This window comes from Ciconia boyciana, chromosome 2 (genome assembly GCF_034638445.1).
Source record: "Ciconia boyciana chromosome 2, ASM3463844v1, whole genome shotgun sequence".
NCBI lineage: Eukaryota > Metazoa > Chordata > Aves > Ciconiiformes > Ciconiidae > Ciconia > Ciconia boyciana.
The window spans coordinates 152,563,259-152,635,347 of record NC_132935.1 but is presented as its reverse complement, the minus strand read 5'-3'; the positions used below and the strand labels follow the sequence as shown (position 1 = coordinate 152,635,347).

The 72,089-nt window shown below is 38.9% G+C and overlaps 1 protein-coding gene across 2 annotated transcripts; it reads left to right on the top strand.

The window, feature by feature from the left end:
* The first annotated feature begins 29,569 nt into the window (after positions 1-29,569).
* KIF5B (kinesin family member 5B) lies at positions 29,570-71,593 on the top strand. Of its 2 annotated transcripts, none has more exons than XM_072854589.1 (26): positions 29,570-29,956; positions 38,179-38,266; positions 39,949-40,022; positions 40,484-40,588; positions 41,001-41,049; positions 41,378-41,433; positions 41,535-41,622; positions 43,114-43,238; positions 44,943-45,047; positions 45,481-45,626; positions 46,555-46,703; positions 48,060-48,253; positions 49,065-49,133; positions 50,266-50,472; positions 52,397-52,540; positions 53,175-53,363; positions 54,257-54,374; positions 54,722-54,783; positions 54,911-55,020; positions 55,204-55,305; positions 57,500-57,560; positions 57,709-57,780; positions 57,957-58,061; positions 58,590-58,806; positions 61,195-61,327; positions 71,219-71,593. In XM_072854589.1, exons 1-26 carry the CDS (start codon positions 29,831-29,833, stop codon positions 71,319-71,321), a joined length of 2,997 nt encoding a protein of 998 aa, XP_072710690.1. In that variant the 5' UTR covers positions 29,570-29,830; the 3' UTR covers positions 71,322-71,593. The 2 variants fall into 2 exon arrangements, with proteins under 2 accessions (XP_072710690.1, XP_072710691.1); XM_072854590.1 differs by lacking the exon at positions 71,219-71,593 and adding an exon at positions 63,724-66,298 and having other exon boundaries at positions 29,571-29,956.
* Positions 71,594-72,089: the final 496 nt, after the last annotated feature.

Sequence of the window (72,089 nt, the reverse complement as noted above, 5' to 3'; positions counted from 1 at the left end):
GCAAATTCGCAAAACATATAAAGGCTTATATGTTTAAGCATCTAATTTGCGTATGTAACCAAATATGTAAATATTCACGGCCTCAAATGCATTTCCTTTCTCATTCTGATGATATATGGGAGACTGAATTCTTCCCGGTTGAAAATGTCACCCTTCGTTTTGGTCATTTAAACACATCTAGGTTAGTTGTAGCAGATGTGATACTGCAGCTTGATATTAACCTGTTGTATTTGAACCTTATCCAGCACTTCCAAATAAGTGATCTCTGTTCAGGTCCCTGCAACTTCAACCATTCGGAGTGGTGTTTCTCATGGTAACTACCCGTCACAGAGCACAGTTTCTAAACACGTTAGTACAGCTCAGCATGTTCACCTCAGCCAGGCCCCAAGGGCAGCTGCTGTGGTCCTCACCCCAGACTGGAAAGCAAAGGAGACTGCTGTAGTTATCTGCAGCCAAAATCAGAAGACGTGCAGGGAACAAGGCAGCCGAGGGATGAGATGGGATGTTTTTGTGATCAAGGGAATCGAACACCTCTCTGGAGGACTGGATTCTGTCATCACTTTTGCCACATTCTTCCTTCTGCTGTGAGTCAAGTCATTTAAAACAAATGTTTCAGATGTGTTGACAGGTCGATATTTCAAAGGCCACCTTGAACCTAGGGAGTCTCTTCCAGCAGCCTCTATGGTCAGTAGAGAAGGTCAGACTCCTCCAGAGGTGATCTGAAATCTCAGGTTCGACACTGCTCCGATCAGTGTTTCTCAGTGTGGACTGTGCTACACCTAAATGTGATCTGCAAAATAAATTAAATTAATTTTTAAGTCACAGATATCCTCAAACGCATGAGCACACAAACAACAGGAGAGGACATTCAGAGTTTGGCCCCAGTTTTATTAGCTGGAGGTGAAAGCCAGTGTCAATAATACATAACACGGATATTCCTGAAAAGCTAATGGAGGGGCCTCCAATTTTTTTAAAAAAGTGAAAAACATTATCTGTAGGAGCTCATCTCTTAGGATAAAATTAATTGTTGTGGATCCTTGTAATGGTATACTCTTCATTGTTTGAGTGTCTGACTTGGGACTTCAACATCTCTTCTACAGAGTTTTAAATACACACAACTAAATCAGGAGCAGCAGCACTTCAAATGAAATCTAAAAATCATAAAAATAAATACAAATAACATATATTACACATAGCAAGCAATATTGGATGTCAAGAACTCTGAGAAAATGGATTTTCAGATGGTGCCCTCCAAATTAGCAGACACTTCATTTATCTCTTCATCATCTGCCCCTGGGTAATACTCATCTCCTAGGGTTTGTAGCAGTGCAAATAAAATATTCCCTGTGGCTTCTCAAGCAACAAAGCAGTGTACAGCACTTGAATGTGACTTTTCCTGGCTCCCTCTTGCAGAAGGACTGGATGAAGTGTCGCGCTGTCAGCTTATTTAGAGCTGCAGGTCGGCCCATTTGAGACGCAGACCCAGTTATAACTTAAAACGGGATTTCCAAAAGAGAAATGCAAAGAAAAGCAGAATGAGAAGAAACAAACAACAAAAAGCAGGGTGGGAGCAGGAGCAAAGTCTGAAAGCAAAATGAACTTCAAGCCCAAGAGGCTGCAGAAAGTCACACAGGCATTCACATCTGCCAGCCCAGCCTTGGCAGCAGGGAAAGGGGGGGCAAACAAACGGTTAGCTTTCATAGCCCCCTCTTGCTGAGTGTGGGGGATCAGCACTGATTGCTGGCACCAAGGCGGGACTATTGGTGCACACAGATGTGCAGGGTGGGGCTGAGGAGCTTCTCCCTGCTCTGCAGCAGCCCACAAGCAACATGGCACAAGGGATGGTGCTTCCTGCCACAGCTCTCCTGGCTTCTGCTGCACCTCCACGGCCAAATATGCAGTGGCCTTTCCCTTTTCTGGTGCAGACAGGATTGCATTTCTATGTCTGAAAAACAACTGAAGTGACAGGGCTCACTATGACTTTTTGGCAAAGGAACTGCATCTACAATAAATTGGGGTAGTTGGAAAAAATGGGTATTACTTGAACATTTCAGAGCTACACACATATAAATAATATAAATATAATAATAGTAATATAAACATGTTTATATCTGGGCTATTCTTTGTTCCTGTACTCATAAGTTAATATCTTCTTATAATCTTAGTAATACTTGCTGCCCACTTTGGAAAAAAAAGCATTCCTAACCTACCTTACCCATTTAGCTGCCATAGTCTTCTAGTCCCCTGTGATTGCAAATGTTCTTAGTCCTGAAGTTGCTCCATCGCTGCTTTTAGTTTGGCCTTGTCTTTTACTGTGTTGTGCTCAAATCACAGTTGAATAATTCGTCTCAGTACCGAGCATGAAAAACAGAATCTTAGGGAAAGCAAATTAATGCATCCACTACTGCACGTACAGTCCACTAATGAAATTATGGACTAGAAGCTCATGTTCTTGTAGCTAACCTTAATCAGCAACATAAAGGTTCATTAAAGAACAGGGCATAAATTCAGCTTTTTATTCAGCTGAGTCTGTCGCTTTGAACAAATTACTTTCAAAACTAATTCCTTTGATTTCAAAAATGAAAGGCAACTGAAAAAGCATTCAGAAAACAATATATATTTTAATTGTCAAATTAGGGAGCCAATATTTAGTATTTTAAGCTTAGTGGGGCAGATATTGCTCTTATAGAGATCTATAGAATTACTAAATTAATTTGGTGAAGTTGAATCGGCTCAGAAACTAGAAGTTTCCATACAAGTTTAGATATTTAAAAAAAAAAAGTTTACAATGCAAATGATAATATAATTTCTCTGCTATTTTAACAGCAAGTATGCTGTGCTTGAATGAAGACTATCTCTCTCACATGCATCTGACAGTGCAACGTGCAAGGAAATACTGACCTGACTGCAGGGTTCACTTTCGTTTAAGGGGAAGCTGAGTAGGTCTCTTCAGTGGGTGACCATAAAGCACACTGAAAATCTCAGGTTCCCTTCTTTTCTCCTTTTAAGTCCTCACAAGATAAACATACTGTCTTAGGAAATAACACATTCACTAGGTCTCAGTAGATAAGTACCAGTAACGAAGGGAACAACTGTAGTACCACCAGAAAGGGAAGGATTAACTTAGGGGCATGGAAGGCCCCACAGCGGTGGTCCAGGCTGCAGCGGGTGCAGAGAAGTCAAAAGCTTCTTGGAGGCAAAAGAGAGGGTTTCTCAATCACTGGATCAAAACCACTCTGGTCACTGTCACTGAAGCTAATTTCCCGTACTGCTTACAGCAGTGTGGTTTTTACTGGAACTTCAGGTGTGAGTGCTAGTGCCTATCTATCTGAGAAGCAGACCTTTGAAAACACTGGTGGTAAATAATCTTGGTAAGATTTTAAAGCAAGTTTCACTGCATATATTATCTAAAATCTTAACAGTCTGGCCCTGACTGATGCAATCGAAGAGAACAACCTTTGATAGGTAAAATTAACGCTCTACACGGCATGAGCACAAGGTCCAGGGGTCAGAACAAAACTTGGTGCCTGAGAAAGTGGTTAGTCTCCATGCAAGCCTGAGTTGATGTCATATGGGCAAATGGGCCAGGATCATGGCTTTTTCATGGCAATAGAGCGAATTGGTGCACTAGGTTACCACTCTCTGCAGACACCAACAACCATACTGCCAACCATACCCCAGCATTGCAACCTAAGATATCATGGTCCAGTTTCTTGGGAGCGTGTTAGAAATCACGCTTTCTAAATTCGCCTTCAGTTTTATTATGTTTCTGGGATAAACTCAGTTTTTATCATCGAAGAATTTAAGTTGAAAAAAGAAACAATTGGCTTAATGTGTTTGATGGTATAGTTGAGACTATGGATAAAATGGATCAAACCACCTAAACAAATGCACTCCCATGTTCAATACTATTTTATAAGCATAAAGATGGCATCATCTTAGGAGAAATATTGGTTTTAGAGATGTGTATTTCATAAGGCTTGAAAGCTTGCATTCGGTTTATAATTGCATGTTTTGGTGTGATAATCCTCTCTCTTAAAGTATGCTTATACACAGGTAAAGTAAACCAGCCACATCAAAAATCAGAATAGAGATAATACAGCATAGCTAAGTCTGAAGTTTGGCATCTCTTGTGAGTTCAAAGCTTGTTTTATTCTTTAGAGTATTTAGTTTGTGGTCCATTGATGTCATCAGTAGAGCAGGCATGACTTTCAGTTTCAAAAAATGCCCGATTTAAAGCTTAAAACTTTTGGATCTTTACTATAGGTATAGCTGTTGCTTTACTGTAGGAGATTGCCACATAGAGTTGGAAACAGCCATGTGTTTCAGTATTTTGGTGGCAATATGGTCAAAATGAAGAATTTCACAAGAAAAACGTCCTGAGTTTTGTTTGACTTAACATTTTGCTTGTGCTCTAGAGATAATCAGTATCATTTGTATCTTGGAAAGTAAAGCATATGCTAAGGCTCAGGAAGGGCATTAAAGTGTGCCCATCAAGAAATCATATATTCCACTCTTTATTTCCATAAACAGCCTCCTTGTTTGTATGAGCTGGCAGGAGGGGACTAATGCACCAGCAAATGCTTCTGCATGTTTGTGTGGGTAAGCACTAGCATAGCCTTGGTGGCCACGATAACCACTGCTCCTTAGGGTCACGGCCGGCAAAGGAAAGAATGCAGAGTCCTTTCTGCAGAAGGCTTGTGTCACTGTATGCGGGTTGGGGAGGGGGGGTAGGAGGAAAAGATTGCCCCAGAATGAGAAGATGGATGTGGGTAAACACTGAACAAACCTTGAGAATGAAAATTAGCAGCCTCTATTGCAGTTTGCTTGGCGCCGATGGTCTTCCTGCTGGAGCACAGCCTTTGGCAAGCTGCTGGGATAAGCACTTTGTCAGACTGCTCGTCTTGGTGCTTTGGAGCAATGCCTGACTGTGGCTAGTGACAGCAATCAGATGCTATCAGCCAAACCCACTTTGAGGCATTTTTATATCGAGTATATCAAACTGTGTGTCCTTGTTTCTCTCCTGGTGTATGGTTCATAGATCTGTCCTCCAAGCTGCTCACCAGTCATTGACTCTTTTTTTTCCTGCCATTGCTCTAGATCTGTCCACTGGTCCAGGCTGCTTATTGTCCTTCTGCTTTACCTTGTTGTTTCTCTTGACATAGACAAAATTGGTATAGTTAAGGTGTCTGGTTTAAAGACTTCTGAAGGCTGAAAAGCACTGCAGTAGGGTACAGAGACTTGCCTTGAGGACATTTGTCTGCTTGTAGCACAGGCCAGAGCTTAACAAAGGACATCTTTTAGCAGTTTGGTAGCATAAAAGTGCACCGTTGGTCTCCAGCCAGGTCCTGACAGACATGGATCATCATTATCAGTAAACCAATCACCACAACTGCAACTAATTTGGACCTCTGTAAGCAGACACATGAGGTTTGGTAAGTGATACAATCTCAGTCCTGAAAAAAATAACAAAAATGTGCTTCAGTGCTCTGCATTGAAGGTTAGTTTTTTAACAGAGCCAACACAGGGTGGAACAGCTCCTTTTCAATGGGAATCTGCATTTTCATTTCCCACCTCAGATTTAGCGCTACTAAAGTGATCCTGCACCTTTGCATCAAGCAGGTATAGGAAAAAAAATTAAGTGCTTTACATAAATAAAGGCACCAAAAAGATGGGTTAGATGATACACTGAATCCAACTATGTAATTACCTCTTCGCTGATGGCTTCAAAAAAAACCTTCCCACAGAGTAAGTCAAGTGATGGCAAACATGATTTCTCAGGGACATCACACCTTCTTTCATTCCTTGTGAATCCGAGTGACAAGAGAATTATATGGAATTCTCCATCAAGAGGAAGTTGTGGCCTCAGCAGAGATCTACAGAAAGAGGCAAGCAATACGACAAAGCAGTAAGGAAAATAACATGCACAAAAACTCCACCTAATATCGAAGTACTAGAAAACAAAATAATCTAATTGGGATTACCCACTTTTCATAGGACACTCCATGCTGAATTTGTAACGAGAATAGGAGAAATCTTGCTGATGCTCGGGCACCTTACACTGCTACCGATGATGATCCCAGTGTAGACTGTCCTGAAAGAACTTGTATGTCTGTGTCAAATGTTGTGCACAGAGCCATGTCTCAGCAGCAAGAACAATTTGGTTGGAGGTGCTGGATGTCTTCAGACCCTGCCTTTTCTAACAAGACTTCTACATGTAACCTGGGAGTTTCAGGGAGACATCCCGTAATCCCTCTTGCTATAACACATCCAGCTCTGCCAGATCAGCTGAACAAACAACCTTCAATGATGGGATTATTGCTACAAAAACGCCATTAAAATTGCACTCACTAGTGTATGGAAATCTGACAAGGCTTCGTACATTATTAGATACAGACTGTTTCAATATAAAATATGACACAAGGTATGGCCTCTTTCTCAATTGCTACAGAGTTTTGTGGATACTGGGAAAATTTACCTTTCAGTTATGCTTGGTCTAATAGACATTAGGATGAAAACATTTGACTTGGATTAGATGCAGAAGATAACCCAGCTGGTAACTTTCCATTTTTTCAGGAACACGAAGCCCATTCCCTGAAATAAATTGCTTGTTCAGTTTCATGTGTCTGCTGAGGCCAAACACCCTGTTACAGTCGGATGGAAAAAGACAGATTCATCAGCAACCACAGAGACCAGGCCCAAAATAATTGGGCAGAGATTAGGCCTTGAGTTGGCACAGCGCCTGGGAGTGAGTTACATCCATGCCACTGGACTTTAGTGGCCTTTCTCATATGGCCCTTACTATATATTCCTACAATGACTTAGTACCTAGCTCCATTTATTTACTTTTTTCCTCAAATATCTTCCAAATACCAATACCGTAACTGTTAGAAGATTTCTAGTGATGACATATTTGGCAACCAGAAGCCTCATCTCTCTAACTTAGCTTGGCTTTTATGCCTCTCTCTGCTAGTCATTTTGGATTCATTTTGCTATTCTTTGTCCTTCCCACTCCACTTCCTGGAACAAATTTCTATCAATTCACTGTAAACGTGGCTGTTTGGCCAGCTCTCAGGCTTGAGAAGACTTCAGTCAAAGTACAGCAAAGGGAATTCTACTGAGAAAAGTACAAAGATTATGAGAAAAAATATTCAGAACAGAACTCTGGCTTTCTGCCAGAAGATTGACTCTACACTGGCCGGCAATGGAGCTCCACTGTTTGATAGCAGCTGTCATCCACAGAAAGAAAAGGATTGGTCATCATCAAGGACATGTAGCAGGCCTTCATGGGTTATCATTCCCTGGGTAGAGAGAAGGGATATCAGGACACTTCAAATAGAGGAGCTATTGCATGGGGTAGCAGCATTGAACTCCGTAACTTAGTATTTGTTGGGAAAGCACAGCTGTCTTACTAGTAATAGCCAGCACTAAACTATGTTGTTTTCAGCACTGGTGAAGTATCTCGTGTACTTTTTTTTTTATTTTCAGCTTGAAGGCTTTTATTCAGGATATGGCAAATGGGATCGTTGTGACCTCAGCTCAGCTCCATCTGCTGATAGAGACATTATTTTTGGCCGTAATGTCACTATTGCTTTAAATAATTTAGATTGAAAACCTTCAGGATGAATTTCACACAGAGATGCCTGCAATGGAAATCAGAATGCTTCCTGTAGCATCCTGCTCTGGGACAATGTCTAGAAGGAAGATGAAAACCTGAGCTCAGCTCTCCCTTCCTCCTGCACGTGAGGAAAGGCTGTGCATAGCTTCTTGAGAAACTCAGCTCCTGTCTAGAGTGCAGTACAGGTTTCTGAGCTAACTTCAGATTAGCTGGCTAGGACCCCCCTAGAAGTCAAGCTTTGGTGCATGGGTCTCAGCAGGCAGGCTTGTCCTGTCATGGCGGCTGTTCTGCTGCTGTGATGTGAGACACAAAGCGGTTTTGAGCTACTGAGGGCATGTGTTCAGGGGAGAGAAAAACAGAGAAAGGACGCAGGACAGCATAGAGATGCAAAGCTTATGGGAACCAGACCAGGGATCTTTAAATCTGCTTCCTGCTTTAGTTAACGTGCAATTAACACCTTGCATTTGAAGAACAGATCTTACATTTACTTCTATTGGTTCAGTCCTTAGGATGAACTCAAGCAATCAAAAAAATCATGACAAGCTGAAAACAAATAAAAACCCCACAGATTGTGCCCTTTGGCTCTGAGCCAGTAAAGTGTATGCTCGGCAGTTTTTCAAATACTTGAGGCGTGCTTCTTAGCAAGAAAATCCCTGCAAGTGAGAATTCCCACATAACTCTCAGACTCCAAGAATCATGGGTTGGAGAAAAAAACCTGGTGTTGCAAATCTTGCTGTAAACTGGGGGCAGTGGACAACATTCCTATTGCAGGAACCTGGGACCCTGTGGAGCCTGGGTTGTTTTGCTTATTCATGCTACAGACAACGACCACTACAGCCAATGTCTAGCCCATCTCCATCCATTCAAAATATAACATGACTGCTGTTGTAAGTCAGTAATGGTGGGTTTCTCTGTCAGTTTATAGATAGATGTCTTGAAAGACAGCTGGTTTTGGCTTTTGGACAACAGCCAGCACTGACTGAAAGCACTGTACAAACAGTTTCTTAGCGAAATGGCTTAGGAGCTTGCCCATCCTGTTCTCAGGGCACATTGCCCTTAACACCGAATGCACAAGCACATTGAGAGTATAACTAAGTTTCCACAGAAAAAGACTGAAAGGTTATGGACACCAAATTCACATCCCACCCTTGGAAATTATTTCTGCCTAGCAAAGCTGGAAATAAGAGTAGTGAAGTGCATTGATGAAGAGGGGTGCACAGCTGCTACCCATATTAAACATTTCAGTGGAGGAAACCTCACTCTGTAAAAGTCACTCATGCCCTAAGCAGCTTTTTCAATGAGGAACTCTCACCAAAATTGCTGGAGAGGAAAAAAACAGCCTTGGTTAAGGCAAGCGATATATGTTTATTGGAAGTAATCTAGATCCACTGAAACTACTTGCAAATTTTCATTGATTTCAATAGGATGGGATCTTGGCCACTTTTGATAGAGAGGAGATGAACTCCGTAGGATGGCAAGTCATTTAACTTTTCATATGGTTTAGTGCAGCAATTTGAAGAAGGGCATCCTTCCTAACATGCATGTAGTGAAGCATAGTCACTGTTCTACTGTTCCCAGCCTCTTTATAGCCTACAAATTAGGCAGAAATCTCAGCTGCTGTCTGATCTCACATCTTGTCTTTGATGCCCAAGTTGTATTACATGACTGAAGAATTCAAACACATTAACAATTACAAATGAATTAACATAGATACAATTCAACATAAAACAATTGGGGTATATGTCAGTCTACAAACATCTTAATGTTAAGTTTCAAAAATCCTGACTAAGTGTCCACAGTAACATGTCTGGAAAGCTCAGTTTTTGCTCTCACCAGTGACAGCTTACAGTTGGATCCCGATCCTGGGCCTGGTCACTCTTCCTAAGCATGTTTCCTCACCTACCCCGTGCCTTTCCGAAGTCAGCAGGCCTCCATGTGTACATCAGCAACCGTCTTCTTAGCCTCAACTGCAAAACTGAGCTCAAAGAAAGAAAGAAGGAAAGAAAACACTTCATTTCTGATAAATCAAATAGTCTAATCAAATATAGTGAGAAAAGGCCCCACAGAAATGTATTTATAACACACCAGATGTTAAAACAAACAAGTCAGTGATAGAGGGAGAATTACTCGAGCAAGTTAAATGTCCAAATAATGCATCAGGCTTTGAGTTGGCAAAAACGCCACAGAACCAGATGTAGGCTGTGAATCAGCAGCTCTGGAATGCCAGCACAGAAAGAATGGTACTAATGATCCAAGGGGACACAGAGGCATGCAGAAACTGTTCCAAGACCATTTTAGCAAAGCACATGTTTCTAATATATATATATTCCTATGAAAGTAGTGTCTCAAACACTTATTAGCTTAGTTCCTCAAAATATTAGTTGAGGTTAAAAAGAGTTCCTGAGATCCTGAACAGATGAAATCTTCTGCTAACCAGACACTAAGGCAAAATTTAAAATAAAAAAAAACCCATGCTTTAGGAAGACCTATTTGCTAGAGGGTGGAGGCAAAATGCTGAATTACTGCTGCTTAGTTTCCAAAATCCAAATTCCATAGGCTGACTTCTGCTCTGGCTGGCACTACAATGGGCTGAAGAACAAGCAGAGGGGAGCGATCCTGTGCTCCCGGCAACCTGGTGCCAAGCGCAGGATTCCTTTCAGCGGGTGCGGATAAGAGACATGCTGTGGGCAAGAGCAGCATTTGTCCTCAGCTAACTTTGGCTGTTTGCTAAATAGTCTTAGGATAGACGTGGGTCCAGCGGGAGGGCTTGGCATGTATCCCTACCCTCACCCTGCTGATTGCACTCTCTCCTTGGAGATGGGGGATGGAGGATTATTGCAGTACCCAGGCTTCATGACTAAAGATCTTTTGGACTCTGTGAAAAGACACTTGTACAGGTCAGTGAGAGTCCTTATACCCTTTTGTTTCTGGCAGTGTCACTCATTTCTTCACTCCTATGAGAGGTGAGGGATACCAAAACACTCTTTGGCCTCCTTGGTCCATTTGAATTCATATCCCCTGTGCACTCCTACAGAAAAATTAGATTGGGTTCACTAGAGAAAGCAAATGAAGTTTTTGTTTCTGGAAAGAGGAAAGGCACATAATACTGGAAGACTTATCTTTCTTTTCATGAATTAAGCCATAATTCAGGAAATTTTGAGGGGGTTAGAATATATCTACTTAAATTCAAATGTCACTTACTTGACATTTTATGGTTCATTTTCATTTTCTTTCCCTTTTTATATTGAACTGGAAAGAAAGTCATGTATTTATAAAATTCTAACAATAACCTTTCATCCAACTTTCAACCCAGAAAAAACTTTAAAAGAATTTCTCTTGGTTACCCCTATCAGCTGACAGACTGAGAGTATACCCTGCTCTGCTCAGCATACAATGAGACCATTGTCAATATTCAGAAAACACCTCAACACTTCATACAGAAATCACATGAGAGGCCCTTCATGGTGACCAGATGGGTCAGTTGGCAAGAGGAGGACTGATAGCGATGAGAAGCCTACTCTGTGTGTGTTCATAATTACCACACAGGCTGCTCAGGATATTTTTACTTCTTTTTTCTTGTGGCTTTGCTGTCAGCGAAGTCAAACATCTTTACGGCTTCCATAATCCACCTGAAGATGCATTTTCCTTGAAATCCATTTCAGCATTATGAGGGAGGAATAACCCTATCACCAAGGAAGCAGTAATTGTTTTCTTCTTTCAATTAAAAATTAGTTCTAGCTTTGACAATTTCCCCAAATTACTTTGGTCTATTTCAGAATAGCAATGCTGAGTTCTTTTCAGAGAGCAGGATAGTAACTCTTTTTTATCTATGCTAGTGAAATCTCTGGATGGAACTTGGATGAAGACAGGACAGAAAAAGAATGAAATATTATGAGAATTTCTAGTGTTCCATTCTGCTTCTCAGCTGAAAAATCCCATCCAATATGGTAATGCACTTTACCATGGGTTGTGGTCAGGAGAACATTGTTTTGAGAGGACAATTGCAAAGCACCGTTCCTTAGACTGGCGCTGTACTGTGCTCTGAGGCATATAGTTCAATTACATTCTTTTCAGTCCCACTATGCCCAAACTAAAACTTCAGGGAAATGTAATAATAGCTTGTGTGGGCCTTCTGCACTCATTGCAATTATAGCTGCAATTCTGTGACTGAAGGGAGCAGCAGCAAAAGTTTTCTCCCACTGCTAATGTATCTCGGTCCTAACTTGAAAAGACCACTGGTAGGATGAGAAAGTTATGTCACTCTTCTGTTCATCCACCACTCGCTGCTGCCCAGATTGCTTACACGTGCAACAAAAATGGTAGTTTGGGCGCTGAGGACACCTCTGTGCTGGGTACTGGCCTATTGCTCCTTGCAGAACACCAAGCAAATACCCGGCACTAATATGCTGCTGCTGATGGGAGAGCTGACCTGAACTGTTTGTTAGAAGCATAAGGTTATGCCTCCCATTGCAAAGCACCCGGGCATTTTAGAAATTTGGAAGGGTTTTTTTGTACTGTTCAAGTATGAAAGGAAACTGCTCAAACCTCTGCCTATTTTTGTTCCAATTACTGAATGGGGAGGCTAATTTTGGCCTTACAACGTAAAAACAAAATCTGATTCATGTTCAACACCTGTTCTCTGATAAAAAAACTTGAAATGATGTAAATCAAAATAAATACATCAGAATAAAGAACTGCCATGTGTATTTCACATGCAGCTGACCTGCTATGCCCTCTAAATACATACAGACAGTGTGTGATCTTCTTTCGATTCACTTGTTTAGGTAATACAGATGTTTTGCTCTCCAAAGTAAAAGGCAGAAAAGACAAAGTAAAACGAAGTGTAAAAAATCCCCAACCAACTCTATGGCTAATGGCTTGTATTTGCAGATCAAATAAAGCAGAACTGTTTCCAACTGTTTCTGAAAAGTTTATGGATTTGGATATTATCTCACTGAGCATAAAATCACCGAGAAATGGAAAAATGAAGAAGGACTTCATTTGTAAAAGTATGAGACCTCAATAAATGGATTAAAATAAGATGCTCTGAGTCTTAGCCAGTTGTGCCAGTAAGCCAGTTGTGCCCGACTCTTTGCCAGTTGTGCCATTGGGACTCTGTCTTTGCACTTGTAACCCAGGCAGAGAAATGGCATGCGAGGGACAAAAGTGCTGGAAAGGCTCATTAATGCCTATGTAAATAGCAGTTCTTGCCTTGTATGGGCACTGGGAATGGTTTTTTTACACAGATTCAGTGAATACCCAAGCAACCTCAGCACTGAAGGATCCTACTTGCTTTACAAACTTGATACAGACATACAAGGTAAGATTAAAATGCATCTGCAAAATAGCTCAGGCTGATCTGCAGCTAGCATTACCCTATTAATTAATATTTTGATATTGAAAGGTTTTTTTACATGTATCCCAAGCGGTAAAAAGCCAATACTTGGGGCCTGTTGGTACAAAATACAGTGGATGCGGAACAAACATAGCGATTATGAGTGTGGCTGAGTCTACATACTCTTTCTGCAATTTTACCTGGCTACATTCCCAACCTGAATTGCAAGATCATAGATGACAATGATAATTTCACATTGAGAAGCAAAAATACATGCCCTAAGAAAAGAAAACAGTTTGTACTTTCCAAAATGAATGAAAAAGTTTTCTGCACAGACTCAGAGGATTTTATGCAGAATTGCTTATGGTAGATTGTCAGACATCAGGCAATCAGCATATTGTGAAAACACTATAATACAATCAGTTGTACAGACCTAATGTTTGTGATTTAAAATTATACAGCTTGCTAAGGCAAATGTTTCAAGTTTTGTCAATGATATATTTGTTCCTCTGACAAAATAATTAAGCATTCTGTTGAAAAGGATATTTTATTGTGGCAACCTCAGAAATATAAAAATATTTATGACAGACATCCATTGCATTCATTTGCACAGTTGAAAGGCAAATCATCCATCATCTGACTGATTATCTCTGTGACAGCCCTGAAGCTGCATTAACAGTATTTGAAAATATAAGCAAGTGTAATGCAGTCAAAGAGTTTGAATTTTGGCAGTGTGTCATCATATGTACGTAAGGCTAAGAGATGATACTTATTCTGCAGTCATCAATTTGACTCATCTAAAAACAATATGGCAAAGCAGAAAAAAATCAAAAGGAAATTCATTCAAGCAAAATAATTCTTTCATATTTTGATTTCAGCAAATAAAACTTCCACAGTCTTATTCATCAACTTTCTCCAATTCTTTAGGAAATCATAAGCATTGCCACAGGGTTAAAACTGGCCAAAAAAATTCATAGAGATTGTTTGAATGAGGACTATTGCATATAGACGAATCAGCCTGTGAGCACTTGCTTCTGGAGTCTGGTATTAGAATACTAAACCATTTCCTATCTTCAAATCCTACACCTGATGTGGAATTCATTATTTTCACTTATAACTCAATTGCAACAGTGAAAACATTCGCTTACTTGGAAAAATGAACTTCAAAATATTTCAGAAATTTTCAAAATATAGATACTGCTCTTCTATTTAAATTTAATTTTGATTGCACATGCTGAGGGTTTTATGGTTTGATTCTAAATTACTGAAATACATTAAATGATAATAAGGACCATTTCATAAGCTTTTATAAGCTGGAGCTTATGAAAATGAACTGTGTATTTAGAGACAAAAAGAAAACAGCAAAAATATCCCCTAACATAACATATGGTAGCTTATTTTTCATGCGATTGTCTTTATTGTCCCTTCCAAAAAAGATGATCACTCTGATACCCACATAAAACAATATATAAATTAAAAGGAAAATTGTATGCTGTGCTCTGCCAGTGGAATGTCTGATTTCAATCATTGCAAAGTGCCAATTAAATACATATAATACACCAGTAGATCAAATTTTTTAGCCCTGTGTGGGTAGATAACTTCAGTACACAATTACATACTTATGGTTTATTTTCATTCAATTTGACATGCATTCATTGATAATGATGTTTCTGTTCTCACCTGGTGGGAAAAGCGCATAGTAGTCCATTACTGGCAGGCTGTTTAGTCAATCTGTAAAGGATTCCATTTTGAAGCTGATTGTTCCTTACTTTTCTTTCAAATATACCACAGGCATTTGCCAAATTTGCCTCTTTGACATAGAAGTAAAATGTTTCTTTAAAACATTTAAAAAGCCATGTTCAGTTTGGGTTTTTTTAATAGAGAAAGTGCAATAATAGGGCGGACAGAACGATTGAGAAGCCATGGCACAGGGGGAGGAGGGGAGGGGATGTATGTACGTGCGTGCCAGAAGGGCAGTTGTCACAGAAGCACAGAATAGGTGAGGTTGGAAGCACGCTCCGGAGATCTTCTCGTCCTACCCCCCGCTAATGTCCTACGCCTTTCACTATGTACACAAATACCATTTGGTAGCTTCTATATGCTCATAACTCATGTCAGAGTCTAATCAGCCCCTTCAGAGGGATAACGACAGAGCTCTTACAGAGAGTACTTCAACACAAAGTTTGAATCAATAACATTTTCATGGATTCTATTTGATCCTTGCAAAATACAGACAGAGAAACAATCTGATTCTACGTCATTTGAACACTTGCCTTCAAATGAGTGCCAAATACAGCCTCTGCTTTGGAAAAACTGTTCTAAAAAGTGTACTAAATATGTGCAGCATATCTGAGACTACCATGTAATTAAAAAGGATGTTCTGAGACTGATGCATTGCTGCTGTAGGCAGTTTTCTGGAAATCTCCTTAAGGTGGATTCAAATTTACATTTAAGAGCTCCATGAGTAAATTTACGCATCTGAATAAAATTCCCCTACTTAGGAGTCCAACTCAGTATTCATCCTACCTAAGCTTTAGGCATCCAGGATTTGGCTGTCCAAAGCTAAGTTAGTTTACCTGGGCTCTTTTAGAGTCAACAGAAAGTACATGGGCCTCTCCAAAGGATGATTTATCTGACCTATCTTACAATGACATAAATCACCTTCTGGGGTATTTAAATTTGTCCATAGACTATAAGAGGAGACTAGGAAGACTAGACTAGATGCTAGACTAGATTCCAGATGCTTGTGATAGGTTAGGGGAAATCTGCTCTAGGTTTTAACTGTTCTGGTTGTTTAACACTCTAAGAAGCCTCCTGCCCCAGGCAAGGTCAAAAAAAAGAACGTTAAGACCTCTCTGGCAGGCTGAACTTCAACTTTCCCCAGTCAAAATGCTGAAGAGACTCTCCTGGACACCAGCCAGACTACAGACCATGAATACCAAGGTTCCTATATACTGTGGTATAAGAGGTTTCATTAGACAATCTGTTTTCTCTTGATATTTCTCCCAAAAAAATGTTATTAGCAGAACAGGGTTCCCACAGCCAAAAGTTGACTATGTTGGCTGTTTTTTACTTTATGGGAGCAAAGTAATGTGGAAAAATTAATAATCAATAAACCATTTGACAGCAACTTTAAAGTCTTGTTTATATGATTTTGTTTATTTTAATGTTGAAACTTAAGGAAAGATCAAAGCCATGAACACCGGTAATCTCATGGGAAGCCTGTCTGAAGCAAACCAAACCTTTGCTCCTTTTTCAGTGTTCTCATTAAGTTACATAAATATACTTGCTAGCAATGAAGTAAATTCTGTTGGCCTTGTATAGAAAGCAACAGAATTCAGCTTATTACCTAATACATAATTACCATGTCTAACGAATAAAAAACAAAGCAAAATTACTTTTGTCACTTGTGTGTGCAGATAAAATCCTTACAGACAAAGGAATGGATTTGCTAAGTAAAAATCTGTCATGTTCATAAAATTTTTTTCTCAGAACAAAAATGCTATTTAAACTAAAAAACTTCTATGCATCAGAACACACTGGTGTGAGGACTCTGCTATACTTTTATTAATACCTACAAGATTTTCTGAAAGGGTTTCCTCTGCAGTCTTGTGTATCTCATAAAGCCTTCAGTGATCTTAATAAAGATTTATACCACATTGGACTTCTTAGTTAATTCTAAAGTGATGCAACCAGCATGCTAGTACTTGTCTTTTTTAAAGACCAAGTCATGCTGTTGAGCTGTCAGGTACAAGAAAGAAAGGGAATGCCTGCCTCCCAGGGAAAGAGCTGTGCCACTTCCCACATCTACATGCAAACAGAAGAGAACAAAAATGTACTTCGTACTCGGAGCAAAAACCAGCTCTTGTTAGACATTCAACATCCACAAAATGCTCAGTTGCGATTTCTCAAGAAATCTTTTATTTGGCCAAGAAAGAAGAGTCCTAAGCAGCTCAGAGTTACAAACGGTCAGCCTTCCAAGCTTACAAGCGCTGCTTCTCATTCTCTGGATTCAGATCTTAGCATGGCCTAGAACATAGTAACAGAGGACTGAAAAAGACAGGTCACTGGATGATGTCCCAGGCAATCCAAGAATCACTGCAACAGATATTTAGTCTTAAAAGAGCCATACAACTACTCCATGAACAATCCCATACCTCAGAGTGCACACTGTTCCTGATTGCCTGTAGACCTGAGACACAGAGAAAAAGGACAAAAGCTGTACCTCTGGTGTACCATAAGAAGAAAGCAGGAGTGATCATTTCCCAACATTCTCACAGCAGTAAGAACTAGAAGTAAATTGACCAAAAGAACCTAAGATGTCCCAAGAGCTTCTAACACCAGAAGCAACAGCCATAGATCTCACCAAGCGCTAAGCCCACCACCCCCTACCCCACTCCCATAGCTAAGCAACAGAAGTCCTGTAATGAGAGGCTAACACATTGCAAACACACAGAATCTCCTCTCTAGCATGCATTTGGGTACCAGCCCTACTAATAAATTGGATACAAAAGAACAGTTATCTCAAGCTTTAATTATAACTTCAGAGTCATTCTTATCTTGTTTTGTGATCCCCAACCATAAACTTATCTTAAAACACTTTGGGTTTCTTATAACAATGTACCATTGTTATCTATCTTTTCCCAAGGAAATCTAGCCGTGGGGAATGCATTTTTTCTATTAAAACCACATGAACTTGTGTGTTAACCCTTACATTATTCTGCTAAATATTATACATCTAAAATAATAGCAACCAGTGCTGCTTCCTGAAGACCAGGCTGAACCTTCCAGCAATGGAAGTAGGACTGATGTATCTGTAATCAGTGTAATCTGTAATCCTTACACAGAAAGGACAGCTGCTCCAGATAATCAATTCATGCATAAAAGACTGATACAATTAACCTTGCAAATCCTAGATTAAATGCAAAACACGTAAATGCATAATCTTTTTCAAAGCCTACTAGGTCTGGTACTCACCTATGCCACTGTGAACCATGAGATGTTGATAATGTTAGAGAGGGAAGATTTCCAGAAATAGTGAAGGGATTAAAGAAGTATTCTTTCCTCTCCCATTTTTAAATGAATTTGGGGAATTATATCTGCTCTGGATACTCGATCATCAGTACTTAATTTTATTAACATTGAGAAATATGTATATTATTTGATATATATATATATATATATATATGATTTCAATATCACACATAAAATACTGATAGTATATTTACAAAGTAAATAAATACAAATTATTTACTTTTCAATAATGGCAAATGGACATAACAACAAAAGTGGACATTTTCTGCACTAAAATTACTTCAGCATATTGTTAATGCTGTTCACAGAATCACAGAATCGTATAGGTTGGAAAAGACCTTTAAGATCATCGAGTCCAACCGTAAACCTAACACTACCAAGACCACCACTATACCATGTCCCTAAGCACCACATCCAAACGTCTTTTAAATACTTCCAGGGATGGCGACTCAACCACTTCCCTGGGCAGCCTGTTCCAATGCTTGACAACCCTTTCAGGGAAGTAAAATTTCCTTATATCCAGTCTAAACCTCTCCTGATGCAACTTGAGGCCACTTCCTCTCATCCTATCACTTGTTACCTGGGACAAGAGACCGACCCCCACCTCTCTACAACCTCCTTTCAGGTAGTTGTAGAGAGCGATAAGGTCTCCCCTCAGCCTCCTTTTCTCCAGGCTAAACAACCCCAGTTGCCTCAGCTGCTCCTCATCAGACTTGTGCTCCAGACCCTTCACCAGCTTCGTTGCCCTTCTCTGGACACGCTCCAGCCCCTCAATGTCTCTCTTGTAGTGGGGGGCCCAAAACTGAACACAGTATTTGAGGTGCGGCCTCACCAGTGCTGAGTACAGGGGCACGATCACTTCCCTAGTCCTGCTGGCCACACTATTTTTGATACAAGCCAGGATGCCATTGGCTTTCTTGGCCACCTGGGCACACTGCCGGCTCATGTTCAGCCGGCTGTCAGCCAGCACTCCCAGGTCCTTTTCCGCCAGGCAGCTTTCCAGCCACTCTTCCCCAAGCCTGTAGCGTTGCATGGGGTTGTTGTGACCCAAGTGCAGGACCCAACACTTGGCCTTGTTGAACCTCACACAATTGACCTTGGCCCATCGATCCAGCCTGTCCAGGTCCCTCTGTTAGAGCCTTCCTACCCTCAAGCAGATCAACACTGCTGCCCACCTTGGTGTTGTCTGCAAACTTACTGAGGGTGGACTCAATCCCCTCATCCAGATCATTGATAGAAATATTAAACAGGACTGGCCCCAACACAGAGCCCTGGGGAACACCACTTGTGACTGGCTGCCAACTGGATTTAACTCCATTCACCACAACTCTTTGGGCCCGGCCATCCAGCCAGTTCTTTACCCAGCGAAGAGTACACCCATCCAAGCCATGAGCAGCCAGTTTCTCCAGGAGAATGCTGTGGGAAACCATGTCAAAGGCTTTACTGAAGTCAATGATATATCTGAAAATATCATTTTTGATAATTTGATAATAAAAATAATTTTATATTTTTGATAATTAAAAATATAATTTTGAGAATCATTTAAAATTGATGATATATCTGAAAATAGGAGGAATTAAACTGTTGAAAATGGAAAACGCCAATATTATTAACTTGGAAGTAAAAAGGAAGATTACCTTGATGAGGCTTAGAATTAACAGGTAAAAAAAGATGGAATTTTATAACAGACACATAGAAGGGTCTGTTCCAGGGAAAACACTTGAAAAAGGACCCTGATATCCATATAGATATTTGTTACAAGGCTGCTAACTCTGACCAGTGTTAAGAACAATGTAAACTTGGCCTACAGCATACAAGGACTGTTGAAGTCTCTAGTTTGTCATACTAGAAGTTTGACATGAACTCAATTAATTTCAAACACATCTTCACTTTAGAAAATATTCTTAAGAACTTTAAAGTCTATCTATAAAACTATTTTACAAGTTATTCTAAAAGTATTTCACTGATTATGGTGAGTGAAAGTATTTCCTATCAAAGTTTCATTTAAGTTTTTTCCAAACATTTTAAATCTGCCTTTATCAAGACACTCCTCCATCCCTTTGGGAGCTAATATCAACACAAGATATCAGTACTGGAAGGAAAAAACCATGATACTCCTTACGCAAATGAAATTCTCACTGTAAGAATTTAATTTCTGAACAGGCTATAAAACCAGTGCTCATCTGTGCTACACTGCATATTTTGAGTATGCGTGTATATATATATATACCTCAAGTATGTGAACAGTAGCTAACATGGATACCTCTAGTAATTTCAGCGCGACAGCACGAGGTCCATGCAGACTAACCATCCTGCTGAGCCATGACTGGGTAGAGGTCCAGTGGATGAGATAAGAGGAACTAAAAGCCACACAAGTCTTCAAATCTACAGTGGCTTTAATAACCCTTTACTGATCTTGGCTGATCTGCCAAGTCACAATGGCCAATGATCTATCACCCGTGTGTGCTGCCTGTTAAATGCTTGGCCAGCACAAAGGGCATATAGAAAATTCTAATTTTGCTCACGTTATGCTATGTAAGTTCCAGCTACCACAAGGGACACTGTTTCTCATTTTAAAGGACATAATCATTATCGAAAACTTTATTATGTTTCCTTCCCTTTTAGTTGGTGGCAAGTCTAATGCTTCTTGGGGATTCCAAAAATGGAGACTACACCAACTGAGGAATCAATTTCCTTATTTTTCCATCTAAGTACAAACCCTGTCTTCACAGCTGTAACCAAGGAAGGAAGCATGCTTTGCCAGGAATGATGATACTATTGTTTCTGAAAGAGGTGCATATGGACAAATCAGAATACAATTATTTGAGAGGTGTGGGAATCACAAAGGCAATTTCAGTTCCACTATACCATTTTTTCTCTTTATTTCTGGCAATGCTTTATAATGTTCTCCAAACAATTAGGAAAACAACGAGGTCGTCATTGTCTAGTGAAGAAGAAGTAGAAGTACCATGGTCAAAAGGATTAATAGGTTTGAAGATGAATCCATGTCTTCTTAATATCAGAAATAAAAGGGGTTTCATAAATTGTTCTCACTGTTCTTTTGCCCATATTACTCACCATTTTGGTAGGCATCATGACAGAAGTGATTCTTCCAGATGATTTGATATCTGGAGTGATGCAGCAGAAAGCATTGTGGCAACTCGGGGAGAAAGAGAAACTGTGTCCTGTCATCACTACCTGAGAAAAGAGGACAGGAAAGCCATGAGCAGAGGCAAGGAGAGACAAACAAACAGCGGCAAAGTCATACAGATCATGGAACACAAAACCAATGATCTGTAATGCTGTGAAGGAAGAGACAATTAAATATAATTAAAGCAAGGGCCAAGAAAGGTTATATTCATAGCTATACTTTTTTTGAACTGCTTGAGATGCCTGCTGGACATTGGGAAAGCAACAAATATATCAGGGAAAACCATTACAGGGCTGGACAGACAGAGTATGGCTATATAAAAGCTGAAAACTGACCACCTACGTGAATGAAATACGGATGTGAAGGAAGTTTACTTAGGATGACAAAAGCTCTTTAGATGTTGCCAGAAAGTGATTAGTACTTGTCTCATCCCTTACCTGATTTTCTTTTCTTTATTCAGCCACTCCTTAGTGTGCTAAATCAGCACTTCAGCACCAAAGCTTCCTGAATAACCACCAAGAACTGCTGCTTTCCCACATAGTAACTCCATGTCGTAAGATCTGGCAAAAATCCACATTAAAAAAATAAGAAAGACTTTTACTAAACATCTTGAAAAGCTGATGAAACCTCTCTACTGTATCCTGTGGACAGCATGGTAAATGAGTTTGATGAAAATATGACTCTGAGGAGATGGAGAAAACAGTATGAATTGCACTATGACAAATACATGTGCATGCATGCACACACACGCACCCCCCACTCCCTTCACTTAGGGCAGCTCTCCAGCTAATGAAGCCTCTTTAACTTTTCTGCATGCAAGGCACACATCCATTTACGGGAAGATTAGAAGTCAGGATGGTGAGTCTGCATGAGGTCAGCAGGAACTTAATAAGAAAGGTTGATTTTGAAGCACAGTTGTCACACCCTCTCACCCCCTGTGAATGGTTTGTTTACCATTGCCAGATTTCTTCAGCATACAATTCAGCCTAGCAATTTCAAACTGGACTCTGAAAGTCAGCTCTGTTCTGCATATCTCATGTGCTCTCACCAACAATAAATGTCAGAATCAAGATAATTCTGTTGATAAAAGAACTAGAAAAAGCTTTGGATTCCTCTCTTCCAGCATTATTTCTGCAGAGTTTATAAAATAGAGATAAAACATATTTTTGTCAACAGATTTTGACATGATTTTGAGTATAAGCATGTTTCAAACTAGTTGAGTAAAAAGCTGTGTATGGTCATCTTTCTAAACAGAATGACACTTAAAAAATAAATATGGATTTTACAATCACTTTGTGTGTGTGTGTGTGTGTAGCGACTGAAAAACACTGTTTCCTTCAACAGTCATAGACCCCCATGTTTTTTGATGCATGAACTGGACAGAAAGATCTAGACAGGTATACTTTTTTGGAACAATATCAGTGGGAGGCAAAACCCATACATCTTAAACTGATTCTGTCTTTAATTTTCATTGACTAATAGAAGCATGTCAAGCTTGGCTACTCAGCCACAAGAATTAATAAACAAGAAGGAAGGCAAGATGCTAGCTCTGCTCAAGCAAGCTTTTTAGGTCCTTCCTAAGAAATCAACTAGATCTTCCCAAATACTAATATATTTTGAGCTTTAGATTTTGAAGAAACATATGAAAAGATGGGGTTTGAACTGCTACATTTAAGGGGTTTTTTTAAATTCCTTTGATACCTGCAAATTCAAATTCAGAAAAGCACATTAATTTAGACTTTTTTTTTTGCAAGTGCCTGATTAACTACTCTTAATCACAGTGGAGGCAAAAGTGTCGGAGAAGACTCCATAAGCTACATCAAAAGTTTTTTTGAATCACTGAAAATAAGATCTTGCTGCATCACCACACAATCTCAAGAAAGACGGAAGCTCTCAAAAAAAAAAAGACCCAGGGATTTGTTCCTCCACACTCAAGATGGGACATTGCATATGATTTCTGACACCCTTATAGCCAGTTATATGAGATCACTAGAGACACTGTGATGTGCTTTAAAGTACACACGATATATGACACTAATGTATTTTGACAGATAATACATATGAGATAGATATATGATCATAATACATAGCTTGACATTTTCCTTATCATTCCACCTACTTTCCGTTCTCTCCTTTCTCTGAGTCTGGGGTCTGAAGGAAGACAAATTAGCTATGACCTAACCTGGATTATATTACAGCGGTGGTTTTTGGCATATAAAAGCACTTAGAATAATAAAGCAAGGTGATCTGTACATCATATCAATGAGGAGCTGTGACTGACACTTTAAAGGATGCACAGCTTTGGATCTATTGTTGATTGTAAAGTTCACAATGTAACTTGTGTCCCTGAAATTTTTTTGCTATTTACAAGTGAAGAAATAAGCAGGGCTGTAGTTTCAAATGTAAATCTTTTATGCACACTTTTACTACTTCCAGGCAAGGTTACTGGGATACGCTCCTTCAGAAGAGCAATCTTGCAGTGAAGAGGAAGAGAAAACAAAATTGAAACCAAACAGGGGGAAAAAAAAAGCAACCCTAAAATGGAGACAAAGAAAAATGTTGCATTCTGAATACACTGGTGTTACATAGTTAAGGCTGCTTCCATTTTGCACTTCCGCTAAGGATCTAGTCTCTGCTTCCTATGAAATGCTAGTTTCACCACCAGCTAAGTATGTGGCAGAATGATAATCTCAGTGGGATTTCTTGGCATTTCTGGATGCAACCTGAGATGCAAAGTAATGATGTTCATAGCCATCAGTGGTTTGAAATCAGGCTACTGTGAGACCACCACTCCTGTCAATACCATATCTTTATGGCTGGATCAGCCAAGAACAATTTCGTGTCCTTTTTAAACATTTGGATGCTAATTTTTGCAAAGCTTGTCCAGTGCATAATTTCTTTGTCTTTTAAAAAGCCTGGAAATTTCTCTATATTATACCATACTGGCATCAATTTTGTTCTGCAGCACGTGAGCCAACTCTTTTCTGGGGCACCTCAGTTACTACACAGACGCTCTCGTGATTGCACATTAGGTCCATTGCCCCTGCCCCTTTCACTAAGCAAGCATATGGTAGCTATAGGGCGGTGTCCCTCTGCATGTGCAAAGCTTCACCTGCTTTGCTGAAGGGTTCCACATCTGTCTGCTGACAGTAGAGAGTGAGGGATCTTAGATCCCATTCTTGATGCTGAAGGAGCTCCTGCAGCAATCGCAGACTTTTCTGCCTGGTTCTTTTATGTCCCCAAACTTGGCTTTTCCACTTTGCCTCTTCTGTCCCAAATACTTTTCTCGATTCCTTCTGTGAATAAAACATCTTCCTTCTTGAATTCAAGAAAGTCATGGTCCTTGTCTTCAGCTCCAGCTCCCAGATCAAATAGATAGAATGCAAAAGGAAAGCCTGCTAAACCCCTGTTGCCTAGACATGGAGCAAGTTCATTTGCTCAGTGATTCGTATATACACATTAGTCACAGACAGTAGCTGTGATGCGATGGAGGTTTTACCTCTAGTAAAAGCTTCAGCAGGACTGTAAAGAATATGTTCATATGAGGTTTTTTCCCCAAGGTCAGTCTTGAGCAGTTTTATATAATCAAAAGCAGAGCCCTGACATGGGTTTCCCCACCAAATTTTGATCCTTAGGTTCTCTACTATAACTTCCACATGAAATGGTTGTAAGAGTTTTCCTTTAGCAACAATGGCAAACAATGCACGTCTAACCTCAATCTCCAAAACAGCTAAACCATTTTTACCACAACTATAAAAAAAATTGCTTCAGGCAGGCACCCAGCAAGCTAAGATACAATCCAGTGGTGAGTTTAGTAAGGGTTATAAACAATGAAAAGCAACTGAGAATAGGGATTTATGATGGGATGTTTCAGACAACAGATGCTGAATGTTTTTAATGGTTAAAAATATAAACGAGGTCCAAAAGTGTGTTCCTTCCTCAAAGTGAATTCAGAGTCAATGCTTTAGGTAGTGAGCTGACAAAATGTTTGCATGAATTTGCACAAATTAGCCGAAATAAACATCTAAAATGTGATATTATTCCCAGAGCTTGCTTTTGCTTTTAATTAGTCCAACACTATTAGAAATAATTAAATGTGATCTTGGTGATTGGGAGCAAACTAGAGGTTTTTCTGGGTTTTACGCATTTCTAATTAAAAAGTAAAAATAAATCTGATTTTTAGAACTACTCATATTTTTGTCAAGAAGAAGCTAATGTGTATCAGCAGATGTATCCTCAAAGTATGTTTCATCCTTCTAGTTCACATAAAAGCCTAAACTTCATTGGGACAGGAGATACATTCCACATCATATTGTTTGCTGGAGTAAAAAGAAGCTTTAGAATTTCATAACTGAATGAGAGCTTCAGATAATCTAGATGGACTCCCATAGTATCTTAGGCCTCTAACCTCCATCCACCAACCTGCTAAATCTCAATAATTTACTTAGTTATTGAGTTCCTCAAGCTCAGTTGACCAGACACAGTCTGTGGTAAAGAGACTTTAAAATGTATTTGAATAAGCTGTCTGAACCATAAAATCTTGTTAGTTTTAATTATGCTTTTCCAGTGTCAGGCAATGATGCTAGACTTCATAAATCATCTTAATAGCTTTTATTTACAGAGTGTGTTACAAGCAACAAAGAATTTTGTTTGAGGTCCACCATATCTGGCAGATTAATCACTCTTTTGTCCTACAAATTGACTTGCAAATTTGGAATAAATTTGACCTGGAATGCACCTTAAATTCTCAGAAGTCGTGTACTGTATTTTCCCAGCACATTGCAAATTAAAATAAGAAGAGCACTTGTGTTTGCATTAGGAACACTGAATGTCAGCAAGTACTGTCAACTGATGAATCTCAGAATTTAATTCTTTAAAGGGCAGGAGGAAGCAGCTTTAATTTGCTTCTCCACAGACACCTGGTTTGAAGATTTATTCAAATATGTAATATTCTTTTAAAACCAAATCAAGATCACTTTTACTCTGCTGGAACAATTTTGATGGTTAATTACATCACTATCCAAATATAGCTTCACTGTAAGGCTCAGGTTTGACAATTGCCTTTGCTTAACATGCTTTTATTGCTGGGAAAGACTGGAGATCTAAAGGAGCTGTAAATCATAAAAGAATTTCTAGAGGTTTATTGTGCAGACCATAAATGGGAAGAAACATGGTTAGTGAACGAACAAACACAAATTTGTTAGATAAATTACTTTTAATAAAACACGTTGGTCTTTACTGAGAAACTTTACCAAACTTATTTGTCAGAGAAAGAAAACATATTTGGTTTATATGGTCATACTACGCTTAAACACGAAACAGAAAGATTCACTTTTTATGACAACTGATACATCATTTTTTCTCATTACGACAGGTTTTAAACAGAATATTTTCTCCTAAATTACAAAAAATGTATGCTACAGACATTGCATAACAATACAGAAGACAGTAACTGTATTTCCAATTGGCAAAGAAGGGGGATTCTGTAACTGCGACAAAATGGGAAACTTACCAGGATGCTTGGTCTCTGCCCTGTTTTCAAGAAAGTGACACCACATCTTTAAACACAAGTCCTCAGGACTGCTGTTTTGACATATATTAGGGCCAATAGAGATAACATACTGCCCTCTTGGAGCACACTGCATCGTTGTGTCAGACTCTAAGTAGGTCACGTGAAAGAACGGTTGCTGAGTATTTTCAACAGCAGATCAGAGAAGAGAAACGTCGTGACAGAGTCCCTGAAACAGATACGAGAGCACGCACGTTCAGTTCAGCAGAGCCCATTTATTAAGGGCTTCCACAGCCAGTATGAGAGACCATCAGTCAGTTCTTCTGAGAGTTTGCACAGAACCAACAGCTTCAAAGTGGGCAGTTTCTTCTACATAGTTCACATATGCTGACGTTTTTTGTTTCAACATAGTTAAAATGAGTAATTACCTATGAATGTGTCTACGTTGTCTTTGTGGAGTGTCTGCTGTTTGAAACATTGAAAAGGTAAGCAAGCCCAAGCATCTATTTTCTTGAGAATCATGGCATTATGAGGTTTATTCCTTTACTGAGATGTTCTTACATTGGGTACTATATGTCAGCAAGTATAGCTAACGATACATCCCCTTTGCTTATGGACAATGAGAACCAGAAGTTTCTTAAACAGATTGGGGTAAAGGATGTCTCAGCAGCTGAAACATTTACTTCTGGGAGGAATAATCATGAAGTTGTTAATTTTGCAGTTAACGTTTCCTTTTCCTTGTGTATGAAAGCAAATTAATTGAAAAAGTAGTAAATAATTTACACACTTTTCATAAAAGTAATAACCTTTTATCATAGGAAATCTGTGAGGATCCAAATCCAGCAGCTGTATAAGAACATCCCTAGCCACAAGCATGTGAATAATCCCAGAAATAGTTGAGTTAGATGTGTTAATATATCTTGCTGACTGCGATATAAATTCATAATTTCTAAAATAGCAGTCAACAAAAATAAGCTTTCTGACACTTAAAGGCTAATAACAATAAAGTTTAAAACATTTTATTGAAAACACAGACAAACAGAACTGTAGACAGATGTCTATATATGTCATATGCTAGATGTTGTGGAGCAGCACTGCGCCTTCTAAAGACTGAATATATATCTTGGCTTTACCAGACAACTATTTCCACATGTACTGATAGGTCGGGAGGTGTAATTGTTTCTGCCCTGGACAAGACAGCACAGTCCTGCAGAATTTTTAACCACAGCGGAAAAATAAACTTGTTACAACATGAACTCAATTTAGAAGACTTAGCTTACCTCATAAGATAAACTAGGTACAAAAATATTTTTGGTATTACTGTGTGAAAAGAAGCTGTAGATGAAACTAGATTATTAGGTAATTCTTCTGTTGTGTTGAGTAGTTTAGAAGCAGTGTTCACCTTGGGCACCTATCCTAAGTGAAAATATACCATTGAAATCCCTAAACTGAGAAAGGTCTTGAAAACAGAGGATGCCTGTTTTCAGGTGGTCCCCGTTAAAATTCGTAATCTTTTTCCATTTTTTAATGAAAAAGAGAGTACCTTTAAGGGAAGGACATTGCTATTCTGAGTCATTCTGGCCTACTAAAATTTACTAATTTAAGAGAAAGGCTCCCTCTTTTTTTAATTAACTTCAAGGCTATTTGAAAAATTTCCAGTACAAATCAAGATTTCTGTCAGGATGCAGACTTAACATAGGCAAACTGCGAGTTTGTACTTTGTCCCAGTTTGAAAGTTCATACCTGGATGTAAGAGTTACAAACTCGTGAGACTCGAGAATCTCTGATCAGAACGGTTCACCTGACGATGTTCTTACTCTAGGTACAGTCGGTAAGTTCGAATTGACTAGAATTAGAACTCCCTGTCATAAATAAATAAAACTTGCAACAAACTAAGCTTAAAAAAAAGAAAATACTGTGCAGACTCTTTTTTAAACTGGGACGACGAGGCGCTGAGAGGCTCCGCCCCCGGGGTGACACCACGGGCCGCGCGCTGCGGCGCGCTCGGTCCCCCCCGGCCCCCGCCCCAGGACGCTCTCCGCTTCCCCGCTCAGGAGGCGTGCAGGCAGCACGGTTCGCGGGCAATTTAGAAAGCACTGGCAGTTCCCTGGCGTCTGTGAACACCTCGTGGAAGTGGGTTTTTTCCTGTTTTAGCTCTCCGAGCAAGGAAAAAAAAAACAAAAGAAATACGGGAGGTTTCTCTCTCAACCGTCTGCTTTAAGCCTTTACTTCACACCCGGCCTCTCAGTTTTCAGGCGCACTTACAAAACTCGGCTCTAACCAGAACTGCCCTGCTCGGGCGTGCAGCGGGTGAGAGGGCCGTGCCGCGACCACCCTCACCGCCACCAAGACCGGCGAGCCCCCGGCACCGGCCGTTAGCGCAGCCCGCCCCGTCAGGGGGAAAGCGGGGCTCGACCGCTCCCCCCAGGGCGGCTGGGCGAGGTCTCCATCTCTCCCTGCAGCACCCTGGCCCAGGTTAACACCAGCCGTGTGGCCGCAAGCCCGCTCCGCTCCATGAGGAGGGCGAGCGGGGGGCTGCGCCGACGCACCCCGCGGCCGGGCCCGTTACGGCGGGGAGAGAGCGGGAGCCGTCCCGCCGGCAGCCTCCCACCGGCAGCGGCCCACCGCACCTGCCTGCCGCCCCTGCGGAGCAGCCCCGCCCCCCGCGAACCCCGCCCCCGAGCAGGCCCCTCCCCTCGCGAGGCCCCGCCCCCTCAGCCCAACGGCAGTCCCGTGGGCGTCGAACCCGCGCGCGGCAGCTGTCCCTCCACCGCAGGAACCACTGCGCGCCTGCGCCGTAAAGCTCCTGTGGGGCCGGGCCTGGCCGCCTGTGCATCGCCGCGCGTGCGCAGCAGGTCCCAGTCGAGGGGGCGGGGCTGGGCGCTGCGGAGGGTGACGTCACCCCGCCTGCCCTGCCGCCGGCGCCGCCTCTGCCCGGCGAGGGAGGGCCGGGACTCGCCGGCTGCAGGCGCCGCCATGGCTGCCATATTGGGGAGGAAGTGAGAGCGGGAGGCGGCGGCGGCGGCCAGGAAGGAGCCCTTCCCTTTTCCCTTCTGCTTGGGCGGACGCGGGCTTCCTGGCAGCGGCGGCAACGGCGGCTTGCGAGACCCCCGGAGCGGGCGGCGTAGAGGCAGCAGCGGGTGGCGGCGGAGCTGAGCGCCCCGGAGGCGGCGTTGGCCTAAGATGGCGGACCCGGCGGAGTGTAACATCAAAGTGATGTGTCGCTTCAGGCCCCTCAACGAGTCCGAAGTGACCCGTGGCGACAAGTACATCGCCAAGTTTCAGGGCGAAGACACCGTCGTCATTGCGGTGAGGGGCCGCCCCGGACGGGAAAGGCGGGGGAAGCGCCGGGGGGGAGGGGGTGTCGGGGTCGGCGGGGTCAGATACCGCGAGGATGGGCGCGGTGTGAGGCGAGACGGCAGGGCTGAGGCGCTTGGGAGCGCCCGCGGGCGGGGACGCCTCGGGAAGGGGGGCGGCCTTTTTTGGGGGGGGGGGGAGAAGGGGAGGAGGGCAGGCAGAGCTGTGGACGGGGCCGGCTAGTCTGGATGTGGGTATGGTCGGGCAAAGAGCAGGGAGCTGGTGGGGACAGAGGTCCCCGAGCAGTGGGCGTTGGGTTGTGGGGACGCGTCGGTGGTGGCAGGTCAGGAAAGCTTTGACAAAGGCTCTAGCGAAGGGCTTGCGACTTGGGGCGTAGCGTGAGGTTTCGTTGCCGAGCCCGAGCCACAGGGCACGCTTCAGTGTGTCCACGGAAAACGCGTGAATTACCAGGCGGAGAGTAACAGGCGAGTCCTGCAGTGTGTCCCACGGCTAGGCTGTCCCTGGCTTTGGCGACCGTGATGAGTTTGACTGCTAAATACGTGCTCAAAATGCGTGCATTGGAGCTGCCATCCAAGTAATTGTCTCCAGAGAATCTTTTGGGAAGAAAATGCAGAAGAGTGCGGGCTCCAGTTCGTTGGTGCTTGTGATCTGTAAATCAGTCTTTGGCTGATAACTTTTTAAAAAATCAGAATAAACAGACCGTTTGGCTTGTTACATGTTTGTAAATGTATTTTAAGTGAAGTCACCTTGCAAAGTATGAGGCCTGTTGTGAAACAATCTGGATGTTACAGGGGAAAAGATAATCCTTTCCTTTTTGTTCAACGCATCATTTAGCTACAAAGTGGAACTGGAATATAAAACTAAAGTAGTTTATTGCCTGGTTTGGTTGGTATTGTACAAGCACACTCTATTCCCAATGTTTGTTTTATTGTTGCTAACTTTTAATTTGTGTTTTCATATAAATACTTTTCTCTAGAGATGGTGCTGGTTCTGCATTGCTGAAAGTAACTTAGATGTCAGTTATTATCTGTCTTCAAATTTTGTTTTTTATATACTGTTTCTTGAGTCTACCAAGAATAGCTTTTTTGCGCAGTATCTGAAGTTGAAGGAGGAGATTTAATAAAATACTTTTTTACTATGACTTACTAAATACTAGTGCTTTAGTCTGTTAATATTCAACCAAATTTGTCAATAAAATGCGGAATTCTGTGAGTCTGGAGCTACAAGAAGGGTAGCATGCTTGTGAAATGAGGTAAATTTGGCTTATTTCAGCTGGCAAGTTAGCATCTTGGAGTGCATATCTTTCTTCCTGAGGTTGTACAGGTAAACTCCTCAGAGTAAGGAAGCAAGCCTGAAAAATTGAGAATTTAACTAGAACAAATGATCTCACTTCTACCAGTTAATACCCATTCACTATATACTCTGTTTAAAATCCATGATTAAGTTTAGAAACCTTGATGTTTTTGGACTTTTTAAAAATAAATTTTCCATTTCCTATTCTTTCAGTAGTTCTAGTCTAAAGAGAACAGAAAACTTAACATTTTAAAAATATTCTTTAAGTATGCTTTAAAAATATCTAAAATGTGAATTTGGCTGAGGTGTTACTATATCTGAGTAGAACAGTCTGATGGCATGCTCCTGAGGGATCATGTGGGGCTTTCTGCTTGGGGTTAATATTTAGTGTTACAACTGTACTTTGGTGTTTTCTGCTTTGTTAAAACAACAACAAAAAATCCTTCAGTGGTCCTAGGTTCAGGACTTGCTGTGTCTGACTTTGGGAAAAATGCCCCCAAAATTATTAGATTGGGTAGCAGTGACAGTATTTGAGTTCTGTTTCACAAAAAATCTTAATAAAGGATTGATATTCTATGATTTTGTTTTTATGATGGTGGATATATGACAGGATTGATGTTCTCACAGTTATGACTTGATTCTCTAAAACTGTTGAGACAATTACTTTAACTTGTGTGGGTTTTTTTTTTTTAACCAACCTGAGTTTTGACAAAGCTATGAACCTTCCAACTTGAGGCTGTAGCCAGCCACCTCTTTTGTGTGTGTGTGTTGTAGAATTGCCCAAGGGAGGATAGTAACAGAAACAGTCCTTCTCATGAAACAGTTTCTAAAAACATTCCTCAGTAAGCTGTATGTTTGGTTACTTTCAGCTGTTTGATTTCTGTCTTTATTGCTACATGTTGTATTGGCTGCCTGTTGAACAGTGATTGAGACACTTTTTTTTTTTTTCTTAATAGCTGCTTTCCTCAGCTGCCTGAAGGACTTGCACCTTCTGTGTGCGCCTGGGTCTGTGCTGAAACAGTTTAGGCTTCTTTAATAATATTTGAGAGTTGCCTGTAATGGTAGATAGGAGGTGCAAACTAGGAGACTGGAAGCAGAGCTTATACCAGACTGCAGATTTGACTCCTCCGTGGAGGAGGGTGGGGAGGGAAATCAGTGATTATAACCAAACCTTCCTCCTTCCTTGAATCCCCTGTCATCTCCAAGCTATCTATCCTCCCTTCTCTTCCTAGCTCCTATGTAATTACTAGCGTGGTTGTCTTTCTGGACAAGTGAGTTGTTTTGATTTGAGTTAGATAAAATACTTGTTTTAATTGTAGCTAGTGTGTAATAGCAGTTTCAGGGGACATACAGTGTTGGTCTCTTTAAAAGAGCTCAGACTTTGAAAAAGTATTGTCCTTCCACAAGGTGAAACTTTTGTAACTAGTAAAATGCTTTTAAATTCTTAAAGGGGGCTTCTTTCCAATGGCTCTTCCTGTTAATTAAATATAAGGGTTTTGTTAAAACAGATAGTATGGTGACTTGTTATGAGTATATGGCTTTTATGTTAAACATCATAAATGTGCCTATATACAAAAATTAATAACAATTTGCTCACGGATTTCAGACTTTTGAGTAAGATGAAATGGGGAGGAATAGCAAGCTTATATATCATTATGTACTTTTTTTCAAATGTAAAACTGCTTGCAACTGAGTAGCTTTATACTTCTGCATAACATATCTATACTTCTTTTTAAAAAATATTTCTATACCTAGTCTTGCTCATCTTACAACTGTCCAAAAGATAAGATAGATTACTGAATACAGTGACACTCGAGGATTTCAGACTGAAGCCTAAGCTGAAAACAGTACTGTCAAATGACTGAAGTGGTGAGGTGTTACGGGCATTCACAGAAATGGGCGGTACCCCTCTGTCGTCCAAATGCTTCTGGTAATGATCATAATATATTCCTTATTTCTGTGGTTTTTAAGAAAGAATCGTGGCTACCTGCCTATATTTTCATATTTGTTCAGAGTACTATTATTTCATTCCATGAAATGGTAGATAATGGAGAAGTTTCTCAGATGATACTGGTATGATGATTTAACAGAAAGCAAATATTCTAGCTTACAGTGATGTGTAAAGGGAGAGCTATACTTCTGGCTGCTCTACCACTTGCATAGGAACACCTCACTCATATTTGGTGGTTGTTCTGAAATTCAATGACCGTTTTTATGCCAGCAGTGCTTACTTTTCTCTTTAGAAGAAACTCTTTACTAAAGCAAAGCTTGGCTGAAACTCTTGTTCCAAAATTTCTCCCTGTTTTGATGCTGCAAATTGAGTTTCCAGTCACACTTTTTTAAAAAATAAAATTACATTGTTTGGTCCTTCTGTAACAACAATAAATAACTGCTGTAAAAGTTGATACTTGAGTTGCAGTATTTGCACAGAAATAAGAAAAATAGAGCAGAAAGAGCTGAGATCCACTAACTGTTCTGTGTCGGCTGCAGTTTTGTATGCATAGAGCTAGGACAAGAAGAAAATCCTTTTTCCTTATCCTAAAAATAAAATGCTGATTTGGAACAGTGCCTTTTCACTCATTCGCAATGTTGGACTCTGTTAGGTGTGTCAAAGCAGCAATACCTTAGCTTAGTAATAGGAAGAACTGAGTCAGGTATTTCACATCATACTTTCCAGAAACTGTTTGTGTGGGATTTTTCTTTTACCATATTTTGTGCTGATGGGAAGAATGTTCTTTATTAAAGATGTGAAACTTAAAGGGGAGGGAAGCCCATTACTTATTACTTCAACCTCTTACCAAGAATAAGCTAACCATGGGTGGGTATAATATTGCTCTAGCAGTCCATTCTAGCAAAAAACAGTAAAGAGCATCTGGATATGTTGTAGTATAAAAATATGCTACTGATTTTTCAAGTCAATTTTCACTGTTGACTTTGCGTCAGATACGAATGCACAGAAAATAAGGTGAACTAAGGTAGTGTTATGAGTAACCAATTCTATAGCTTACAGAAAGTTACAATGGGAAAATATATTTTAAATTATTTCTGTGGAGATAACCTTAAGTATTTCTAGGACTTTTAAGGTAACATTTCAGTCTAGTTGTGATCACAGATTTTTGTGTAGTCCTCATTGAAGGTACTGAGAAAAACTAACTTTTCTGAAGAATGAACTCTCATGTGTGCTCCAAATCTTGCCTAATTTATGTAGGCTGAGCATCCTTTTATATAAGGATAACTGGTTACTAGTTTTTAACTTAACTGCAGAACTGTGTACTTAAACATAAATGCTTTATTAAGATTCAGTTTAACTACCGCTAAATCATGTTGGCAGATGTACTTTTTTGAGGGCTGTGAGAGTGCTTGCAAAATTTTTGCTGTGGGACCACATCCCTTCAGCACAAGCAACTATAGGAGCTGAAGTTGTCTTGTAGTTGATTACTGACGGAACAAATGCTAGGCAAGGAGTGAATGTTGAATTCTCCGTATTTGGAGAGTGGAAGTCAGAAGCTCTGCTTGTTTACTTGATATTTTGTGTTGCTTATAGGTTGTATGTTTTAAATTTTTATTAGCATTTGAGTAACATTTGCTGAAAATTTCTGGAGTATGTCAATGCAGCATCATATCATGGTAGTAACACTGCTACTACCACTGTTATGGACACCATGTGGTAATGTTGCTTGGACCTTTCGTGTTTTCAGTTCCATCATAATATCAGATTGTTTACTACTTGAGGAAGAAAAGGCATCTGGTATAGAAAAAATATCTGACACGTTAATCTTTCTTGATTAATCTCTTAAAGGTAATGAGAAGGCTTTCTAGGGCAGGGTAATCTGTGTAATACTGTTTGTTTTGTTTACAGCAGAAAGTAGATTGTAAAGAGAAGTGATAAGACATGGCATTGCAGATGCCAAAGATGTGAAACCATATGAGTGGGAGTAACTTGTATTCTTAAAACATAACTATCCCAGAACCTGTGTGGCTAAACCTACTTGGTTAGATATTGATTCAGTAATGATGGAGCAGGGACATGCTTCTAATGTGGGTTTTCGTAGGTGTGATAAATGTACTGCGACCTGGGAGGGGAGTGAAATATGTAATTGGATTTTTGAGTGCTTTGAAGTTGTATTGTGGTTTCATCTAGGAACATATAATACTGAGGACATGTAAACAAATATTCCACTTTCCACCTGGAAGGGATGAGGAAGTGAAAGTGGTATAAACAGGACCCCTTGTGAGGGTTGGTTTTTTTTTTTTTCAAAATTATTAAATTTTGTGTATATGTTGGTAGCATTTGTTAACTTGAGGGAAATTGGAATTTGTCATGTGCCTAGCAGCTTTCACTGTATAAATAAACAAAATCAATTAAAGGCATTCCTGTCTGAGTGAAGTCCTTGCAGCTTGGTTTTCTGTTCTTACTAGTCCATAGCATTCATCATACATGCTATTCTTTATATTAACAATTTGTAAAACAAAAGAGACTGTAATTATATGAGATACTGTAATTTGGCTCTGTTCTCTTACGAATGCATTTGGAGAGTAGATAGTCTAAAAGTATTCTGTGTCTACGGATTACTCTCAAATTAGTAAACGTAATTTTCCTTTAACACAGATGAAGAAGAATAGTTCAATTCAGTCAACCTTTGCTTGGCAGAAGAATTAAAAAACAAACAAAAACCCCAAAAACCCCAAACCTCTCTAAACTCTATTTAAAAATTTAGAGAAGGAAAGCTTTTTCAGAACCTGCTGCAAATACCTGTAGATTGCAGGATGGTTGCAGACTAGTGCAGGTTGTGCCTACAGTTCTTTCTAAACAAGGTATCTTCCTGTACCAGAAACTAGGCTTGAGATATATATATATATATATATTTTTTTTTTTTTTAAGTTGGATTTCTTTGAAGTAAATTTAAAAAAATCTTCTATTTGGCATCAGAAATATTCTGTAGTAATATATAAATACACAATAATGTATGTGTATAGATTCAAACACATATACTATGCAAAGTAATGTTTGCATTCTGATGTACTTTACTGTTCTCATAGTTGTCATGCTCTATTGGGAACAGCAAAGATCAGGTATGTTGGGATCTGAGAAATAGTGAGTATTGTTAACAGTTACTGCATAGACTGTCAGAAGATCCTATCAAGGAACTTCCCCCTAATTCTTCTAAAATCAATTTAATTGGAATAATTGTCATCTATATATTTTCTGGAGCGATAATTTGGAGAAGAGTTTAAATCTTACAAGTATAAACACACAAATTACTAATGCTGCACAGATTGTTTGCAGTGACGTTGGATGCTATCGCTCTTCTCACTATGTTTTTCCAATGTGTAATGGTAAATATGATCCTCCAAAATGGTACTATTTCAGTGCATACAAATATGCAGAAGAACTTCAGCATGAAACAGATCTGATTAATGTTTTGTGATGTAGATGACTTTGCAGTGTGTAGTGTAGCTGATTGATATTGTGAAGTTGGAGGCTTTTTGAAACTGTAGCTGCTAGTGAGAAATAAAATGTATAGCTAGTGTTGTCTTTTCTACAGTGACTTACCTTTTTATGTAATGTGTTCTCAGTCTTTATTTTCTTACCTCAGGGTTACTTGAACTTGTTAGTTGTTTGTCTTCTGGTGTATGTAATGGCCTCAATTCTACCTGTAGAACATATGAGTTTGAGGTGTATTTGAAGCTAAAATGAGTAATTGAGAAGGCTTGTGATTTCCTGGCTGTGAAACAAGTGCTCTGACAAACTTTAGCACCTTAGGGGTAGTTTCTGCCTAGTGAGTCTTGTGGTTTCTTGAGCGTATTTACACAGTGAATGCTGTAATTATTTTTTCCAAGAGGGAGCTCATCCACCTGAATTCAAGCCCTCTCAGCAGACAGATATGTGTTGAATCTAAAAAGCTTTGTGTGGTGTTATGCTAGATCTTTTTAAAAGACAAATGGAACGTCAGGCTGGGGAAGGGAATGTGGTGGGTGGGTGAAAGATGGAAGCTATACTTGTTTCTTTGCCAGGGAGGCAGTTCCAGAATATCCTTGGGGGAGGATGATAATGAATTAAATGTAGGCAAAATGGAGCACTTAAGAGTTGCAGTGAGTTTAGCGATGGTGACTGACCTAGGTCCCTTGTAAACCTTGCCTATCTGCTTGGCTACCTACTAAATCAAGCTCTGAAAATGCTACAAAAATTTGAACTTCGTAAGATGAACATAATAGTTCATATCCTAATGGATTGTCAGCTGCTTAGAACTGTGTTATGAAAATCTCTTCTTTAAAACAAAGCAAAATCCAGCATTCCTTCCAAAAAGCTGTGTCAGAGCTTCCTCTTACAGTGTCTTCCAAGATGAGTCTTCTGTGAAAGGTTCCCTTCCTCCAAAGTGGCCTTTTTCTTCTGCTTATAGAGCTTTATTTTAAGGGTATAATGCATGGGGAGATAGTTCTTGTGCTGACTGTAGGTGATCTGAATGTTTCTTTTTGGTTTGAGGTTTTTAACAAATATTACCAAGACAGATATTCTGTGCGGTGTGGTATAAGCTCTTTTTAATAATTTGGGTTTACCAGAGTAAACCTGCTGCAAGAGTAGAAGAGAGTAAAGGGTTCTCCCATGTACAGACTAGGTATTGGTTTATCTTGTAAATCAAGTAAATTGAGGTCATGTGGCAGAGTAGTTCTGGAGAACTATTTAGATTGCACTTCAAAACTGAATATATTTAATTCAAGGCTTACTTGTAGGCAAGCATGTGAAGATTTAGGCACTGCTGTATAAGCTGATTTCCTCGCCAGAGTCTTCAAGTGCTTAAAACAAAAGACGGGGCTGGGACAGTATAGGCTACTTCTAAACTATATAAACAAACACCTTCCTGTTCTACTTCTAGTATCTGTTTTTTGAATAGTTCTTCTGTGTCTCTTTTTTTTTCCAGTCCAAGCCATATATATTTGACCGTGTATTTCAGTCAAACACATCACAGGAACAAGTATACAATGATTGTGCTAAAAAGATTGTCAAAGGTAAGGTGGAACAGCAACTTGAACCATAAGGAAAAGTCTCATATTTGTGTGGACTTCAGTGTTGAAAACTGATACTTCTGTTGTTCTCTTTTACCTTCTGAATGTTCAATAAAAGCCAGTATGGATCACAGCAGTATAAAATCATCCTACAGTTCAGCTGATGAATTATGTCAGTGCTTAACCTGCTGTTTCAGTGGATTGCAATGTTTGATAACATTTACCTGTCGTGTTTTGGTTTTTTTGCAGTTGTGTGCAAAAGATTGTTTGAAACAATTTTTCAGAAATTAATCAAAGTAACTCTTATGAATAGTTTTGTGGGTTTGGTTTGTCCGTGTTCCCCCCCCAGTTTATTGGTGAAAACATCCTACAATGGCCTTTGTTTGGAGGAATACAAGAGGAAAGGAAACTTGTCAAATCATGTGTATGCTATAGATTTTTCTAAGCTCGTTTATTTGATACATGGTTTAAGGGGGATTTTTTTTAATGTGATTTTTAACTTCACAGTTAAAAGTTTAAACATGAGTTATTGCTGTGCATGGCAGGGTGTACAGTTTCTCCAAACTTGAATTGTCAGAATTGGCCTAATAACATCAGAAAATCAAGTCTTATCACAAAGAAGGTTATACCACAGTAAGTTGTTGTAGTAAACAATTAGTTAGTTTCCTGGAAATAAAATTGATTAATTTCTTGAGGAGATCAGTAGTAAGTTCTAATTGACACAACTTTCAAAAAAACTTTAACAAAGCCTTCCCCTGAAATATCAACTATTAGTGACAAGAGAAGATTGGGACAAGAGGGGTGTTTTTTGATCATTAGAAAAGTGAATTGCTGTGGAAAAAATCCATGCTGCTGCAAATATTTAACCCTTTAATGAGTTAAATAGTGATCAGAAGTTTAGTCCTTAAAAATCCGAGTTAACTAAGAATTGTAATGCTGCCCCTTTCCTCCATGTAAAAATCTGATCTCTGTTTCTCTGTGTGCTTTCCTAGGCTGTGCTACATCATGTGGCAAATGAGCTCTAGTGGTGGTACAAATGGGTTATGGATACGATGGGGTGGCAAAGACTTCCCCATTTGGAGTATCTCATGCGTGGTTATTTTTGGAAAATAAAAGTTTGCGTGCAGGATGTGATTCTACAGTAACTGACTTGTAAACAAACCAACCCACCAGCCCCTCACCCTTCAATCTAAAACTTCGGGTGGGTTCATTCATAATTTGAAATACAAGCCAAATTTGAAACATGGCCAAAGAGTAAGATGCTTAAAACTTATGGCATAGCCCATTCTCTTCACAATTGGACAATTAAACTTTTCTGAAGGCAGAAAATATTATAGCATTCTCGTGTATGGTGGTTTCTTCTGAGTTCTCAAAGACTATCTGTTCAACCTGGCAGTTGTATCAATTTTCTTTTTGTTCCTGACTCTGAAGTCCTGATTTTTCTGGTTGAAGGAACAGATGCTTCTAATACAGTAAACTTCTAAAATGCAGTCAATGATGACTTAATGCATTAAAAGGGGTAGGGAGGAACACCCTCCCTCCCCCCAACTCTAGCACAGAGTTCCCAAACACTGAATGATTTAACTTGCTGAACATTTTAGGAACTGCCTGCTTGCATTCTATTTCATTTGACTTTCCTTTGGAAGAAGGAAATGAACCCTAATGAAAATACTCTTTCCCTTTAGATGTACTTGAGGGATACAATGGTACAATATTTGCTTATGGGCAAACATCGTCTGGAAAGACACACACTATGGAAGTAAGAAATCTTAAAATAATTTTCCTCTTAATGTCACTTTCATCTCTCTTCATCACAGTAGTCTTATCTTTCTGGAAATAAGATGTCTGCTTGTTTTCATCTTGCAATTTTATTTCCATTGCAACATTTTGATACCCAAAATGGTTTTTTTAGGACTGAGAATGGCAATTATTGTGTTTTTTAAGCCCTCAGTAGCAGGATGAGAAACACAAGAATAATATTCATAGTACATTTGTACTTCTAGTAGTTTGGGAGATTTCTGAGATTGTCCTTTTCACTCCTGGCAAATGCTGGGCCTAAAAGGACGGTCAAGGCTTTCCTTCAGAGATAAAATAAATGCATCATACCTGTCAGAATTTTAAAACTACTTTGTCTGTTAACTGTTGTTTTACATTTGGATACGGTTAGTGATGTTGGATTCAGTATGAATGTTTAATTTAATTGTATCTCTTTCTAATAAGGGGAAGCTTCACGACCCGGATGGAATGGGTATTATTCCAAGAATAGTGCAAGATATTTTTAATTATATTTACTCTATGGATGAGAATCTTGAGTTTCATATTAAGGTAAACTTTTCTTCATTGTTGCTTGTTCAATCTACATTAAAACTGGAAGTAGTCTATGGTTAAATGGATGTTCTGTATCTGTTTCAAATGCCTGTAACTTGGAAAATCTAAACGTGAGTTATTTCTGAAGTAACTGACTCTTCTTAAAGAAGAATTACATTAACACTTTAATCTTGTTTCCATTAAACATTGATGGTAGCTACCCTGATAACCTATGGCAGTGCTGATGGTGCTTGAAGCTTTTGATCAAAATAGTTTCTTCTTAAAGGTGTATTTTAGTTCAGCCTTAAGGACTTGAGCTAGATGTGGTATTATGTGGGAGGTCAGAATAATCATGCTGGATCCTTCTGATCAAAAAGCAAAGCATTTTTACTTTCTGATGCTGTATCTTTATTCTCCTTCCCACTTCTAGGTGTCATATTTTGAAATATATTTGGATAAAATAAGGGACCTCTTGGATGGTAAGCCTTTTATTTATATTGAACATAGAAAATAAATTGTTCTGGAGAGAGATATAAAAAAACCCCATAACTTTCTCATGATACTAAGATAGGTATGCAGTATGCTAATAACCTATAAATGATAAGGGTATATCAAAATAAGAAAGCATGGAGCTAATCTATATAAATAATACTAAAGCTGCAGTAGTGGTCATTTCATGTGTATTAAGTTTTTTTTATAAAGTGTTGCTGAGATATAACATCTATGACTTGGACATGCGTTGTACACAGCTCATTCGTTTTGCAAAGAAATCATAATACCTTAGCTTTAGAACTTTTTCTCTTCCAGTTTCAAAGACCAATCTTTCTGTTCATGAGGACAAAAATAGAGTTCCGTATGTAAAGGTGAGCATCAGTCTGATACGTTTTCATCTTTCACTCCTCTAATGTATGCCATTTACTTCTGGCTTGTTGGTGTGGTGTTTTTTTGCCCTTTTTTTTTTAAGGGTTGCACAGAGCGTTTTGTATGTAGTCCAGAAGAAGTTATGGATACTATAGATGAAGGAAAATCAAACCGACATGTAGCAGTTACAAGTAAGTATTATCTTTGTCTCCCTTTAGTGCTTTATCAATTTGCTTCTGGTATGCCTTAAAAAGTAGGGAAGACAAAAGTAGTGAGCTAAATAATTCAGGTTTTTGAAAGGGTGTAGCATAAGCAGTTTCAGCATGTCTTTCAGAAACAAGTATTTAAATTCATTTCTTGTTATATGTTACTTAGACTTGGATTGAAAGGAGAGAGTAAGTGATCAGTGAGGAGCTCTGAATCATTGGAGAAACAGGTGTAGTCCTGCATTACGAATCGCACAAAATCCCTGTTTGTTTCAATTAACCTATGAATCTATAAGTAAGGCACTGTGGCTAGTCTACAGTTTGGCCATTCTGTTGCATATTCTAAGAAAAGCTGGTCAGAATATATATTCAGACGTGCTCCAGATTTAAGGAGCATCCCTATGTTCCAAACTTTTTGGCCTGTGGCATGCAACTGAGTTGCAAGGAGCCGTGCCATAGGTTTCCGAATTCCCACAAGAAGCAGGATTAGGAAGTGACAGAGGGTTAAAAAAAATCAAAAGACAAGGAAAGATGGGGTGCATGCAAAATAATACTTCAGTTCTTAGCAACTGAAGTGAATGTCAGAAATCTGAGAGACAGTTTGAGGGTGAGTTTCACAATCTTCCTGTGTCTAGTTCTTTATTCAGGAAAAGAAAGAATATACAGTCATTAAGAAAATAAAAGATTTTTCTTTTACATTCTTTGGTTAAGGATCAAAAATAAAAATGCTGATGTTCCTTTTAAGGAGTGACTCAGTCCTGCACGTCCACTTCATTGCTCCTAGGTAGTAAGGTTCTGAAGTGGGGACCAGACTAAGTAATGGAGGAATAGCAGAAATTTGGGTAGAAGGATATTATTCTATCTTGAGCTGCTTCTGTGGCATCAATAAGCTGGCCCTTTTAGGCCTGTGAGGGATTTATGGTTAAAGGGAAGAAGAAATAGGCAGACTTTCTCATCCAGGTTGCAGTCAGCTTAAATTTTGTCAATGAATTAAAATCATACTTTAAACTCAGTAAGTCTTGTTTACCTTGCATGTTTCACAGCAGAGGGAGCAGGAGGTATTTAAACCAGAAAGGGGTGAAAGGTTATGGCCATCTAGTTCAAATTTTCACAAAAGGATAAAATGTGATACATTGTAAATCTACAGAAAAAAAGAATGTTCTGTATATCAGAATGTAAATGTGCTTTCTGTTCTAATAAAGTAAATTAAACATGTGAAATCCATAGTTGACAGGCTAGCAAATCTTATCAGTGAGCTTATGTGGTATTAATAGAAGCCCAAGGGAGACTGGATCTTTGTTACTTGATTAGACGATACCATTGGTTTTGCTGCCTCTAGTTTTATTGTCATTGAGAGATTACTCTGTACAGTTTCATTAGCTCTAGATCTGTTGCTTCACTGTGGGAAGATACAGTTTTGTTAAGTTAGTATGGTTGTACAACTATTTTTGACAATTTATATATTTTGGATTATAGATATGAATGAACACAGCTCCCGAAGTCATAGTATTTTTCTCATTAATGTAAAACAAGAGAATACTCAAACAGAACAGAAACTAAGTGGAAAACTTTACCTTGTGGACTTGGCAGGTAGTGAAAAGGTAATTCTAAATTTCTTTTTCTGCTCTGAAAAACTCCAGTTATTCTTTACAATCAAATATGTTACATTAATGTAATACCAATTGTTCAGTTGTCATCTCTGAAGTGTTTTAATTTGGACTTTGAAATGTGGTTTCTGAATCCTAGTCTGGGTTGGCTATGAGATACTACCTCTTTAAGCTGATCTGCATTTCTGCAGTAAGGGTTTGTAAATATGGAATAGGGTGGGGAAATAGGTTAGAGTTTAGTCTCGGTATCTGTGAGAGCAGAAGAATGTACAGGTGTGTTGGGTAGCCAGGTACTGGAATAAAAAGAGTTTTATGGATGTGAAATACCTGAATTTTCTTATTTAGTGGTACCAATTTTCTTAATTTGAAATTCTGATTAACATTGTTTAAAATGACAGCTTGCTTTCCTGTGCCAGTGGTTTAAAGCAGGGAAGGAAATATGTACCATTTAGCTTATTCTGTATCACTTAAAGACTGTAATTTAGCCTTTTAAGAGCTGGATTTATGTTCTTTTCATCTTTGCTTCTGGGGTAATCCACATCTTTTTCAGTCCTTTCTGCTTGCTGTTGTCTTTCCTCCTGTCATTGTTCTATGGCCTTATTGTTTTCTCTGATCCTGTGTTTATTCTGAAATGTGTTTCTTAGTAGTGGTCTTTTTTCTTTTTTTTAAATGAGAATGAAATGAAGCATTGAAGTGAGAACAAAGTTAAAGAAAAAGGCTGGGTTGCAGGTCTCCTTTCTCTGTAGTTTTGTTCTTTTCACTGTTTATTTCTAATTTTGCTTTTGCACTTCTCCCAGTCTTTTTGAAATACATGAGGTTTTTTGATGCCTTGTCTTGGGTGAGTTTAAAGGGTTGGGTTTAGTTGTAGTCATGACCACAGCTTGGTGAGAAGAAAAGTAAGGGGAGGGCTATAGAACTATTAAGTCAAATTCAGCCCTTGAGGCAGAAGAGCTAAGGTAAATAGAATGGTGTCAGGGTAGAATTTTTTTCACATTTCTGCTGATACCTGCTTAAGTTCCTAGAGCACTCATGTAGGTCAGATTCAGCCTCTAAAAACTGTTCTCACAGATTCTTGCTAATATAGACTCTCCGCTGTATTTTGCAGGGGGGTGTGGTGGGGGGAGAGTGGTAGTGTGTGTTTTTTTTGGGGTTTGATTGTTGGTTTTTTTTGTTGTTGTAGGATTTTCTTTGGGTTTTGGTTGCTTGTTTGTTTTTATTGTTGTTTTTCTGTTTTGTTTTAAGGATGACCTCTGGGCAAACGTATCTAGACTTTCTTATTAAGACAAAGTTCTAACTCTTGGTGTGATATTGTAAAGTATTCATAACACTTATTTGCTTTTACTTTAAGGAATTCAAACTTTTTTTACAAACTTCAAACAACTTTTGAAGTTGTTTATTTGATAGAAGTTTTTAACTATACATTTATCTTTTATGAAAAGGCATACTTTGCAGGGAAAATATGCACTTCAGTTTAAAAAAATTGGAAACATCTTCAAACACTGAGTTTTGAATGAAAAATTGATGGTGAATCAGGGAAGGAGTCTGAGGAGGAGTTTGCTTATTCTAATCCAACTTGTTTATGAGTACCTCCAAGTCAGGGAGACTGACTTAACAGCAGGAAGGTTACTCAAGTTTTATATTAAATGTGGAAGGTGTTTTTTGAAGATGCATTTAATAATTTACTGAAATATTGTATAGGTTAGTAAAACTGGAGCAGAAGGTGCTGTGCTGGATGAGGCTAAGAACATCAACAAGTCTTTGTCTGCTCTTGGAAACGTCATCTCGGCTTTGGCTGAAAGCAGTGTAAGTGTTCTCTTTTGTATTTTTGTACTTCAAGGTTAAAAGCTTGCATCTCTGAAAATGATATTATGCAGAAATTCTTTACTGATCTCAGTGATATGCATGGAGTCTTTTTAAGCTAATGCAGTTGCATCAATGCATTGCAAATGGCCGTCACTCTTGTACTGTATTGACACTGATGATTAATAAAGTTACATTTGATGTTGAGGGACCTAAGCATCATACTGACAGTTTTCTTGTACTCTAGAAGTTACCAAGCATAGAAGTACAATTTTATGTCATCCCATGCATGTTCAGTCTCATGTTTTATGAATTAAACTAGAATTTAACATCTTTCTAATGAATTATACCTAGAAAAAGCATAGCTCTTATTTCAACAAATTAAATAATGTGTCTGAAAAACTGTGACTGATTTGTTGAACAATTTTCTTGGTAGACTTATGTTCCATATCGTGATAGCAAAATGACCAGAATCCTTCAAGATTCACTAGGGGGTAATTGCAGAACCACTATTGTTATTTGCTGTTCTCCGTCTTCATACAATGAATCTGAAACTAAATCTACTCTTCTGTTTGGCCAAAGGTGAGTAAGTGACTTAATATTTTGTTCTTACTATGCTTGGGAATAAATGCAGAGTGAGAAGTAAGTTACTCCATTAAGATTCCTGAACCAAACTAATTAGAATGTAGTAACTCAGCTGTAGTAACTGAAGGCTAGATAAGTATCACATAACTTAGTAGGAAATCATGTGCCTTTTGGTAGTAATCAGTCCCAATAAGATTTTGCAGAAAGATGCTTATAGGAGTTGGGGGGGGAGAATTTCTAACTACCATTAAACTTTTTTCCTGTTTTCATCTTTGTGGGGGGTGGGGTATTTATTTGGTAGTAGGAGACTATATAGAAGAATTACTGAGGTAACTGAGGTACGGCACTAAAGTAAAAACTACATGTTAACTTCATGAAGATATATTATTAGTGCCTGTAGTTTCATTTCCAAAGCTAATGCGTTCAGATGAGATTCACCTGACTGAATGTAGACAATCAATTTGAACTTTATAGCTTGTACACCTTTTTGGTTAACAGAGATCCAACAACTGGATTTTTAGGTTGAAATGGGCTGTTTCTTAAATAAGCTTGATGATTTACACCCTCAAAGTATTATGCTCTCCACTGGAGAAATGTTTGCTGGGTGTGATGAATGCTGCCCTTTGTTCAAAGCTGTGCACTGTCCTGACTCAAATTTTTTCAGGTGAAAATATGCAGCTGAATTTTTCCAACTGAACCAGCTTGATATTTTTCAGCCTTCCCAAAGTTTATTGTATTGCTCTGTCCATTAACAGTTGTATCAATCCAATTGAAAGAATAGTAAGTTGGCAGGGAGTAGAAATAAGTTTTTGGAAGAGGTTGGAATTGTTTACACTTTCACCAGTGATATGTAGCAATGTTATTTAAAAGCCTTTAATTCTTGTCTTAAAAAAAAGTTTCAGAGCTTTTTGCTCTTTCTATGTAGAGCAAAGACCATTAAGAACACAGTCTGCGTCAACGTGGAGCTCACTGCAGAACAATGGAAGAAAAAGTATGAGAAGGAAAAAGAGAAAAACAAGACTCTGCGTAACACCATACAGTGGCTAGAAAATGAACTCAACAGATGGCGGAATGGTGAGAAGCAATTATATTTTTGTTCTGCAAACTTTAGGCAAGACAATAGACACTGAATTAGTATTCAGGATACCAAAAATAACTAAGAACACTATGCAAGAGAGTAGCAGGAATATTAAAGCTAGGATAATAAGTTCACATGGGGACTTAATATTTTTCACTATATTGCAACTGGAACAACTTCTGATAATCACATAATGGCAAAAATGTCTGGAAGTATATTGGTATTAGGTTCTTCAACACTCAGTTTACTACAGAACTATTACATACATTCTAAAAATTTTATTCTGGGGGAGAAAAAATGATATTAATTGTAAATGCAGAAACTGAGTAAAATTTCCTGTGACTTGGTTTTCTAATTCACATCAATATCACAAGATCTTATATTTGTTTAAAACTCAAGCATGTTAATAGGCGAAAAAAGGACACAAAACCCAAAATTGCTGACAGTACAGAATGTGTGCCTGTCTTTTCTTCATGAATAATTGACTTCTTACCTGTTGAAGTGTCTGGCAAAATGCAAGTTAAATATGAAGCCTTAAATTCAGGAAAGGAGGAACATAGGTCATACTTACAGATGTATTCTGGAGTTCAGCACCTACAGAAGATGATTCTGCAATCTTGTAGATAACTGCACCACATCCTGGTGTAAATCTGAGAAAAACTAAGTAAGCTCACTTAAGTAAGTTTAGTGGGATGTAACTTTTTTTTTTAAATGTTTTATAGAGATGGTATGAGGCCACACCTGAAGTGTTAAGTATAGTTCTTCCAGAATATTGACACAAGATATTGGAGTGTTGGAAAGAGCCCATACCATCCAGGGACTGCATAAAATGTTTTGTAATAAGGTGCTAAGGAATTTAGTTTAGTTTATCAGAGAAGTGCGTTGATTAGCATGTGTGGTATTTTTCTGTGCAAAGTTAGTAAAGTGTTCTCATCAGAAAGGGCTTAATGAACATAAAAGGATAAAAGTGTAACTGAACAAATATTTTAAATTAGAAGCAAAGCAATTTTAAAAGTAAATATGGCTACCTAGCAAAACAGACTGCCAAGGGGAAAGAAGGGATTTTCTGTCTTCAGGGCAAGTTAGGTGCCTTTCTAGAAGATACAGTTTGATGTGAGATTTGGAGCTCATATCAGAGTAACTGGGTGAAATATAATGTTCTGTGGTAAGCAGGAGATAGTTTGGGTGATCGAGTGGTAATTTTTTTTACCATGTAATCATGTGAACTTGATTGCTTATTAACTGTGGAGCAGTACTGTTAGTAGGGAGTATATAATACTTCTCAAGGCTAAGTTTGTGCAAGGTACATCATGGCTGACTGTACTAAAACTAAGTATATTATTTTCTTTAAGGGGAGACTGTACCAGTTGATGAACAGTTTGACAAGGAGAAGGCCAACTTAGAAGCTTTTGCAGTGGACAAGGATATTACTGTTATTAATGATAAACCGGCTACCACAATTGGAGTAACTGGCAACTTCACTGATGCTGAGAGAAGAAAATGTGAGGAAGAGATTGCCAAACTCTACAAACAACTGGATGACAAGGTATATCATTCTTATTAAATGTAAGACCTCTTGGAAATGTATCTTGAACTATATTATGTAAAACTTAATTTGCCAGTCTTCATTTGTTAGTACAGCTTGCTTAAATACTTGCTGGGAGTGCCTACTCTAATTCTGGAGCTCTGATTAAGAGAAATCAAAATTGCCTTATCTGGTGCTAATTGAGCATCCTTTCTTAGTTGCTCTCCCTCCTTTGCTGAAACTACTAAAAAATGTCCTGAAAATGAAAGTATCAGTACATAGAAAACAAGATAAAAATGAAAGTTAGGAAGAAAAAGTTAATGAGAATCTTGAATGGTATTTCTACTTTCTGGGTGTAGAACATTCCTAGCTGATTGTTTGGAATAATACTGTACCAGAAGAAGGAAAATAATGAGAAAGCAAGAAAATGAGTAATTTGAAGACAGCCATTTTTTCACTTCCATGTTATGCATTTTTTATTTAAGCATAATTTTAAATTTAAGCAGTAGTACTACATTTGGAGAGAGAAAAAAATCTTTTAATTAAATCTTAATTGTTTCTTGGAAGTTAGAACAACGTGGAGAAGACTTGCAAAAGCACATGTATAAGAGTTTTGTCTTTGAAGCATTGTGTTTTACACGTACATGCCAGGTTAAGAGCTTTATGAATCAGCCAGTGAAATCAAAAGGATTATTTTTTACTTTTATTGCTTTCAGTTGTATAATTGTCTCAGAATATGGAAAAGTTAGATGTCTAACATCTACTATCTCTTAGATTATTTTTCCTGAGTGGTATTTGTCAGTTTATTGAACACAGTCTTACTTCACTGCAGGATGAAGAAATTAATCAGCAGAGCCAACTAGTAGAAAAACTGAAAACACAAATGTTGGATCAGGAAGAGGTGAGTTTCACTCTTGCATCTTTATTCTATTTTTGTTTGTCCTTCCTTTAAAGTTATCAGAGATGTTCTGAATAGGTCACAGTTTATGACCAGGGAGTAGAATGGCAGCTTACTACTGTACAATAGTTCTCTTATTCCTTATCTAAATGCTCTGCCTATTCATTCCCCCCACTTACACTGTGCTAATGGCTAAACTTAAATCAGTTTACTTGAACCTTAAGTATCCATGAAGATTGAAGGAATTGAAATATTTTATACAAAGACATCGGCAGTTGTTTTCCCCATGCAAAGTTAGCAGTTTGTCAAAACTGAAGATACCTTGATTTACTGTAAGAAATCTGTTTTAAGGTTTACTTTTGGTCAGTTGCTATGCAGAGAGAGAGAAGGGGGAGGAGGGAAACGTAATGGCCTGTAATGAAAAAAGGAAGTACTTGCTAGAATACTTGCACCATACTTGCTAGAATATTTAAATTATTTGTATGCACATGTTGCCAGTGATGTAACTTAATTAAATGGGGAAAATACCTACTAATACTGAAATTCTTAATTTCATTTAGCTGAGATATTAGAGAAAATAATTCTACATAGCGCAAAGATTAAAAAAAAAAAGAAAAATCTTTGTGTACATTACAAGAGAAAAATGGCTCGAGGACTCAGGAAGTTAGAGCTACTGTTTAATCTTACTTAAATAAATAAATCTGCCTCTTTAGCAACTGTTCACTTTGTCTAGTTATTCTTCAGCAGCTAAAAGTGTTAAAATGCTGGAAGTTCAGTCCCTAGCCCGTTGACAATTTCAGACTCATGAGTAGCGTTCAGTGGCTTTTTTGAGAAGTTGCAATATTCCATGTGGATTTCCATTTGCTGTCCTTATGTGTCTTGATTTGTAATCACTTCCATTTTGAAAATACTTCAAAAGCTAAAGAACTATGGATATAGATTATAATTTTAATTGTTCATTACACTCTCACTGTACCTATCCTCGGCATCCTTATTGCATGATGCTAGACACTAAAAATGTAGATACAAGCTATTGTAGTAGCTAAAAGCTTTAATAAGATTCAACTTATACATGGAATTTTCTTGATGATTATTTGTTGTTGTAATTTTAAATAAATCTCTATCAATGTTGCAGCTTCTAGCATCGACCAGACGGGACCAAGACAACCTGCAAGCAGAGTTGAATCGCCTTCAGGCTGAAAATGATGCCTCTAAAGAGGAAGTGAAAGAGGTGCTACAAGCCCTTGAAGAATTAGCTGTCAATTATGATCAGAAGTCTCAGGAAGTAGAAGATAAGGCAAAGGAATACGAACTGCTTAGTGATGAACTCAATCAAAAATCGGTATGAAATTGGGATAAGAAATTACTGACAGTCTTCAATGTAACTTTCCTTGCCTTACCTGTATTTCTTGCTTGAAGTCATTTAAAGGTTTTTTCACAAGGCAAAACAGGAGCTTAAGTCTAAAACTTTTTTAATTTTAGCAAAGGATGATTTTCTAAAACCAGTAAGCTTCAGAAAAATGCACAGTGAATATTGACCTTGATAGCTCTCATCTTTTTAGTACCTGTGGCATTTTACTACCTGCAGAGTATTCAGAGAAATCCTAGATATCAGAATTGAACATTTTCATTACGTGCTGGTGATGTGACTCAGTTTTGTTTGTCTTTCTGGTGCAGTTGGGGTAATCTTCACTTAAGAATCTGCTCCTTCCAATCTTGAAATTGCAGTGAGCATGCTACAGCCTTTCTTGAAAGGAATGTGTATTTGCATGCTGTATTTATGTCATGTAGAATATAACTTATCTCGGTGCCTTCAAAAATAGGCAGTTGATTTTACTTTCTGAAAGGAGTAGTCCTGAACATTGAGGACATATTCCAAAAGATCACCCTGGCTAAAATACGAATGCAGAATCAGTCCCACAGGATGAATACCATATGCCTCCTCACATATCTGCATAGTTTCTGAACTGACTGACAGTTTTGGTAGCCAATTATTTGGCAGACTTCAATCAGTTTTAAATAGTTAATACTCTACCCACTGTCCTAAAATTCTAACTACTGGAAAGGATCAGCTTGTTTGCTGGCATTGCAGACAGAATATGTGATGGTGCAAGTCTCATTCTTCTCTGTTCTTGAAGATTAAAATTGAGTGGGTCTGGGTCTTCTAGTGAATGTGGCTTTCAATTTTCAGTTAGTAAGATTTGACTAGATAGAACACTGGCATCAAAATTGTTGTTCACAAGATCATGAAACCTCTCTTTAAACTTCTAAGTATTCTGGGCTGAGTAATCCTTATTGGTAACTTACATCACTTTAAGGTTGGCTGAAAGTCAGATGATGTCTGGTCTTCCTATTATGAGCTGTATTTAAAATTTGGTGGAATAGGCTAGCTGTATGTGTGTATGATTCTGAAGTGTGTGGTTTGGGTTTTTGTTCGTTTGCTTTGTTGTTGTTTTTAATTAGTTTATAGATAATCAAGTGATTCTAGATATTATAACTGATGTCCATTGAGTGTCATGAATAACTCAATCCATGAGAAAGCAACAACTGTTCTGAGATGTAGTAAAATTAAGACATTTCAGTGTTCTCAGTCTGTCACAGCTAACCCATGCAGTAACCATCCTTTGGCATCACTGGCTGAAACTTTCCTGCTGTAAAACTTCTGGCAGAACTGGAGAACAAAGAGCAGACAACTTCTGAGTATGCAAGCTGCTGAGCTGCAGCCATTACAAGCACAGCAGCTCAAACTAGCTGAAAAAACTGCTCTAGAGTAAGTGTAGTACTTATGAACTCTGAGAATTGGGTGCCATTTTTTGATTTGCAAGTAGGAAAGTGTTAAGAGCTCTGCAGGTAAAAATGAAATTAGTTTTCCTTTACCAAAATATGGTGAAAAGTGTTTGACTTGTTGTCCATGCATCTTTTTCCTATAAATGCAATCCTCTGCAATATTTAACCATATATAACTCTGCTGTTTAACAATGTTGATGTGAATTTTGTTGCAGAGTTGTAAGATTGTATTTTGTAAGCTGAAGGCCTCTGTCCCCAGTACTCTACATTTCTTTCAGAAGAAATACCATCACTCTAGGACTTCTAAATTTTTACTATATGATGTATTCACATAGGTTGATACCAGTCTGGTTTTAGACATAAAAATGGGACATTTCAGTAGGCAACCATGTGTTGCTGTATTTAAATAAATAGTATGAAACTAGTTCTAAAAACAAGAGTGTGTTTTGTTTATTAAAGTGTAAATTCTTTTACCGTAGGTCACTCTAGCCAGTATAGATGCGGAGCTTCAGAAACTTAAAGAAATGACCAACCATCAGAAGAAACGAGCGACGGAGATGATGGCTTCCTTACTAAAAGATCTTGCAGAGATAGGAATTGCGGTAGGAAATAATGATGTCAAGGTAAGAATTAGTCAGTGCAATTTTCAACGCCATGTATTATGCACATACGTTGTGGATAGGTGGGGGTCAGTTTTCTTAGTACGGTGAAAATAACCACCATAGGAAGCCTCATATATATTAATAATTTGGGCATAAGCTTATTCCTTGCGTATGCTGTGACCTACCAGGTCCCAAACAGAATTTGATTATGCCAAGACAAGGAAGAACAGGTATGGTTTTTTTTTCTGAAGTAGTGTTTTAATTCATGCTGTTAAACTGCCATATGAAATGGTCATAATCAACAGCATTGTCTTGGGAAATCTAATGCTGACCTACAGTGGCAATCAAGATGTTACTTATCAAAAATGGAACGAGGAACTGAAATGAAAGATAAGTCTAGAAGATCACTGTAGGACAAGAATGTAAGCAGTGTTAGAAATCTATAGTGAACTGTATTTCCCTCTTCAAGGCTCATTACCTTTGTGCAAACTTCTAAATAATCAGTCAGAAAACTTAATAGTTACATTTTGGTGTGTAAATGCTCTGATTATCAGTCGAGGCGGGGGATGTGTGTTGGGCACTAAGTTGCTCCAGCTCATCTTTAATTCTGTTTCATTATCTGAGCTTTCTAAATGTGTTACTCCACACTTTTCAGCAGCCTGAGGGAACTGGCATGATAGATGAGGAATTCACAGTTGCAAGACTGTACATTAGTAAAATGAAATCAGAAGTAAAAACAATGGTGAAACGTTGCAAACAGTTAGAAGGCACACAAGCAGAAAGCAATAAGAAAATGGAAGAAAACGAAAAGGAGTTGGCTGCCTGTCAGCTCCGTATCTCACAGGTAAATGTTTCTTTACACTGTACTACTTAAATGTTCTTTTTAACTCATTAACCTGCTGAGGGGGGGGAAAAAGTTGCAATTTCTTCTTGACATCTAAAAAAAGTTGCAGTTTCTTCTTGACACCTTCTCAATCACATTGTGATCAAACAGCCACAAGACTCAGCTGTATCCTCAATACTCTTCGGTTTGGATGCTTCTGAGTAATTGTGTGACAGAATGTCAGAATTTCTGCAATATGTCTGTAGCCCAACAATGCTTTTGTAGCATTTGTATTAAATGCTAGGGTCCGTATGTTCTCCATCACAGGATCCTTTACAAATACACGTCTTACAGAAGCAGTGGCTAGTGAGCACTCTGTCCACTAATGCAGCAAGCTGGAAGTGGGAGAGGTAGCAATAGCACAGTAAGATTACAGTAGGCTTGCACAGCAGGTTAAATTTACTTCTAATGTGAGGAAGGCCATTTTAATGTGATTGTTAGAAAATATCAGTAATGTGACTTCTAAAACTCTGAGATTTGTGATCTACATATGCAATTTAATTTTTCTATATTTTGTTTTACATACAGATGGTCAGCTTTTTTTAAATCAGGAGATTCATATTTCAGTGCCGTCTTCTAAATACAGTGGGACTCTTGCCTCTGATAGTATTTAACATTCAAAACATCTCTTCTCCCAGCCAAAAATGTATTTCGTTCCAATCCAGAATAAATACATTGTCTTACAGGCTACATTACAGATCTACTTGAGTAGTCATATTCTTCTTGGAGTTTAGTTGGCACAATTTTTGTTTGGAGATCAGGTTACTTGTTTAAAAATAAGTATAAATTGTTTATGCGGATGTAATTCCGTGATACCTAGTTCCCAAAGTAAATTAATCTTTCCATTCTACAAGCACGAAGCCAAGATCAAGTCATTGACTGAGTATCTTCAGAATGTGGAACAGAAAAAAAGGCAACTGGAAGAGTCTGTGGATTCCCTTAATGAAGAATTAGTTCAACTCCGAGCACAGGGTAGGAATTGCCTCTCTACACCCCACCCACCACCATTTTCAGTGTATAGTGATAAATAGGAAATTGTTCTGCTCTATTTAGATTGAAAGGCAGAGCTATAGAATGGCTTTTTGCTACTGAACATGTAGAATTAGTTGATGGGAAAGCAAGTTTACTGCTTGAAAGAACTGCTATGGATAGGTTTAAATTAAAGATGTTACTGATTTAATTGATCTTTGTGGTGAGAGGGGATGTTTTTCAAAGCTTAAGGTGTTGGGGAGGGAAGGGGGAATTAACACTGTTTTCTCTGTGATCGCCTAGTTACCTGGCTGGAATGTGTTTTCTTTTCTCTCCTCTACTCCTACTAGAAAAAGTCCATGAGATGGAGAAAGAGCACTTAAATAAGGTTCAAACTGCAAATGAAGTCAAGGTAAGTTAATTTAATTGTGGGGTTTTTGGGGTTTTTTTGTTTTGTTTGTTGGGTTTGGTTTTTTTAAAACAAAGTGAATTATGGCAACTTCTTAAAGCATATAATACATGCTGTTTTTTTCTAATAGCAAGCTGTGGAACAGCAAATTCAGAGTCATCGTGAGACGCACCAGAAACAAATCAGTAGCCTAAGAGATGAAGTTGATGCAAAAGAGAAACTTATCACTGAACTACAAGAGTAAGTAATTGTCATTATTTTGTTAGTGCCAAATGTCTCTGGACTGTGTGAGTACAGAAACACAGTATGGTGGGAGGGAAGTGGCAAGGGTTTCCTCAAGCAGTGTCTTTCTAACTTGTGTTGCTTTACTGAACGTCGTGTCTCACAGGTTCATTTGATGTAATATTTACTTTCTGTGTTCAGCCAAAACCAGAAGATGATGCTTGAACAGGAACGTCTTAGAGTTGAGCATGAGAAGTTGAAAGCAACTGATCAGGAAAAAAGTAGAAAACTGCATGAACTTACGTAAGTGATAATTGCGCATAAAACAAATGCATGTGGGAACACTTACCTTTTTAAAAACTAGCTACTTAATATGATGAAGTGGCTCTCACTGTATGATATGCTTATTAAAGAGATAGGCTCCAGAGCCGCCTTGAACTTAACTTTTAAAAAACCTTTGCACTGCCTTAATATTTAAAATTGGAAGTAAAATGATGAAAGATCGGAAGGCCATAACTTTTTCTTTGTTAATATGCTATAGGTTGGAGTAATTAACTTTTCAATTTGCAGCTAACTATTGCATACTCTAAGACAGGAAGAGGCGTGTAACAGTTCCCTTACTTTTTTTGGTTCTTGTGTTCCCTTACTCTTTTTTTGATTCTTGTGTGATTTAACTAGTTAGGTGGTTCTAACTGGCTTATTCTTGAGATTAAACAGCTGCATACTTAATTGAGTAACTGAATACAGTGTATTAGTGAATTAGAGACTGAAAAGTTAATGCAAAAATTTGAATTGAATTCTGCTTGCAGGTAAGTATCCAAGGGTCAAGCTGAAAAACAGTTCTCAACTTCTAGAAAGCTGACCATAATCTCCTGGAAATGTTTCTAGAGTATCAGTAGTGACCTCTTTCTGGCATATGTGAATTTATCTTTACAGAAGTTAAAACTACATTTTACTTAAAACTTTTTCAAAAGTGCATGCTTTTTAGCCATGTTTAAAAACACACAGTGGCTTTCAAGTTTTTATCATAGAATTTGAAATAATCAGAGGGACCTGATTGGTCTGTACTGGTAACCAGTAAGCAACACTTACTTTTCTTTTTTTCTTTTTCTTTTTCTCTTTTAGCCTTACTGTGAAATACAATGTTGGTTTAACTGGCTAAAATTTTAAGTGCTCTAGTCTTGTGAATCCATCTTATTCTGATTTATTTATGTACCACAGTGATTACAAAAGTTACATTAGTTATAATAGATTTTCTTGTCTTGTAAGATTTGATATACCAACCACATTATTGCTTCTTATTTCAATTTGCAGGCTGAACTATGTATAGCATTGCTCCCTTAAAGGCAGTTGCTATATTAGAAACTCTCCTCTTCAAAAGACTTGCAAAGAAACATTAAAAATTAGCTTGGTATTCTGTATCCTTCCCCAGCCTTTTTGAATCCAGTTATTTTCCGTTGTGTGTCTTAAATGTGCATGGCAAATGACAGACCAGAAAAAAAGCAGATTATTTGCTTTTTTTTTTTTACTTAGAATTATGTAAGATGCCTGGAACTACTTTTGCAGTGAGGTCTGGAAAATGGATAGGATGCTGACAAGTTCTTTAGAATATTTTATTACCTCAAATGTTTAGTCGTTTAGCTGTGAACTAGTAGTGGAACTGGCCAAGTGAGAAGAAATTTCAAGAGGAAAATAAACTTTTTGGCTACTTAATAGGAATGCTTCATTTTCATGCAGTCCCTGGCCTTCCTATTCCAATGTGGAGTCATAAAAAGAAAAGTCCAAATTCCTTTCCTGTATCTTGTCATCTTAGTAATTGCACTGCCTTATAATTCTGAGAGATAACATTAGCAATGCAGTAAATGCTTTCATGTTAAATAGGAAGACAGAAGCTCTGTAAAGTGATAATCATTAGAGTATATTCCTGTAAACTGAGATTGTTGTTTATGATGCTAGCTTTGGCAAATGTGTTGGGGGTGAGGTGGTAGGACAAAACAAAGAAAAAATCCTTAATCTGTCATGTGATACTTGTCGTCTCAGCTGGCTAGAGCTAAGAACATTTGTAGGATAAGATCTCCCCAGGTATTCATCCCGAACCTGACTCTGAGAGTCTTTCTTTAGGGACATGGTTTAGTGGTGGACTCTGGCAATGCTAGGTTAACGGCTGGACTTGATGCTCTTAAAGGTCTTTTCCAACCCAAACGATTTCTATGATTCTATTCTAGAAACTTATAATTTATGCCTCTGAATGTACTTGTTTGTATTTCTTCAGTATTAAAAGTACTTCCCTCTTTTCCTCCCTGCAACTCCCCTGCTCCCACCCCACCCCATATGGATTTCTGAGAGTGGTGTCATCTGTTGGTTACATCCTTAATGGAGGACTTCAACTGAAAACATTTTTCATTTGTACCATATAGTGTTTATCACTCTAGTCTCCTAAAACATTAAAATTCCCAATTTTGCTCAGATGTTTCAGTATGAATTTATTCTCTTTTAGGGTTATGCAGGACAGACGGGAACAAGCGAGACAAGATTTAAAGGGTTTGGAAGAGACTGTGGTAAGATAGTCAGAATATGTTCCAAAGCACATGTCAATACTTGCCTGCCTGCCTTCCCCCTGCGCGCCCCCCCCCCCCCCACCCCCCCCCCGAGTTATTTTTTTAATTTTTTTTCTTTTAGTTTTTAATTCCTTGTCATTAACTGTAGGCAAAAGAACTTCAGACTCTTCACAATCTTCGGAAACTGTTTGTTCAAGATCTGGCTACTAGAGTGAAAAAGGTAACGTGGTGCTGTAGTGAAACTTGGTGTTTCTGAGAATGCTACTTAAATTTCAGTTTAGAACTAAGTTAGGAATTGATCTTTATGTGGTGTAATTTTTCTGGCTTGATCTTAATATGCAAGTTCAGATTTGTACTCAGCTCCCTCTCTCCCTCCCCATGCCTTTGTTACTGCAGAGTGCTGAGATTGACTCGGATGATACAGGAGGCAGTGCTGCACAAAAACAAAAGATTTCCTTCCTTGAGAATAATCTTGAACAGCTTACAAAGGTTCACAAGCAGGTACAATGAGGCTTAATTTCAAGTTTTAATTAAAAACAAACTACTTAAGGTGCATTATTATAGAAGTGACTGAATGCATATTGGTCATAAAGTAACTGTGTTTTTATTTAAATACTTCTACATCTTGAGTGTGTCTCTTGATATAAAACAATAGACTGAAGTTTTCCTATAAAGTAAATTAATAGCTATTTTAAGTGCATGTGGGTATGTAACAAAGTAGCTGCATTTAAACTGAAGAACATCCAAGTTAGTGTTTAGAGTTAGTATATCAGTCTGGGGGATGCTTGCCTGTCTTTCTCTGACTGAAAAAGAATGTAGACTTCAAGTGCCTATGTTGGGTAGCATGTTCTTCCACAGTAACTGTTTTTCAAGTGACAATCTTACTGATGAACTATTAGATTTCCTAAAAGCTTACGCAAAGATAATATAGTAGCCCTACTGCTTTGCCTGTTTAGGGGCGGGAGGGTGTTTGGTTGGCTCTCCCCTTGAAGAGAGATACCAAGAAAATAATCGATTCTGGTTTTGTAGCTGGTACGTGATAATGCAGATCTTCGCTGTGAACTTCCTAAACTGGAGAAGCGACTTAGAGCTACAGCTGAAAGAGTTAAAGCTTTGGAGTCTGCACTGAAGGAAGCCAAAGAGAACGCTTCTCGCGATCGCAAACGGTATCAGCAAGAAGTAGATCGTATAAAGGAAGCTGTAAGATCCAAGAATATGGCTAGAAGAGGACATTCTGCGCAAATTGGTTAGTAAAGAATCCCTTGCCCCCTAAAGCTTCATCTGTCTCCTGATTTTTTTGATCTTTGTGCATGTATGCATCTTTCAAGCCTAGTTGCAACTGTATCTGTGAACGTGGTGTATTTTCTACCATGAGTTATGTTTTGCTTAATAGACTGTAAGTGTGTGGCTGGTGGTGTATGGTTGGTTGGGATTTTTTTAAATTTATTTATTTTAAATGGATCTCTTCCTGGTAGCTGGATTTTTGTACATGCTGGGAAAGGCTTACCAACCTAGAATTCTAGCCTGAATGTGTGTTCCATTTGCTAGAACAAAACGATACACTGAATGTGAGTCTTAGGTCTTTAACATGATTCCATAAGAATTTCTAAGACTAAGTAGGTATTCCAAAGTAAGGAGATTAAGCCATCACCTTAAACAACAACAAAATTGTCTTGCTGTCTCTTGCTCTTGTGGGAGAGAGGCAGACAGAAACCCACATCTAACATCCTAAGATCCCCAATTGCCTTTTAATTTTTTTGTTCCAAGATGTATAGTACTCCGTAGCCTTCCCTAGGGGAAAAGAATAGAAAAAACAGAAATCTGTAGTAGTGTTTCTTACTGTGTGGTGGGAAGGCAGTCATATTCCCTTGGTCCTTGTTGTGGTTTAGCCCCAGTTGGCAATTAAGTACCACACAGCCGCTCGCTCACCTCCCCCCACAGTGGGATGGGGAAGAGAATCGGAAGAGAAAAAGTAAGAAAACTCATGGGTTGAGATAAGAACAGTTTAAGAATTGGAAATAATAATAATAATAAATTGTAATGAGAAGGAAAACAACAAGAGAGAGAGAGAGAGGAGCAAAACCCAAGGGGAAAAAAAAACAGTGATACAACTGCTCACCACCCGCCGACCGATGCCCAGCCAGTCCCCGAGCAGCGACTGCTACCCCCCCGGCCAACTCCCCCCAGTTTATATACTGAGCCTGATGTCATATGGTATGGAACAGCCCTTTGGCCAGTTTAGGTCAACTATCCTGGCTGTGCCCCCTCCCAGCTTCTTGGGCACCTGGCAGAGCAGGGGAAGCTGAAAAGTCCTTGACCAGTGTAAACACCACTTAGCAACAGCCAAAACATCAGTGTGTTATCAGTATTATTCTCATACTAAAATCCAAAACACAGCACTATACCAGCTACTAGGAAGAAAATTAACTCTATCCCAGCTGAAACCAGGACAGTCCACCTGCCATTATGCTGTAAAGTGCTGAGGGCCAAGAGGGTGTGGAGGACAACTGTGCCTATTACATTATTGTTGTAGAAGTGACTACATGTTCCAGCCTTTTTGTTGTCCTGTGTCGGGACTTCAGTAATCAGTACACTTCTCTTAAATGTTAATGCAACTGAAATGGGCATTGCAGTTAAACTTTGCTCATTTTCTGTAGGTCTGCAAAGAGCTGTTGCAGAATAAAGTTGTAATTTTTTGTTTGGTTGCTTCAAGTGGTGGCTTGAAGACAGGTGCTTTCCTGTCTTACCTTTCTCTCAAGTGATCTCCAAGAAGACAGACAGAATTCCCCAGTGAGCTTACCACAAGTATAAAGCCTCTTCTCCTTAAGTGCCTAGTTGAACTAGGCATGTCTTACTGGAGATCAGCTTCCTATAAGGCAGAAATTGAGAAGTGTTTCTCTGATGCCGTTGCTGCCTGTATGTCCACTCTTACCTGCTGAAACTGTAAATGCTTCTGTTTAATGTTACAGAACTTTGTAAAGTCATACTGTTGTGCATGTCCTGTTAAGAGCTAGTGCAAAATGGATTGAAAGTATAGTTTGTTTATCAAAGTGTATGCAGCTTGTGAATTAGCTGTCAAAACTACTGTTTTTGAATTCAGTAATAGAGCAAGTTTTATTTTTGTATGGTGGTAAGAAGTTGATGAAGCAGTGTTACCTGTGGAGTAATTGGTACGCAGAACCACTTGCAGAGCAGAGTAACTAGTGGCTTATCAATCTAGATGTGGGAAATACAGCAGGGTATAATGATTCCTTACAGGAACATAGCCCTCATGAAACTTTGTCTAGCAATGTGTCTTATTTGAGTTCTTATTGCCAAGAAATAGGACTCTTACAGGGAAATACATTAGGTGGGGCAGATAATACATGTGAAGATCATCATTATCAAAAGCTTTGCTAGCTTTAATTCTAATAGGGACAATAAAAGCAAAACCTTCTCTGTTTTTCAGGGCTTGTTATAGTTTATACTAATCTGTTAGGTTCTCAGAATACCATCTCCTAAACTTATTTTCTGAAGTGCATTCAATTTTGGTTGTTACATTTGGGATACTGTAAAATAGAGCACTAGTAAATTTGAATAATCAAAGGTAAAATTGTGCTGTATATATTTGTAAGTCATGTTTCTTTTCGTGCAGCTAAGCCTATCCGTCCTGGCCAGCATCCAGCAGCTTCTCCAACTCATCCAAGTGCAATTCGTGGTGGAGGTGCGTTCACTCAAAACAGCCAGCCAGTTGCACTGCGTGGAGGTGGAGGACGGCAAGACAAAGTGTAAGTTTGTCTTGTAGGATTTTTAAATATGTGATTAAACCGCTTTGTATTAGTTTTATTACGGTTCATTCTGTGGCATAAAATCACTTGAATAATAAGATGAACTACTTTTTTTTTTTACAGAATTTTATAGTTAGAGGAACAATATATGTGTGCATCTGACTAATGCTTTTGTTATAAAACTGGTATTTGTTGTAAAATAGTAGTTCTGGAGTTGTTCTGCTGGAGTAGAACAAAATGTGAAAACAGTCAGTTGGAGATTACTCATTGTTACCAGTCACAGCCAATAGCTACTGTTTGGGAAAGGAGTGGACAGTTTAAATTCTTTTGGCTTGCTAGTATCTCTTTAAATATGGTTTTCTTCAGAAAACATTGTGGTGAAATAAAAAATGACCCTATTCTTATATTGTTTATTTGCTGTTCTTACTACAATTGCACACTGCTTCATGTGTAAGTAATTTGGAAGTATTTAACAGAAAAATTCATGTCTTCATCTGGTAAATTTAAAATGTTAGCCTAGTTAAAATACAGTTACAGTAATTGAAATTAATATGTGCACTTACTCAAAAATATCTCTAATCTCCTAAGTAATTATATGTAGTCTGGTACTTAATATGCTTAAGTTGTTCACAGAATCATGTCTCTCTTTAACATCTACATTATAGCTGGTCTGTTGGTCACCTAACAGTAATGCTTTGCTGCATTCTCTGTCATCTTCACTTTTGAGTGTTTGTATAAATGTCTTCTAGGCATTCCCTTAGTTACGGTTATCTGCATATTTGGTTTGAAAATACTCATAAAACGATTGCGTGGTGCTTGAGTCCTGGGTGCTTCTGTTTTGAAGGGCTTCAGAGCAGCTTATGTTAATCTTGTTTCCATTTGTTTCTTTTTATTGGCTGACTGACTTTTCAAAGCTTTCTCTCCAATGTAGAGAAAATCAGACTGTAGTACTAGTTAGGGTACCTGGTTATGTTCAGCAGTGTCTCCTATTTACTAAGAGGTTGAAGTGATATGTACTTTAACCTTGAATGACCAAGGAGCTGGCAATTCATGGATTCTTGATTATGTCGATATGGTGAAATTAATTTTCAGATAGATTGCCTTTGTAGTCCAAGTAGCTATCTCAGCTGTCCAATGTAGAGACATTTCAAGGTATGATTGACCCAATTTATTTTAGATGCTTACTTTAGCATGAGTTTGCACATGCTCTGACGTTGCCTAGATTTCAAACTGAAGAGAGCCTATTTAGTCTCATACTTCTTTAAGTGTACTTATAATAGTTGATACAATCAGCAATAAATAACTAAATTTTGAGCTTGCATCTTGCTTTGGAGAAGAGCTTTCACTGTTGGTCCTGAGGAGTTTAAATAGGAAACTTAGCACTTTGACTTTTGGACTATTTGTAGCTAAATCATGGAGGAGTGCAAAATTGCTAAGTATTGGCTAGAACTCCTTTTTAACAAACAAACAAAAAACCCGCCTATGTAATAGGGTTACAGAATCCCTTAAGCAGTTGTAAAGCTTTCATATAATTTTTCTAATGTCAGCATGTTACCTATTGGTGTAGAACCAAGCAGAGTTTAGCACTTAAAGGCAGGAGAGTGGTCGTAATTTATTCCAACTTTGCTATCTTGTTTTTGGAAGAACCTGTCCCTTATGGAAGTAAAGGAACAAAACTTTCTTGAATGTTATTTTACTATTAGATATAAATTTGTTCTGAGTTTGTGAATGCTCAGGTAGCCAGTATCATTTTTCTCTATAGTAGTGTCTGTTATACTTTTTTTGAGGATTAATACAGATACTAAGCATCTGAACTTCTGGTTAGAGAAGAACTTTTGGTACAGTAGGAACATGATGTACTGTTTTACATTTGGAGACCACCATTTAACAAATTATTCTGGAAACATTAAAGAAATAGAGATGGTAAATTGTTATTTCCCTATGCAAATCAAACTTTTTTAGGATGATTAATGCCAAATGATCTCTTCATTCCCATTTCATCTTTCCAAAATAGCAAAGTCAAAACTTTGCAGCAGCTGGTGGGTGGTATCCAGGCAGTTCTTGCTGGCCTGGAAAAGTAGCAACAGTCATGGGAAATGGAGCTGGGTTATAAGTGGTATGTGTTTGTAATGCTTACTCCGTTAAGGCAGTCAAGACTGGATACCCAGTCAGTTTATTGTGTTGTAAATGTGGTGGTAACAGACAGCATTGCTTACATGCTTTGCATTACGTAATTTCTTATTCTAAAGCAGATGTTTTATTAGCACTTATCTGAGTGGTCTAAGAATTGGGCTCTTAAAGGCTATGTGAATAGAGTCTACTGTAAATGTAAATAACTTGGGTTTTTTGGCTTATGAGGTGCAAGCACTTAACTCTGTTATTTTTCTCATTTACAGTTGCTGAAAAGTAAATGCAGTGTGAGGAGGATTGGAAATCGTGTAGAGGGAGTCATTCCATGACAATAATCTCTCCCTTTGGGGACTGTAGGATTATTTTTTGAAAATGTATAAATTATACCTGGCCTGTACAGCTCTTCCCACTTCTACAGATTCTGCTAACTGATTCCCAAAAAAAACCTAGAGTGCAATTTTGGCGTCTTGAAAAATGACATGTTACTTAAAGTGTAGCTCTGCTCATGACACAGTTTGTCTTTCATGTCTCAAATTTAGTCTGCACTGTGCCAAGCTGAATGTACGTTGAGAAAATCTTAGTTCAAATTTTCTAGCTTAATTTGTGTACACCTTACTGTCTTAGGGAATGTGCGACTGTTTAAGTATACTTTCATTTCTACCACTTCACATAACACTACGTGTCCCACTGAATTAGAACGGCACTCTACATCACAGTTTTCTTTTGGAATGCTACACAGAGCATTGGAACTAAATTTATTTGTACAGTGTAAGAATACTGAAGTGTGCTTACGACAACTGCCATAAGGCACTGCGACCGCTACACCACAGAACTAAAGAGTTCAGTATGAACAAGGCTGTTTAACTGTTATCTGATTAAATGCCCGTTTATCGGGTAATTTAGAATTAAATATTGTACAGTAATAAGAGTAAACCTAAGTTTACAAAAAAGACTTTGGCAATGGATTATCCCATCTGTCCTGTTCTTGATTCTACACACAGTACAGTCTGGTGGAGTGAAAACATTCTGCTTCATTCTGATGAGCCTGTCTGTCCATTTTTCTGTATCTGTGACGGTTCACTTTTGCTATTTTATAATAGTGAAATGAGCGCAATCTAAAATTTAACTTGATATTCCACTACATACACAGTACTGGAATTTTTGGCTAAAATTTTAACTTTCAATTAAAAAAAATTTTTCAGCAACTGGCCAATGAATTCAGATACACTAATAAAGGATACAACTTTTTAAAACTGATATATCTGGAAATCCCAGAGACATGTGTTTAAAAAAAGTAATAAAATAAATAAAGTGCTACCCTGAATTGTATTTGTAATCCGTTTGTAAGTAGGTATATGAAGCGTCCACAGTAGTAGTTGTTGAATATTTTACTTCTCTTTGCAATAAAGTCCTGTAAAGTGGCTAAGAAAATGAAACGGGGTTTTTTTGTTTTTGAGCTCCAATACTCCCACTGAGCTGAATCTGGGTTTTAAAATTTTTATAGTATAATTTGCCTAACTTATTCCTAGGGTTTAGCCACTATAATTTTTAGAACAGCCTTCTTCTGGATAGAAATTAGTTACCAGGTCTTTGAGAAAGAAGGAACTTAGTATTACTGAAAGAATTCAGTTAGCTTTCAGACCCAGTACCACTTTGTGTGCTGGCTTGAGTGTTTTTGCTGGGTATTCATCAGTTATTGTGGAGATAGTAGAGACTCTATGACTGTTCAGACAGCAAATCACTTTCAACTTTTATATTATAAATAGACAAAATATTTATATTAGGATGGAGTGTAGTCCGATTTTAGACCTTGAACCACTTTTTTCTATATCTGCAGTAGTCCGAATTTTTAATAGTTTGATTTTTAAAGGTTGAGTGTATCAGTCGGAAATCTCACTATTTTGGAGTTTTCAGCTTTTAAGACTGTTTTTGTTCATTAAGGCTGCCAAACACTCCAAACTTGCAGTTGTTTTAGAGCATGATTAAAGACAGCACACTGAGGAAAGAAAAATAAAGGAGCAGCAAACTATTTTGAATGAAATTTCTCATAATGGAAACAGCACTGTCTGTTTTCTTTCTCAATGTTAACTACAGGTTTTCAGACCTTCATTTGTTAATATACAATCATAAAAACAAAAAACCCCACTTTCTTTAAAGTACATTCAAATGAAGCAGGATTTTTTTCTCATCCCTGTGAATAGGGGCTTCATTCCTGTAGGTAATTATCATGGGGTTTGGTGCTGAAAATTGCTGTGTTGAGGGGAAAAAAAAAGGTAACTAGCCTGTAGCTCAGTGTACATCACCTTTTTATATTTAAACTTTTTTTTTATTTTAAACCTTTTATGAAGTTTACCAAGAACTGCCTCTTAAAATGTAAAAAAGAAAAAAGAAAAAAAAAAAGAAAAAAAACCAACAACTTTGTTTTCTGGTTTGGTTGTCATAGGTCAGCCAGACAGGATAATTACTGTTTTTTGTAAATTAAAATATTCAGTCTATACGGGGAATGTTCAACGCTGCTGCTTCAACTTGCAGTCTTTGAATGGTTCTTATTTTTATGTTCCTCTAGATCATATTTTTTAAAAGATGGTTTAGGATAGGAACTTGGTGAAATAATATTTATTTCTGGTGAACAACTAAATTATTTACATAACTTAAATGCTGACTCACTACTGTGTGTAACTCTAAATTTGACATGAGAGGACAAGTCTACCTGTGGAATATGATTTAACTTCAGTACACTTAAGATGCATTAAAACAATTGGTTTGGGGAAGACGCCATATAGTTTTAACTTACCTGCATGCTGTAAATGTATTTGTGTTTAAATAAAGAGAAGAAAAATCTTTGAACTTCGTGCATTTATTCAGTCTCTACACTTGTTTGTTAAATTGTCTCCGTATAATATTTTTCACTTGATAGGTTTCATGACCAGTTATCTTTATGTAAATCATGATCATGTGATGTCTCTAACCTCTTATTCCAGTGTGTGTTAATATAAGTAAGCTTTCCCCCCCACAAATATGAATATTTAAGTCTTAGTCTTCAAAAGACTGTTCATGATAGAAAAAACACACAAACAAAAAACCCCCAAACCAAACAAAAGAACAAAAAATTCCCCCAACAGTTGATGCCTATGGAAATGTTCAGAAATCGATTACATTCACAGTACATCAGAATTTGAACCCCTTCAATCTCAGATTCCTTTGACCTCTCCCAAAAGGCATATACTCTATGTAGTTCATAAATATTCTGACAATATCAATTTTTCATGGCTTCTCTTGGTTGTGTGTGTGTTTTGGTTTTTTTAAACATCACTTCCACCCTATCTATCTTGGATACAATTAAGTGACACGCTTGAAAGAATTCTCCCTTGGCATAGGGCATAGATGTGGGTGTTCTTTCTCTCAAAGGAGAGACTTCTTTTTTTGCTCAAAGCAGCTGTTTTGTTTTAAAAAAAAAACCAAACTCTTAGTATTCAGGTGCTTTTCAAAAACAGACTTGAAAAACAAACCCCAAACCCCTCACCAACAAACCCTTCCTCTCCTTAAGCTATGTCTACATGTAGTTATTTCCTAGCTGTAATCGGGGGTTAGATATGTAAGATTATTGCTACATCTTATTCATCAAGTGATTTCTTTTTTTGTTTGGTTTTTTTAAATGGTTGCATTCTAGAGTAAGTAGAAGCCTGGTTAGAGACAACTATACTTTCTTCTTTCCAGGAGCAGAAGGAAATTTAAGAACTAGAGGAGATTGCCTTAATTCAGGCCTACTGGCAGTCGAGGAACTGTAGATTCACTTATGTTCCACCCTGGTTCTTTAAGATGAAACTTTGAAATGAAACAGCGTAGAAGCTCATCAAGTGTTTGGCACGTGATGTGCATTTGATTTAGTTCCTGAGCAACTTAGTCCAATTTTAAAGCTTTTTAAAGATGATGATGAATTTTATTTGTTTTGGGAATGCACGAAGCAATGGGCGCCTGCTTGCAGCAGTTCAGCCTGCAGATTACAAATTCTGAAAACTGCCAATTCATCTGTAGCACCTGATGCCTACTGTATTTTCAGCTTGAGCTGTTAGCTGCTTGTGCTTTATGTACTCCCAGCTAGCCAGTGAAGGAGGGAAGTGAAATGGAGATCTTCTGTTCTGCCAGTCTGACAGAACAAATGATTGGTTTGGTGCAGAGCAAGAGCTCATCTAACTAAATCCGTCTCCAGAGATGCCAGATCTATGGGTTGCCCAGAAAATCATCAATGTGATGATTCCTCTCAATAGTCTTCTCTAGATGAGTCACCTTGGGGGCTTTCCTGAGTATGGTGTGAGTTGTCTGTGTGGTGATGCTCAAAGTTCTCCTTTTATCCACATGCTTGGACAGTCATCTTTGGAATCCATGTAAACTTGCCTTGGTTTTGGTTGGAAAGGAATTCCAGTGAGTTACCACTTGCTTCATGAACCTCTCTAGTTTTGTGAACTTGGCTTCTGCTGATTTGGTGACCCTTTGTTCTCGTTTCAGAGAGATTAATCCCTTTCCAACATTTCTGTGCCACCTGGACTTTTGTTGACCTCTCTCGCTCTCCCTCCTTTCCTCGCCCCCCCCTTCTTTTCCTTTCCCAGTAATCTGTAATGGTTGATTCTGCTTTTTCTGAGTGATGGTGTTTTTTATGGAGCAATCTAGTTATGTCAGGCGGCAATCATCTGGATAATTTTCTCAGAAAAAAAGATTCAGCTAAATTTATAGAGCTTTAATATATAAATATATATATATAAAAGCATAAAGGAGGTCTGCCAGTACAGTTATGTAAAAGAAAAGATCTCAGGAGGAAGAAATTGCATCTGTAAAATTGCTCAATAATGAGCTAATCTGAGACTATAAAATATTTCATAGTGTATCCTATTAACGGAAGATGGCTCAGTCACACTGGTGAAGTACTCGCATTGGAATAGATCTGTGTGTCTACTAGGGGACGACCAACTCAAACCCTTTTAATAGGACTAAGGGATGCTCAAAAAGGAAAGTAAATCTCCTTTCACTCTAAAGTTTCTTATAAGCAATGGCATGGCATGACCTGAAATTACTTCTGAAATGAAGAAAAAAATACATCTCTGACAAGGAAAAACTGCAGTTACCTGCACTGATAATCCACAAACTGCCAAGGAATTCATTGACACAACACGTTTGTTCCATTGACTGGCTTGGGGTGGCTTCCCTCTTGAATGGACCAAGAAATTGTAACACATGACTCTTCCTGAACTCCCTGCAGGATTTCATTTTATCTTTAACCGGTGCTTGCTGGGGGGAATGACAAGTGAAGTGGGACTGGGCAGGGAGAGTAATTTGAGCTGCTAACTCCTTTTAGTGTTTCATTATGAAGTTGAAAGGGCAGAGCGTATCAGTCAGCTAGGCTATCCAGTGTTAATGGGGAGAGGAAAAGTTATCTGAAGAAGAAATATATAATGCAAAAGAAAAGAAGAAGAAAAATACATACAAATGAGACTATTGTAATAGAGCATATTTGCCCTATTTATGTTTGAAAAGGAAAATAAAAGGCTAATGACTATAAAAAGGGAAAGAAAGGGGTGTTGCATAGCATGGTGTGGCATACCTGCACCCCAGATACCTTGCAGGTGTATGTTTCGGCAGAATACTCGCTATAGGGTCTGTTGTGCTCTACACGGTGTAGGCATACCGGTATTGCTGATGGATTTGTCAACTGTCTTCTTCACCTAAGGTACCAAGGGAAGTGTTGATACCTCCCTCCAGCAAGTAAGGAGAGCAACATAACCCACGTTCTCCACATTCCTAAACCCACAAAACTGGGTGTGGAAAGGACTCAGACACACTCCTAGGGCACCTCTCAGAGAGCTACTTTCACAGCATCTGCTGTGAGTCACAAGTACCTGCAGCCCCTGCCCTGTTCCCAAAGTCAGCTCAAATTATCTCCTGCAACCAGATACACTTTGCAGCTGATACACCATATTGGAGGTACCTGTGAAGCCATTTGCTGTTCTAGCAGATGCTTGATTTGGCTTTTGTCAGCAGCAGCATTAAAAAGTGTGTTAAAAAGTAAATTAGCTCAGCAAAGTGTAAATGTTGGTGTTGTTCTGTCTGCTTATTGTCTCCATCAACACGTCAGGTTCTGATCAGCCCGGGAGGTGTTGTGCTGCTATGATAGGTGTTTTACATGATCATTCAGCATCCTATTACAAGCAGGTATTTGCAGAGTATTTTGTGCTGGTCTTTTCCTGAGAGGGTGTAAATGATTCTTTAAATGCTTTTACTGCAAGAAGTACCCTTCAGCAGAAACCATGACAGATCTTACTCTGCGGCCCAGGAAAGCTCTTTTCAACCACAGCTCTCGGAGAGGCCTTTCTGGTTTTCGTGTCAGCCACGCGCAGCAGCCTGGTGCCCATCTGTGGTCTCTTGTGCCCGGTTGCAGCGGGGACTGCAGCAGGGTGGGCCCCTTCCCACTGCTGATGGAAGAGGGAAGCTCCTTTGGGAGAGGGTATCCTCTCGTACGGGCTTTCAGAGCTGTGCCTTGTCAGGTTTCCACAGACTAGTGGATTATTTTGCAGAGGCAGCACGGCTCCCTTTGCTCATGAGCGATCAGGCAGGTCCTGGTCCTGCTGCCGCCAGCCTCAGCCCCCACCGCCTTTCCCCTTGAGACGGGAGGGCTTGGGACCCTGGCATGAGTGACTTGTCACTGTGCTGGGGGAAGGAAGGAGCTGCCTGCTTGTCCTGGAAGAAATTTGTATTCCTGCTCCTACAGGTCTCTGTTTTCTTCCCTGTGAGGCCACGTGCCACAGGGCCATGTAGCAGGAGAGGAGCCAAAACACAGTTCCTCAAGTGGCAAAAACACAGTCCACGCTGTGGAGTAATAAGAGTCAAGGTTGGTGTGTGGCGCTTCCTAGGTCTGAAATGCAGTTTACAACAAAACCCAGAGTTTTTCCTCTGTCATTGCTGATGTCTTGCTAGCTGCTCAGGAAAGGACTATTTTGTGAATGAGCCTACGAGATGATGAGAAAGTGTGAGCTGCACTTGGCATGTCACTACTTGGGGTAGTAAAAACAGCATTGCCCAGCTGGGGTTAAAATTTCAGCAATGCATAGCAGGGTATTAACAACCAGAAACTAACCTACCCCTTGCGAACCCCTTTTGTGGATGCTTTATTAACCCGAGACCACACGGATGTGAGAGAGGAAGGAGAGGGATCTTGTGCACTGAGAACCGCTGGTCCAGGGATCCAGTTGCTGAAGCTGCCGGATTATCAGATCCCCGCTCTCTCCCTTGGCCCGGGCCCGTTTTCTGCCTGTGAGGAGAAATCCCCATCCGGCCGCCGCGTCCCCCGGGCCGCGCTGTGCCCAGCGCCCCTCCGCCGGCCGCCGCCGCTAGGGGGCGCCAGGGGCTCGCGGGGCCCGGCGGCGGGAAGGGGCCCGGTCGTTCGTGAAGGGCTGTCTGGTGTTACCTGCAGGCGGTAATCACCGCAAATGGCTGCTCAGAGCGTGTGCGTTTGACAGCCTGGGGCTCTTGTGCATTACTGCTTACCCGCCTGTGTTTCTGTGTCCCTCCCCCCCAAAAAAAGCTGCGTTTTCTCACACCGACTTGCCAGCAGACAGGCAGCAGCCGGGCCACAGTGCAGCTGTCTTGTCAGAGGGCTGAGGCTTCACTAGCTTTCTCCAAGTTGCCAGATGTTTTTCTTCCATTAAACGTGTCTATATCTTGTACAGGTCCTTCCCATCCCACAAACCTCTTCCCCATCTCTGATTTCAGATGGGACGCTTCACCAGGTGACAGAAAAACTGTCTTTGGCCTCCTCAGCGCTGGGTACACAAGAATGCTAACTCCTCCTGCCTGCTGGCTCCAGCTTTCCTGAGGTAGCTCAGCAGGCACTTTGCCTTTTCCGTGCGTTGTTGGCTCATACAGAGCCTCGTGTCCCCCAGAACCCCGACGTCCTTTGCCGTGGGGCTGCTGCTCAGCCACTTGGTTCCCAGCCTGTCCTGATGCATCCTACCTGCGAGGAGAAACCCTATGGACTTTCTTCAGGTGTAGTATTACTGCAGACTCCCCTGATGCATGGCCTGTATAAAGTCACTTAAATAAAACCTGCAGAATTCATAGTTATGCTAAATACCCAACTAGCTTTGCTGCTGCTGTCATGCAGAACAAGGGCCATTTGTCACAAAGAAATGGGAGCAGGTCCTGTGTGTGTCTTTCTATGTCATGATATGTAAAGCAGTGACTGTAAAACTCTTCTATCCCACAGAACTGCATACAATTGAATCTTGACATTAAAATATAGTGAAAAGCTGCATATTATGTTTCTGAATAAGTACCAGAATATTCTCCTGGGAATTTTCCTCTCTTTATTTAAACAATTTTTTTGCAGGAAGATACTTGGAAATGTCACAAAATTTGGTATCTTTATTTGAACTGCAAAATAGTGATATAAGATGCAGAAAGTCAGAGCTGTGCAGTGGGTGAATCATTATCAAATCCACTCATAGGTGAAGCTTTGAGACATTTTTTCTCTCATTTCCAGCTGACTTGTCTCCATTGATCCACAGACACATGAGCAGCACGAGAGAGGTGGGAAGAGTCATTCCTGATGAAAAATGGATTTTTTTCCCCCCACGCTCATTAT

Bases quoted from the DNA above. Each gene is read 5' to 3' on its own strand.
- KIF5B (XM_072854589.1), top strand. From the start codon at position 29,831: ATGGCGGACCCGGCGGAGTGTAACATCAAAGTGATGTGTCGCTTCAGG. The intron at 55,021-55,203 runs GTAAGTAATTGT...TTCTGTGTTCAG, and splicing joins CTTATCACTGAACTACAAGA to CCAAAACCAGAAGATGATGC. The intron at 58,807-61,194 runs GTTAGTAAAGAA...CTTTTCGTGCAG, and splicing joins AGGACATTCTGCGCAAATTG to CTAAGCCTATCCGTCCTGGC.